The following is a 72,089-nucleotide window of genomic DNA, read 5'->3' as shown; positions in this document are numbered from 1 at the left end:
CACTGTAGTGGCCATAAACTGTCTGATTGCTGTTCTGGGATTCGAACCACTGACCCTCTGATCCCAGTCAGAGGTTAACCCCATCAGGAAGCTGACAAGGTAAGTATTTCATCTGAGGGATGTCTCCATGCCCTGCTCTGGTAGTGAGCATTCAGGTGGTAAATGGAATCTACACCTTGAATCATCCAGTGATCAACAGCATGAACATTGATCTACACAACTGGGATACAATGACATTTGTCACTGTCAACTAAGTCAGTCAGTCTGACCACCTGATCCCGTTTGTCGCCTCTTATGACAAGCATGGGTTTCTGAAGACCAATTGTAACCCGGGTCTCCACAGGTTTATTGTACATTTACTATCTCCAGTACACACATTAGCAACTTGAAACATACAACTATGACTCTTACCTGGTTTGAAATAGGCCTTCCTCCAGCTTCAGTGAATTGTTTCATGTTTTTGGGACCAAAGTTAGAAACAGCATAATGCTTGAGTCTTCCAAGGGAAATCTGCCTGTTGAGTTCTGCCACCGTCTCATTGTAATCCTTGATGAAAGCTGGGAAATGAATCTGAAGAGAAAAATTCTTCATTGAGGAACACATCAGTTGAAGTAAACCTAGGCTCAGTATTTTTAGTTGCACTGTAATACTGAGTTAGACCACAATTTAGGGTTTGTTAGACTCAATAAAGGAGTGTCATGAATATAATACTAAGACTAGGTTTACTTAGACTGTTTACAAGGGAGGGATGGTTTCTGGGCTTCTTCAACTCATGAACTGTGTGAGTGAGTGAGTGAGTGTGAGACTTGCAACAGGGCAAGTGACTTTAAGAATGTAACTTGTCTTGACAAATTGTCCACTTGCCACATTTTTATGACACAATCATAATGATGTAATTATGAAAGAATATATCAACATGGTATTTGTTTAATGTTTACTGGACTTTTCATGTCTGCTTTACAGGTATATATTGAAAATTATATTTTTTTACAAAGAACAGTCTCTGACTCTCATATTGTAGAAGGGTAATTTATATCAATAGAATTATGATTACTTATTGTAGTTTCCCAGACCTTCCAAACTACTGGTGTCACTGCTGTAAATACAATATCTTGTATCATGTCAAATTTTCACGGCTACATTTTGAGCAGATATGAAATGAAATCCAAGTCTATTTGCAGTTTGAAACTACAACCATTGCAGAATTATGTCGTAGTCCATGGACAAGTAAGATACCAATTATTTGATCACCCAAATGAAAACTGACATGTCCTGGGCTTTGGTCAATGGGATTTGGGGATACTTGGTCAGTTGAGTTTTAGGCTGCACTCAGCAATGTTCCACCTATATGGTTTAGCTTAAAGTCTCACAGTCAGGCAATCTGTTGCCAGTATTAAGTCAGTGATAACCCACTCAGCTGCAACTACAAGAAACTGCTTGGTTTGATTGTTTAACGTAGCACTCGCCAATATTTCAGATATATGGCAGCAGTCTGTAAATATTCAAGTCTGGACCAGACAATCTGGTGATCAACAATTTTAATGCTTGTTAACCATTTCATAATACTTCATCAAGTGTTTCAAACTCATATTAAGATACTTTTCGTACTAATGCATCCTCGATATCTCCAGGATATATGTTCTGATAAGTTTCCACTATACCCTGGACGCATCTATGGCTCAGCCCAATAAATTTATTACCTCTCTTGGTTGACACCTGATTGGATAAAAAGTCAGCCAAGGGAGGTAATAAAATTATCTGGCCAACCCGTAGATGCGTCCAAGGTATAGTGGAGACTTACTGGAACGTATACCCTTGAGATATCGAGGATGGTGCTCATGTTCCTCAGCAAATATTTTAATTTGTGATTATATAGCTCTGAATCTGAAATATATTATTAGTTAGTCATCATTTATCTTTGCCTCATATATTGGGCATTGCTGCTAGATATTTTAGTAACATCTGACATAAGTATTTTTTGTGGTCTTATGTATGTGTATCTTTAGTTGTATTGTAGATATTTTCAATGCTAAACATGCAAAGCAAATTTCCTTCGGGATAATGTAGTGTTATCTTATTTGTCTTAGCATAAGAATCAGTCTACTCAACAAGGATACAAAAACATGTGTTCACCAAACCAGCGAGCCTTGCCTCCCTCCCAGTCACCTCTTACGACAAGCATGGTTTAATGAAGGTCAACTGTCCTTTCACGGGTCAAAACATGAACTGACAAATGAACAAGTGTAATAAGAAGTTTAACGCTAGGCACAGCCTACTGGATGGATGGATGGATGGATGGATGGATGGATGGATATTGCAAGTCAGATTTACGTAGCTGACATTCAGCTGTCAAATGGGTCTGCCTTATGATGCACAACTAAGTCACTACCGTCAAATGGGTCTGCCTTATGATGCACAACTAAGTCACTACCGTCAAATGGGTCTGCCTTATGATGCACAACTAAGTCACTACCGTCAAATGGGTCTGCCTTATGATGCACAACTAAGTCACTACCGTCAAATGGGTCTGCCTTATGATGCACAACTAAGTCACTACCGTCAAATGGGTTTGCCTTATGATGCACAACTAAGTCACTACCGTCAAATGGGTCTGCCTTATGATGCACAACTAAGTCACTACCGTCAAATGGGTCTGCCTTATGATGCACAACTAAGTCACTACCGTCAAATGGGTTTGCCTTATGATGCACAACTAAGTCACTACCGTCAAATGGGTTTGCCCACAGCATGTAGAACTCTAATTGTCAACTATTACAATATTACTGTAACTGTAAACCAACTATATGCTCTGATCTATGTTAATCACTGTAATGGAAATGAAAAAAATGATATTGATGACAGTCTCAAGTGTCCACCATTGTCCTCCACTCTAACTAAAGGGAGGTAACTCATATGAGAAGATTTATAATTCTTGTTAACCAAAACACAGGTGGGTCTGAAAAGCCAAGGACTTATGCTTTATTGATAACAATATGCACCTACTGAAACTATTGTTTGTTTTGCACTTATCAATACTATCAGCATCTATTATTCATATTGATAGTACTGCAGTAGGGCAAACTGTCATCATACATTGGCAACATGAATTAACATACACTAATAATGGTGATGACATTTATTATTTATCATACTAAAGACAGAACTCTAGGCAGGATATACTTAACAGATATTTTTGGTATTTGTTGAGGTCATATATGGATATCTATCCAAATTTTAGAGGTCATGTGCAAATTTTAGGGACTTTTACTCTACTTTCACAGTGTAAACAAGCATGGTGCCAAACCCATCGATTGGCAGTTGTGTTCAAATTGAAAGTCAACATGTAACGTATGTCACATTTGGAATTACACTGTACAGATTCTAGTTCTTTTGTTGGGTTGTGTCCCATCAATGATTCGAACCCACACCTTCTCTGTCTGGCACCTAAACTCCAGCACACAAAGTCAGTCAAATAACTGCTCAGCCACCACTGCGTCCACATGAGCTGAGTGTCTGAGCAGGTTAGGCGGTAGACTTTTTTAATTTTCAGTGATATTTGCTTTAAACTTTGGACTTCAAAATCCACCTCAGAGAACACTATGGACTTGTGTAGCTTCCTCTGAGAACAGGTTTGTGAGAAATTCAAACGTAAAATTCTGACGGTTATGCAATGGAAAGGATGTCTTTATGGCTACTGAAAATAGCTTTGATTTCCTGGTGCCACAAGTTACCTCCCTTACCAACTTCCTATTCTCTCTCACTTACATACTTTTGATTGGTCAGTGAAATGGTAATGGAGTACAAGGGCAGGTAATTTGTGATTGCAAGAATAGAATCCAACAGGATGCATCCAGTTCAGCAAACTGCTAACCATGGAGATAAAACTGAGTATGATCAGAAGACACAATGATGCAAAGCATTCTTGAAACCAAGGCTTTCTATCCTTCAACAAGGATTCGTCTAAGTCTGGCACACGTTAGGTAGTGTCCTGTATGTACAGACCTGCATAATATCAATGTAGTCTGTCCTCAGCTTCCTCAGGGCCTTGTCGATAGTATTTTGGATGTCTTCGGCCGAGTATGGCGGAGTGTTGGGGCCTTCCCGGAACCCATACTTGGTTGCTATGACAGCATCTCGGCGCCTCCCCTCCAGACATGCTCCAAGAGCCTCTTCTGAGCCCGGATAGGCCTGAAGTGAGTGAGTGAGTGAATGAGTGAGAGAGTGAATGAAATACTGTTGTAAATGCAATCACATCAAAACACAAGCATTTCATATTGATTCTCTTTTATTTCCAATGATGTGGCATCTAGCAGGACTGATTTTAGACTACTTGACAGCACAACAAATAGGAATTTCATGGTAAGGTGCAGTCAAAAATATCAACAGAGAAACTCTGGCACCATTTTACTATGACACACTTTGCTGTAACGACCAAAGACATTTCACTACAGTCCAAAAGCTTACAAAACTACAGTCCCAATACACACCATGCTCCAGCCCTCATTCATTGCTACATAATTAAAACATACCTTTTGGCCTACCAAAGAAAATTTTCTTTCAAAGAAAAATGCAGAATTGTCAACATTAATCGTGGAAATAGCAACATAAACATAATACCTCGCTACTGAAACAGTGAAAATGCCAACTTTAAATCGCTAAAACTGGACAAAAAATCCCAAGGAGCTGGCAACTTTGATTTTGCACATCCGCACAAGGAAGAGGAATTCTTGACCTCATTTGGACACTCTCCAGCTTGGTCAAAGGTTACATTCCCTGTTTAAAGTATTTTTGTTGTGTTATCTGGCATTAACCTTCATGATACTTGTGTCCGCACATGTTCAGTTTTCTATCCATTTGCATGAAGTGATTGGCAGCAATTATTTAGGCGCATTCAGTACCTTTTCAATGTAAGGCGATTCACAGTTACTCGGAAATTTAAAAGAAGTGCAGATCATAATGCGCATAAAAATGATGCAGTTTCATAGTCTTTTGTTGCCGTTTTTGCGTTTTCAATAGTGAGATAATATGCAGACATGAGAAAGACAAATTTTTAATAACACTGAAAAATCAAGCCAGGGGTTAAGGTGGCCATTCCCAACAAAATTTTTGTTCTTGGCAGACGAGTCAATGTCTTTTAGACGATCGTCATTTTCACCTTGCTCGATAATTGCAGCTGTTTTCCCTCAAAATCCTGTTTACCACAGATGCAAAGGTACAGCAATTCACTCCTTATGCATTACCACTAGAGTAGGTTACTAATTGTGCCGTATACTAAGATCTAGGGTTCAGAATCTCAACACATCACCTAGGTTTCCGCACACAGTTAGTAAACACTTCCATGTTTCACGAATGGCGCTTCCATTTCGACATTACACCCCCTCACCCCTCCTCTAATTTTTATTGCAAATTTACATCAATCTCAGAAATGGTCAAAATGAAATCAAAAACACAGAAATCCATGGATTCGCGGAAAAATCTCATGTCAGAATATGTTTATATTGCTGTTTTCATGACTTTAATGTGTACTTGTGGAAAGTTTTCTTTGGTAGGGCTGCTAAGATCTTGCTATTCAGTAACTCTCTATTAAAGTTGTACATAACACAAGCCATAATACAGCTCTATCACACCTTGCTCACACACAGCTCACTACAGTCCATTGCTACAGTTTCATGTGGCACTTACTTCTGCCGTATCAAAGAAGTTGATTCCCTGCTCAAAACACTTGTCCACAATTGCCTTTGATGTCTGGAAAAAACATAAACATTCAAGATAACATATGGACAAAAAGTTGAAAAATTGTGAACAGCATAACAAATGCATAACAAATCTTAAACCACCCACATTTTTTCCCAGAATCTGCAAGCATGAATTAAATGCACTAATATGGAACAACGTTGAGCTACATAAAGTTAATTTCACTTTCCACAAAGTTCCAGCTCTGGTAATCACAAATATCTTTAGAAAAATAATTATGGTAATGCTGTAGCACTTTTTCACTAATTTCAAAACTTGGTAATTGTATTAAGAAAACGTTTTGCCGAAACAAAATGTAGATGTTTCAAACTGTCATTTTCATGAAAGATACCAAGAGAGCACTTCCCATGCCTGATGTCTAGAGACATCTCTCTGTGTAACAATACAAATTGCTTCTCTAGATATTTTGAGGATGGTGCTGCTCCCAGTCATTTTGATATTGCTGTAATATATGCCTTGCCATGAGTCAGATTAGACAGCGCTGATTAATGTATAAACACATATTCAGGCTGAGATCCGGAACTGACAGCTGTCAGATTGCAGAGCCTTTAAATGATGATAAATGTACAAGCCACACACAGGACTGAGATTTTATGACAAAATGACAACTCTCTTGACTGGACAGCTGCACGTTTTGACAGCATTAACTTACAGCTCCTGTATTTCAATCATTACATTATACGATATACTGCTGTAAAAGCATGCAAATGACAACAGAACTAGTTTATCCAATTATTATCTGACTGGCTAAACATAGCGGAATGTGCACTGTGCCTCAAGCTTATCTGTGTCATCCCTACAATATCCTTTCACTGCTGTCTGTGATGTGTGAAACAGTTTCCAAATTTTGCTAGCTAGTCAGCCAAGCTAATTGTGGACAAGTCTGGATATCTTCTTGCCCAGTTGGATTTTCAAGAGCCACAGGCTTGTGGGCCAGTGACTATGTCACACACCGGCATTCTGAGATCTTAAAAGAAAATATTCAGGGTTGTGATTCTTGAACAGTGGGGGAGGTAATATGTGATGTTACTACTGTATTGGGATACAAATCATAGCGCACCCATATGATCATGATATGTGTTGCATCGTGGCCTCATTATATCCCTACACCTCACGTCCTACACAGTACAGAGACATACTTTCACGGCCTCCAAAGTATAGACATGCATTGTTCCTCTTCAACAGTTCTTAGAAACACTCCACATGCCCCTACAGAGTACCTAGACACTCTTTTCATGCCATACAAAGTTAACAGTCTTTCTTTGCAATCTCTTATACACTACCTAGACAAAAAAGTAAGCACATACGTTCCAATAATTCTGTGCAAAGATTCAAAACTAACAAAGAGCAGCATTCGAAATATCTATCCAGGATTGGTTATTTTCAAATTCACCTGTCTGACAGTCGAAGTGAAATTTCAACATGAATATGAAAGATATTTTATGAGTAGATACGTTTTGGTCAGGGCTGGCAAGTTTAACATCTGCTAGCCCTATGGTCTGGCTGAAATGTTTGGGAATAGTTTCATACCCAGCAAAAAGAAGATCTGTTAGCAGCAGACAGCACTACCACTACCAGGGGTTGGGAAAGACAACTTTGATAATGTGCCATTTTCAGGAGTATTAGCCATTTTCTGAAGTAAGAATGGGCCACTGGACTTGTGTCAAAAGTAAACTTCAAAATTTTAACAGGCCATTTTTCATTCTAATGTGCAAAATGGCCATGGCCCCTGCCTTTCCCAATCCTTGCTCTACTTCTGTTTGGTACTATTCTACAACACAGTTTCTACTGTATAAAGTGTGATGAAACCTGTGCCCGGCCAACTAATCCTCTTATCAAATGTATGTCACATCACAAGTACCCAAAAAAACTGATCCTGAACTCAGGTGACAGGTGACCTAATTCACACTCCTGGTGGCGTCTGATACAGACAGCAAGATGAGGTCAGAAGATAAACTCAGAGAGGCAAGAGATATGAAGAGCATGGATAGACAGTAATGTAACGACCATTTTTCTTTAAACTGACAATCTAAGAGGAACATAGCTCAACAGATCATGTACATTTTCTGGACTTGTTTATATGCAAAATTTTTCTGGCATTAATTTTTACCGATCATTTGAATATGAAATGATTACGAATGACATGATACATAAGTTTCATGAATCGATACATATCACGATACCAGTGTCATGATTCGATGCATATTATGATGCCTATATTCAAGGCATTATTGTGTAACTTAAGTTACATTTTGAACATTAATATTTCATATTTTATAACTGTCCATGAAAAGATGACCATTTTTGATTCTCAGAGATAAAAAAAGGTCTAATTTCCCATATTTATGCATGACAAATAAACAGAAACTAAAACTCTAATTAAATTATATAAAACATGCAAGATGTAATCACTACATAAACATATCAGCAACATTCCAGCCATATGGCGACAGTCTAAAGATAATCCAATCTGGGCCAAACAATCCAGTGATAAACAGCACAAACATTGATCTATGCAACAGGGATACGATGATATGTGTCAACTAAGTCAGCGAGTCTGACCATATGATTCTGATACTCACCTCTTAAGACAATCAAGGGTTACTGAGGACCAACTCTAACCTGTATCTTCATGGGTCAATACAGAAAAGTGCACATATTTTATTGCACTGCCAATGAACCTAAAGTGATACTCACCAATGAAACACCCCAGCCCTAATGGTATATATATTTCTCTTATGACATTCCACACAGTGGTCTTAACCCAGCGACTTTCCAACCATATTTTCTAAAATGAATACAGTGAAAAAAAGAAGGGTGGCCTAATGGTTAAAGTATATGCAGGGCTCCAGATAATCTTTTAACATGAGGAGTATGTATGCCTTATTTTTTTCAATTTACGAGTACTGGAAAAAGTTAAGAATACTGAATGGAATTTAATGGTGTGTAAGTATTCTTGTGTTTCATTTCATATATGCACCACAACATTACTACTGTGTAAACAGGTCAATAAACTATGAAGCAATACTTTCAGAAAAATACATCTGAAAATGATTCTAAGACTGTGGTGTGTATCTGCTATGTTTTCTGCTTTTTTGCCTACTGAATCGTGCATATTTTTTATCCCTACATACGCCAATACAGTCCTATCTGGAGCCCTGTGTAGGCTCAGCATGCTGAGGACCTGGGTTCAATTCTCAACTAGGTGCAATGTGTGAAGCAAATTCCTAGTGTCCCTTGCTATGATATTGCTGAAATACTAACACCATACTCACTAAGTAAACATAGGTTATGTGAACATAAATATATTGTACAGAAACGTCTGTGCAAAGATCTGTATCATAAAAACTATCATTTTTAGAGGGTATCTATTTTTCATACATTATTTACAATAGTGTCAAAATAAATTCTGTTTCAGGAGAAACTGTTGATTTTATAATTTAGCAGAAGATTCTTATTGTGAACCTGTGGTCTGGAGCTCAAGCTACTAATACAGCATGTGGCCACCTCAATGTTAGACAGCCTTCAACAGATGTTTGAAATTAAGAGTGCTTATTTGGTCCCTTCGTGATTCTGCTATGGTATTTGGATGTTGGGATACATTTGAACTTTTGAACATTAGAATTATGGGTTAAACCCTTTTGGAAATGTTTAATGTTGAACACTACCTACAACAATCAAACATGCAATGTGTTTAACTGTCACCGGAGTGATTACATTCTCTTCCCACAGAGGTTACTTGTCATATCTTTCTACGAACCTCTGTTCGAAAACGGCCATATTTCGCGGTTCTCATAAAATCCCCTAGCGGCAAAAAATGGCAGCAGATTTATCTCCCTTTTTTCTGTCCAATCAGTACACGTATTACATCGATCTGGATTCAACTTGACAAATGCAAGCAATGTGGAGAAACAAATACGACATGACTGAGTTCTGTCTAGAAGAAACATTTGAGTATAGCGCTCGGGAAGAGGTTCTATTGTTCAGGATGCATCCGGAAATTACCGGATCTTGCGAATGATCACTTTTGAAACAAGGTCGCTGATTGCACAACTAAATCTGATTGCCTTCAATCACGAGTCTTGAACACTCGCACAATGAAAGGGTCATATTAGAACAGGGGCTCGTAGGAAGATATGACAAGTAACCTCTGTGGGAAGAGAATGGAGTGACTGCATTCAAACTCACTTATAGCTGGGTTACTACATGAAGAATTGCAGTTACTAGAATAATCAAAATATATTAGGCACATATCGTTTACTGACTGACTAAAGTAACCTGTAAAACCACTGACTTCTGCTCAAAACTGGACCTTCAATTTTAGCAAACACCTGCATCTTCAGGTCCAAAGTTGGTGGAATGGGTTCTCGATTTAGTTGAGCTCATTTAAATGTTCACATTAATAACCATGGCCAAGATTTTTGAAGCTATCTTAGTGCTAAGATGGTCGTAAGTTAATGTTAATGTATGGGACGTACGACTTTCGTAACGCAAAGACAGCTTTGAAAATTTGGGCCCAGGGCCAAGACTTTCAAAGCTTTCACAAAGCTAGGATGGTACAGTTAATGAATGGCATTTACAATCATTTTAACAGCAAGAAAGCTTCAAAAACCTAGATCTAGGTGTGTTTATACACCTTGGAGTAGAGTGGGGTAGCCCAGTGGTTACTGCTTATCACATCAAATATCAGAGTTCAATTCCAAACATGGGTACAATGTGTGAAGCCTGGAGTACCCTACTGTGATGTCACTGGAATATTGCTAAACGCAGCGTAAAACCATACTCACTGACTTATACACCTTGAGATAGTGAGTAAGATTCACCCTTGACAGTCAATAGGCTTGAACGAGTTTCAAGTAATAGTTTAAATGAGAATTTCTAACACACACATAACCAGCATTGTCATCAAATCAATCTTAAATAATGAAAATGAAGGTCATAGATTAAGATGAAGTTAAATGTCAACAAAAACATGACCAGTTAATCTCTCTTGACATCTTGTTCTATAGTTGTTCAAACACAAACATTTTCATCACTCTTTGAACTTGACATGAATGCTGAGTGTATGAAGTTTGCAAAAATAGTAATAATGAAATTGCTTACTGAAAACTATTCAATGGAGGTCCTGAAAGTCTATGAGTCAGTTGAGTTTTACGTCACATTCATCAATATTCCAGCTATACGGCGGCAGTCTGTAAGTGTCTGGAGTGTGGACCTGACAATCCAGTGATCAACAACATGAGCATCAATCTGTGCAATTGGGAACTGATGATTTGTGTCAACCAAGTCTCTGCCTGACCACCCAATAATGTTAGTCGCCTCATAAAACAAGCATAGTGCCCTTTTATGGCACAGATGGGTTGCTGAAGGCCTAATCTACACCGGATCTTCACGAGTCTGAAAGTCTATGAAGAAAATGGCCTAGTGAACTGTTCTTGAGATACCTCTCTGACAACCATAATCACCATGCAATTTAACATGCTGAAATCTTTGAAGTGTGGCCGTGACCTTGAAAATTGTGTGAAGGTCAGCACAATCAATTGGACTTTGCATCTTGTTTTGATGAAGCCTGGTGTCAAATATGAAGAAAGTCCACAGAATGGTTCTGGATATCTTGCTGACAACCTTTACATGCAGGTTAACATGCTGAAATCATCAAAGTGTCGCTGTGACCTTGACTATTATGTGAAGGTCACCAAAATCAATTTGACTCTGCCCCTTCCCCAGATAAAGCTTGGTGCTGCATCTGAAGAAAATCCAGTCAATGGTTTTGAGATATCTCATTTACAATGGTAAAACGTCAGTCTCCCTTGTGACGTTGAAATGAAGGTCAAGGTCACAAAGCCTAGGTGGGCGTTTTCTTGAAAAGTGAGTATTCTAGGTACAAAATATGAAAAGAACGGGTCTTACCATATTCCATTTCTTACGGACGGATATACAGACGGAGTATAATACTATTCCCGCGCCGCCCGATTAGTGCAGAGCACTGTCTGTTTATACAGACTTGCCTCATTAAAGGTCTGAATTACCATACATCCATGGGCTCAGCATTCACAACTTCGGAGCAAGCCCAGGTAATCAAAGCGTGACCGAACAACATTGATCAAGTCAACTCTAGAATCTACATTGACGTCATGTTTTGCAACAGTGCATACATTTCATAGTCTTGAGAGAGATGCATAATTAATGATGTTATTTGGAGGTGTTCGGATTTTACCTTCTCCACATCACAATGTCGAATACCAACGGTTAGTTATACTAAGGGGAGTGACCGGCTAATCGAGATACAGTCGCACCTACAGCCCATGTGGTGTGCTTGCTAGACCCAAGTCTTACCTCCAAACTTTGTCCGTCCCAGTTAATGGTCGTCTTCCCCATGTTGAACTGCCATGTCCCCAAGCAAATAGGTGAGACTTCAAGATCAGTCCCTCCAAGTTTTACTCTTGCCATTGTTGCAAATGTTGGTTATGTAGAGTACGTGAAGTGAGGACAATCGTTCGTGACAGTTGGCGAGTGATCGACGACCTAGTTTTAGAGTTACCTCCCTTTGTACTCGATTAATATGTGGGTCAGTGCATGACACAACTTCCTTTCCAGCGCGATAACTTCGTTACGCTATCAAGATTAAAGGCTCGTGCTTAAATGTTGGCGTTGGTTTGTGGTTAAGCATCCTGGTCACTGCAAACATGCACAGCACGCCCTCGCTGTTCGGTGACACTGAAACTATAGAAGATGGAGAAATCTCTTTGCTCATGAGATATAGAGGATACTAAACGACCTTCCGTGTAATACCATTTTTATTAAACGAGTTAATGATTTGGTATCAATTTAAACGAGCAAAAGCGAGTTTGATACTAAATCTTTAACGAGTTTAATAAAAATGATACTTCAACGGAAGCGAGTGTAGTATTCTATTTATTACTCGCCAGCATAAATTGACAGAGTTGACCTGCCACGAAATTCCCTACAGTGTGATCACTCTCAGCTTTCCGCGAGTCAAGCAAGGGCTAGTAAACGTGCGACATCGGCATTAGCATTGTGACATCACAACTTTGAACCATTTTGACGTCATACGTCAAGAGGTATTACACTAGTACAATATTGCCGTAAAAATATTACACTGTAGTATCTTCAACGGGCGAATAATAAAAGTTTTTATTACCCACCCTTTGAAGGTATCACTGTTTAATAATTTTACAAAGTTATTACACATTGTGTAAAACAATCGTGTGATGCCGTATGTATGACGTCAAAGTTATGACGTCACAATGCTAGTATATATCTCTGTCAGTAGTGTTACACCTTGATTGACTCGTGGAAAGCTGAGTGTCATCACACTCGTTGAATTCTTAGGAAAGAAGTACTTTGCTCGATGTTCACTGGATGTAATGTTTAACGCGTAAGGACATTCGTTAGTGAGCGTTACGTCAAATCACAGCAGCCCAGAGCTTTAGACCTTCCAGTAAGTGCACTGTTTTGTTTCCTCTCTAAGATATGACAGACCTAATCGAAAAATAATTCATAGCTTCTTCTGGAGTGTTATTTCAGCAACATTTTGGTGTGAATATTTCAACATTTACACGAGAAATGAGCATAAATATTCATGACTTCGCCGTGCTGTTGGGTGTCAATTCAAACGCAACAACTGCGAATATCTCCACTAATTTCAAGTTTTGTGGCCATGTGATAAAATGTGAATTTACGTCTGAACAGAAATACAGATCAAACCAACCCACATGAAAGAAATCTGTCACGTGTCTAAGAGAACAGTCGTTCCTTTGCACTGAACTGGACACGGCTGATGCTCTATTGAAAAAAATTGTACATGAAACCAAGAAAAATAACCAGTTTTCAGATTTGCTACCATTCTCAAAGTTGTATGGCAATTGCTTGTTTCCACGTGAAGACATTGCTGCCTTGTTGTTTCTGGGTGTAGTGAGATGGTTTGATCAAGGAAATACCTGCTGCATGAGGTACTCCGAGACTGTTAAATCCTTATGGAAAACTGGTACAAGAATGTTAGACAGATTTCTTCTTCATGCGTGACCTTAAAAATCAGGTACAACTAATTTCAAGTACAGCCGAAAGAGATTTCTATTTTCCAGAATATAAAATGTGTAAATTTTGCAGTACCTTCAAAGAGTGTTCTTGAAGTAAATGAACAACTTTTGCAAGAATGTGCAGGTGTCAAGCTGTCTGTGCTAGATACCACAGCAACTGTCGACAAAGATGACCCCCAAACATATCTGTGATATCTTTCTGGTTTATGCGAGAGGTGAAATAGTCCATTTTTTCCTTTAATTCCTTACCGCAGGTTTTACACATAAACGGTTTTCCTTCATGCATTGTCATAGTATGGGACTGCCTATTAGTCTCGTCAATGAACGTTAAAGGTCATATGCAATGTAAAACACAACTTTGCAGATTCTGATACCTTACAGTATGCACTTACCGAAACAAATCGTCAAAAATGCCAATTCAACCTAAATGTTAAAAAAAACCGCGATGATAAAAAAACCCGCGAAATAGGAGTTCAAAAGATTCAATAATTTTCCCCAGCGCTGGGAGAAAAGTGGTTTCCACAGCTGTTCTACGCAGCGACCATAATGCATGCGCAGTGACTCGCGTAACTTGAAACAGTATTCATGCTCCGGGTAAGAGGTCGTGAGCAGTAGTCTAATCTTGGTTGTCTACACAAACAAGTAATCTAGTCGTTACATAAAAATCATGTTAATTGTGGTAAAGACAAATTGTCACAAAGACAACTCAATGACTGGTTTATTGACAATAATATATCTGCCTGTCTGTCTGCACACCTTTACCACATGTAATGCGAAGTAATATCGGGCTTATATGCCATAAAGCAAGAGTTGTGGCACTCATACCGGCAGTTGGCACATTTTAGTATTAAATCAGAATTTCTCTTTCGTCTTGAGACCTACTTGCTAACTGTATCACCCACGGGTTTCTTACAAGGGGTGGATACATGAAGAGGTTGGATTTGTTCTTCCAAAAAACTCCTATGTGCCCCAAATATCCATCTGTGCCATAGAATTGAAAACACAGTAAAATTAGTGTATGGTCTGGCATACGATGTATATCATTTGAAAATATTCAGTTGTTTAATCGCTTAAGCATAACGCCCGCTCACTAACAGTCTGTACACCGCTCACTAACAGTCCGTACACCGCTCACCGCTCACTAACAATCCGTACACCGCTCACTAACAATCCGTACACCGCTCACTAACAATCCGTACACCGCTCACTAACAGTCCGTACACCGCTCACAAACAATCCGTACACCGCTCACTAACAGTCCGTTCTCTCAAAAACATCGAACACTAACAGTCTGTACACCGCTCACTCACAGTTCGTACACCGCTCACTAACAGTCCGTACACCGCTCACTAACAGTTCGTACACCGCTCACTAACAGTCCGTACACCGCTCACTAACAGTCCGTTCTCTCAACAACATCGAACACTAACAGTCTGTACACCGCTCACTAACGGTCTGTTCTCTCAAAAACATCGAACACTAACAGTCCGTACACCGCTCACTAACAGTCCGTACACCACTCACTAACAGTTCGTACACCGCTCACTAACAGTCCGTACGCCGCTTACTAACATTTCGTACACCGCTCACTAACAGTTCGTACACCGCTCACTAACAGTCCGTACACCGCTCACTAACGGTGCGTTCTCTCAAAAACATCGAACACTAACAGTCCGTACACCGCTCACTAACGGTCTGTTCTCTCAAAAACATCGAACACTAACAGTCCGTACACCGCTCACTAACAGTCCGTACACCACTCACTAACAGTCCGTTCACCGCTCACTAACAGTTCGTACACCGCATACTAACAGTTCGTACACCACTCACTAACAATCCGTACACCGCTCACTAACAGTTCGTACACCGCTCACTAACAGTCCGTTCTCTCAAAAACATCGAACACTAACAGTCCGTACACCGCTCACTAACAGTCCGTACACCACTCACTAACAGTCCGTTCACCGCTCACTAACAGTTCGTACACCGCATACTAACAGTTCGTACACCACTCACTAACAGTTCGTACACTGCTCACTAACGGTGCGTTCTCTCAAAAACATCGAACACTAACAGTCCGTACACCACTCACTAACAGTCCGTACACCATATTTTACCGTGGTGTTGTGTCATGGTTATACGATTTGGATCAATTACCTCTATCATTTGTTAGACATTATCGAAACTTCTACATAACCTGCCGGAGGGTATTGACAAAATTATTTAAAAAATACGTTATGCGTATGTTTACGCCAAATATTTGCCATGATTTACTTAGGGTCGACACATATGCGATGGTCCGATATTCTTAGCTATCGTGTAAATGTTGAAATATTCACACCAAAATATTGGTGAAATAACACTAGTTCTGAATTATATTTTGATTAGGTCTGTTATGTGTCTGAATGAAGTAAAACAGTGCACTTACCGGAATGTCAGAAGCTCTGGCCCGCTGTGATTTGACGTAATGCTCACTAACAATTTTTCATACGCGTTGTGATGTTATTTTGCTGTTGTTGCGAGAGTAATAAATGAAATATTAAACTATGTCCCGTGTAACGCCTTTCGCTCGTTAGATACCTCACCATTCACTCGTTTCATAAATATTATTCGTATTTCACGGGGCAAAGTTGAGTAGTCTCTATGAGTGATATGGCGATGAAATTTCATCACAGTGCTTTGAAAATCCTTGTGAGGTCAATGTCATTCTGACATCACAATCAAATGGCATCAGTTATGAGTTGGTTGTACTTTATACACGCAGTGTGAGGCTGTGTTTTTTCATATACTGAATAGGTTAAAAGAGTGATTTTTCTCACTCATGGGTATATTATTAATTACTTAATTACTTGACGGCTATTTTTGGCTATTTCGAGTCTGACTCGGTTGTCACGTCATTTTCAACCCTCATTCATTTGTATTGCTAATGAAAGATATTTTTCACAATTTCCTGTGAAACGTACTGTGTTAACCATGAAAAAAGATATTATTACTATTACTATCCTCATTCTTATTGATACATCCTCCATACTACTCATCAAAGCCAAATGTTTAGACCCTACCTTCAGCACGCACTAATGTTATGCATTTGTATATATGGCTATATGGGCAATGGCTTTCTCCACTAACTTAGGAGAACCTACTGCAAATCTTAAGCAGATTGCATGCATGAGGACGCCATGCATCACATTGCTGAAAAGCATGTTAGAATATCCTCGTGAACAGCTGCGTTTTAGTGTAACGTTTTATTGCGAATTCTCCAATCAGTTTTCACTGAGTTTCATCATTTATAAAACCTATGACAATAACTTTTCAACATTTCGAACCTGTTTAAAACTACATCAGTTCATGTGTAAACAGTGCCTTTAAACAGAATGGAATATATTGCAAAATATAGTTAAGAACTGTTGACTACATTAAATAAGTGGCTACATTTACACTAGTGAGTCTAAGCTTTTTATGGGAAGTATATAAATTGTTCTTCCCTTAAGACCTATATTTTCAATTTAAAAGTGCATAAAAAATACGCACCGGCTTCTTTAAGAAAACTGTGTGCAAGAAACACGGAAGAATGTTATACAGCATGTGAGGTAATTTTAAGTATTTATTGTTTTGGGGATGAATACCAACAATATGCACATGAAGAAGATCTGGGTTAGAATTGATCTTCATTGGTTCTCATTTGCGTAGATCGATGATCATTGTGTTGATCACTGGATTGTCTGGTCCCGTCCCACTATTTACAGACCTGTCGCCGCCATTTAGCTGGAATATTGCTGAGTGCGTTGTAAAACTAAACTCACTCACTCACTATGTGTAAAATTGGTCTAAAGATGAATACACAATGCCATTTAGAAAAGTGGTCAAATGTAACGTAATTTGGGATTACACTTTCTCAGCAGAGTACAGATTCTAGTACTTTTGTTGGGTTGAGTCCCAGTCGAGATTGGAACCCGAAAAATGGCAGAGCGCGGGATTAAACCAAACACACTCACTCACCGAAAATACTTCCCATAAAATTCCCTGCCACACTATAGTCCGTTTGGCTCAAAAGCCGACCTATCAATTGCAATGTAACTCGAACACTAATAAGCATAACATACTCAATGAAACGCTAATCATAATCAAAACATCATACCAACTTCGTGAGTTTTTTGCAGAATTTTTGTCCTAATAATAACAAATTTAACAAACTATTATTAGAGTGAGTGAGTGAGTTTAGTTTTAAGCCGCACTCAGTAATATTCCAGCTATATTGCAGCGATCTGTAAATACTCCAGTGTGGACCACACAATCCAATGATCAACAATATGAGCATCGATCTGCGCATTTGGGAACGGATGACATGTGTCAACCATGTCAGCGAGCCTGACCACCCGATTCCGTTATTCGCCGTTGACAACAAGCATAGTCGCCTTTTATGGCAAAACAACCATTAAAATATTGACACAGGTCACTGTTTATTAGGAGGGAAGAGTGCAGAGAAAGGGACAGACACAAATGTCGTGCACGTGCACAAATGTCGAGAATATTATTCATTCATTAACCTGTCCTGTGCTGTCTCCGTGCCTTCTCGCTCACCGATGTCACATTTGACACATGTCAACTAAGTCAGCGAACCTGACTACCCCGATCCCGTTAGTCGCTTCATACAAGCATAGTCGCCTCATGTGGCAAGGATGGGTTGGCGAAGACCGATTCAACCCAGTACCTTCACGGGCCTCGGCAATCACACGAGGATGTTATCATGTTTATAGCTTGTATTTGCTTGTTGTGTTACCTACTTATCTGTACCATTTTACGCACAGCACGGTTTTCTTTCGTAACATAAGAATTTCTTTTTAACGTCTGTAATATTTTCCTTTGATTAAATAGGATAAGGGAGCGGTGGGGTAGCCTTGTGATAAAAGCGCTCGCCAAATTATTAAAGACCCAGGTTCGATTCCCCACACGCCACCAGTGTGCACAAGCCCATTTCTGGTATTCCCCGTTGTTATACTGCTGCAATATTTCTCAAAGCGGCATAAAACTAAACTCATTCACTTTTTAGATTACGAGCACAATCTCGTATCAAAAGTACATTGGTTGACCGAAGCGCTCATAAAATACAAACTTCAGCCCAGGGCGCATTACAACATATAAGCAGTACATATACTCAAAAGCAAAAGAAACCCATATTCCACCGGAGCTTTCGGGGTCTTCTGAACGTGAACAAAATAAAGTATTCGCCGTTGCCTCTGTCCAGTATCGTATCATGGTGTGCTGATGTGTCATGGGATGAAATATACCTGATATCGTAAAGGGACACTGATCCAAAGCAGTTCCACGGGGCTGCTTGTTGCTTTTGTAATTGTTTTTCCCCAATACTACCCCGATTATGTCCCAGAATCTTTACTAGGTTGCGACCTCTCCTGCGCTCCCCGCAAGCGCAATTGTCAGTAAATGGCATATCCTTACATTGATCATTAAAGTTTCGACTTACAACTAATTTGAAAACGTATTCATCTTTCTACCCGTTGATATCCACATGTTCACTGTCATGATAACAAATGAAACTATATTAACTTCAACTGCTCGTGATAACAGTGTTAGGTTTATGGAGAGACCAGTGTGTATAATGATGACAAGAGAGTGTATGGAGCGACCAGCGTCTGTAGTGGGGATTAGAGAGTGTATAGAGCGACCAGGGTGTATAATGATGACAAGAGAGAATATAGAGTGAATAGGTTGTGTAGTGATGACAAGAGAGTGTATAGTGACCAGGGTGTATAATGATGACAAGAGAGTGTATAGAGTGACCAGCGTCTGTAGTGGGGATTAGAGAGTGTATAGAGTGACCAGGTTGTGTAGTGATGACAAGAGAATGTATGGAGTGACCAGGGTGTATAATGATGACAAGAGAGTGTATAGAGTGACCAGGGTGTATAATGATGACAAGAGAGAATATAGAGTGACCAGGTTGTGTAGTGACGACAAGTGAGTGTATAGTGACCAGGGTGTATAATGATGACAAGAGAGTGTATAGAGTGACCAGCGTCTGTAGTGGGGATTAGACAGTGTATAGAGTGACCAGGGTGTGTAGTGATGACAAGTGAGTGTATAGAGTGACCAGGATGTGTGGTGATGACAAGTGCGTGTATAGAGTGACCAGGGTGTTTAATGATGACAAGAGAGTGTATGGAGAGACCAGGGTCTGTAGTGGGGACAGGAGAGCGCACAGAACGACCAGCGTCTGTAGTGGGGATTAGAGAGTGTATACAGTGACCAGGGTCTGTAGGGCTGACAAGTGAGTGTATAGAGTGACCAGGATGTGTGGTGATGACATGAGAATGTATGGAGTGACCAGGGTCTGTAGTGGGTATTAGAGAGTGTATAGAGTGACCAGGATGTGTAGTGATGACAAGAGAATGTATGGAGTGACCAGGTCTGTAGTGATGACTACTTGACTAGAGAGTGTATAGAGTGATCAGGGTCTGTAGTGGGTATTAGAGAGTGTATAGAGTGACCAGGTTGCGTAGTGACGACAAGTGAGTGTATAGTGACCAGGGTGTATAATGATGACAAGAGAGTGTATAGAGTGACCAGGATGTGTAGTGATGACAAGTGAGTGTGTAGAGTGACCAGGGTCTGTAGTGGGTATTAGAGAGTGTAAGTGACCAGGATGTGTAGTGATGACAAGAGAATGTATGGAGAGACCAGGGTCTGTAGTGGGGGACAGGAGAGCGTACAGAACGACCAGGGTCTGTAGTGGGGAGACTAGAGAGTGTATAGAGGGACCATGGTCTGTAGTCATGACTACTTGACTAGAGAGAGTATAGAGTGACCATGGACTGTAGTGGGTATTAGAGGGTGTATAGAGTGACCAGGATGTGTAGTGATGACAAAAGAATGTATAGAGTGACCAGGGTGTATAATGGTTACAAAAGAGAGTTTAGAGTGACCAGGGTCTGTAGTGGGGATTAGAGAGTGTATAGAGTGATCAGGGTGTATAATGATGACAAAAGAGTGTATAGGGTGACCAGCATCTGTAGTGGGTATTAGAGAGTGTATAGAGCGACCAGGGTGTATAATGAGGACTAGAGAGTGTATAAAGTGACCAGGGTGTATAATGATGACAAGAGAGTGTATAGAGTGACCAGGGTGTATAATGATGACAAGAGAGAATATAGAGTGACCAGGTTGTGTAGTGACGACAAGTGAGTGTATAGTGACCAGGGTGTATAATGATGACAAGAGAGTGTATAGAGTGACCAGGGTGTGTAGTGATGACAAGTGAGTGTATAGAGTGACCAGGATGTGTGGTGATGACAAGTGCGTGTATAGAGTGACCAGGGTGTATAATGATGTATGGAGAGACCAGGGTCTGTAGTGGGGACAGGAGAGCGTACAGAACGACCAGCGTCTGTAGTGGGGATTAGAGAGTGTATACAGTGACCAGGGTCTGTAGGGCTGACAAGTGAGTGTATAGAGTGACCAGGATGTGTGGTGATGACAAGAGAATGTATGGAGTGACCAGGGTCTGTAGTGGGTATTAGAGAGTGTATAGAGTGACCAGGATGTGTAGTGATGACAAGAGAGCGTATGGCGAGACCAGGGTCTGTAGTGGGGACAGGAGAGCGTACAGAACGACCAGGGTGTGTAGTGGGGAGACTAGAGAGCGTATAGAGGGACCATGGTCTGTAGTGATGACTACTTGACTAGAGAGTGTATAGAGTGACCAGGGTCTGTAGTGGGTATTAGAGAGTGTATAGTGTGACCAGGGTGTGTAGTGGTGACTAGAGAATGTGTTAGGCGACAACAGGATTGTAGTGGTGACTTGAGAATGTATTAATCGACGGGGGCTTGTTGTGGTGACTGGAGAATGTGTTAGGCGACATGGGGTTGTAGTGGTGACTTGAGAATGTATTAGGCGACATGGGGTTGTAGTGGTGACTAGAGAATGTGTTAGGCGACATGGGATTGTAGTGGTGACTTGAGAATGTATTAGGCGACAGGGCTTGTAGTGGTGACTAGAGATTGTGTACTTGGGAGTCTTTTGGGAGACAGTCATGTAGTGGGGACTAAGGAGCGTATTTGTCAGTGTACCAGTTAGGTATCTGTTGGTCATTTTTTGTCATAAGCCAGCTTGAATATATATTGATTAAGTAGTTTATTAGTTATTTAGGGTGAATCTTTGCTGACTAGGGCGCACATTGGTTATCATGTTGTCTCATCATTGACTTCGGTCCGACTATAGCATTGTCAGAAATTAAAACCAAATCACTGTTCTTTTCTCTTTTATCTCTACAGTTGATGTAGCTGTATGGTATGCCAAAGTGTGAAATATTTGCTAAATTTAGTTCGACCTAACTACAGTTCCAGTAGAACGGAGATAGGAAACGTGAAAACAAGGACTTTGAGAGATTAGTACAGAAATGAGCAATGCAGATTTTTTCAAAGTCAAAAGTGACTGATTTTGAACAGACTGCGGCTTTATGCAAATTAGTATGCGACGATATTGTATTACAAAGGGCATTTTTAAAATCACATTTTGAAATTAGACATTATAAACGATAACTGACGTGAAAAATAACAACCTTTATGCTGAACTTATTGAGGGTGTAGCTACCACAGAATCTCACTATCACAATTAAAAGAAACAGGTAGGAGGGGTCGTCTCAAAAGCATAAATCAGTACTGGTGAAGCAGACGATGATTGGTTCGTGCTGGCAGACAGAGATATCAGCTAAGATATGATAATCCCATAGGGAATTAAAGAAGGGAACTACACGACATGTCCAAACATATAAAACAATATCCAGTGCTGTCGGTCTTCGGTTGATCATGCTACCTATATATATCATGAGACATTTAATACGATGCCTTTTATGGGTATCAGGTATTATACTCGTTTACATATCTTAACATAAACCTCATGAAAGAAAGACACGTAAGATGTCAGTCAATGGACGAGACATACTCAACACACATGAAAAAGCACAAAATATCTTTGAGATGACCCCTTGTGTCAGTAGGTAGCGCATGCATTTCATGCCAGGTGAGTCGACTTTCCGTCGTCATACCTTGCTGAGCGATCTAATTGCCTTCTATAGTCCGATCTATTGTTTTTAGCAGCTGATAGTAGATGTTTAAAATTTACTCAAATATCACGAGTAAACATGCTTTTCTGGATATGCTCTATATTACGACAGATCCTATTTGCAATTGTATAAATATGACGGATACAGAGCAACAGCCTAAATAGTTTTTTCCCCATTTCTGACAGTACTTTAGGCATATTTCTTTACGACGTGTACATGTATCAGATATTGTGCGTCTTTTTTGACGTGAGCTTGGTGTAGTTAGCTGAGGTGGGTTTTTGTTGACTGGACATATTTTAACTGTCTAAAATCTGGTATTTGTTGACTGGACATATTTTAACTGTCTAAAATCTGGTATTTGTTGACAGTAGTTCATGATAGTGCGTGTTGTCTAGAACATGCTGTGATTGAGGGCAGTGGAAGTTTTGGAAGAAATGAGTTCACGAACTCCAAAAGTCTTTTCGGTAACAGTTCCCCCGTAACCCTCGCTTAAGATGTATTATATATATTTATTACGATTATTTTGAGGTTTTAGGGTTAGGATTTGGGTCTAAGTTTAGAGTTTTGGTTAGGATATGGTTAGGGTTAGAGTAATAGTTAGTGTTAAGGAGTTTTGAAAGATAAACATTTGCTCTTATTTATAGAGTGATGAAATAAAACGGGAGTTACGGGTGGAAACCTTTCCGGCTTTTCTAGCTTGACATTACTATTGCCGAGTACGTGCCGCGTTAAACAAACCAACAGAACTTTAACATTCTTTTTGTAGGACTTAGTGTACACCTGTGTCACCAGTATGGGTTTACGGTACTTAAGCAATATTCCAGCCATATCATGAGGGGAACACCAGGACTGGTCATCACACATTGTACACATGTGGGGAATCGAACCTGAGTTAAATCATGACGAGCGGACGCTTTAACCGCTAGGCTACCTCACCACCCCTCATCAATGACTTGATATTGTTGTATGCCGTCCAATGAATTCATTTTTCTTTCTGCTGAAAGTTTAAAACAATAAACAGTGCAAGCAAACTGCGCGTTTACCGTTGTTTCCAATATAGATATTTAACAAATATGATCTGTTGTGCTTAATTGATCCGATATGAATACATCTTGAAGAACATATTTCAAAATACCGGTAACAATGTCAATATTGATAACGACAATGGCACAGCTTGCGTCATATGTCAATAGAACACGTGGAATGAGTTATATTTAGTAGCTTAGTCGTAGAGCTGGTTTTCAGGCAGACATGGAATCGCGTCATTTCTATAATAAACAGAATTACTATATCCAAAATACAAAACACACAAATCTCCAACTTCAGTACGAAACGTTATGAATCCGACGCTGTGGAGAACTGTCATTTATCTCCTCTATATAAGCGAACACGAGTGTGAGACGAGCGGGGAATTAATGCCTTTTGGTAGCCTTATAGAGAGGGGAATTGACATCATCTCGGAAAAATCGATATTAGCGTGCCAGTAAGGGCGTAGATATCTTCTCACGTTGCTAGGTGAGGTCGAGATTTCCGTGGCAACAACACAATACGATCTACGTTCGTGGAACCAGTAGTAATTATCAGCTAATGGTTTCATCCAAATGGGTTTGTTGAATTTTGGAGAGCAAAAGCATATATATATATATATATATGTGTGTGTGTGTGTGTGTGTGTGTGTGTGTGTGTGTGTGTGTGTGTGTAAACTTACACATCAACCAAATTTTCAGGGATAGTTTATATGTATTGTGTAAGAAGAGGTTTGGAATTTTACAGATAACGTTTTTTTTCAATACGTGCTTAGCTGACTTAAACCATCACAATTATCAAATCACTGCAAAATATTGTTTTAGTAATGGATCGTAAATGCAAAACATATTTTATCACTGTGTTATTATTAAATTGTAACAGACAGCGTTAATTTGGAGATTTTTGCCACAAAATGGTCATCCGCTCCTTTAGGAATGTCTTCCCATCACCGACAACAACCGCCAACACTATTTACCGTAATGACGGCAGCAGCCACTGTATCAGGAACTTGCGTTACAACGAGGCATCCTGGGAAGTAAACATTACCGATAGCATACACCTACACATAGCTTTTCTCTCTACGTGCCTCGCTTTGGTACCGCGGAATCGAGGCTATGAGATGATTTTCATAAAACTTGATAATAAGGGATCTGCCTATCGCTTAACGGTGCGTCAGCATAGGGAGGGCGATTGATCAGCACTTTGTCGGAATGGCGGACCGAGGTATTTTGGTTTGAGAAATAGAGATGGTTTGAGTTGAAACCTGGGTCACGGGCGTGTGAGGAGAGATACAGAGAGACGAGATCCAACGGAGACGACGGAGCTAAACAGGACCGCCTCAATGTTACTTCGAACCCAAATGGCGGGTCTTGAATTCTACGATGCGGTGCTAAACAACGAGCTTCAACAACTGAAGCGTTTGGCTACTCAGTACAAAATCGATCTAAGCGCCAAGTTCGTGGAGGTAAGGAAAAAGAATCATTCCGATTTGTGCCCAATACATTTGGCTGCGTACAGAGGCTATACGTATATGTTACAATACCTCATTGAATCTAAATGCGACGTGAACCAAACGACAACGACATTGCGACGGACAGCTCTCCATTTCTCTGTGCTTCAACACAAGATGGCGTGCATGCTACTTTTAATCTCAGCTGGAGCCAAAATAGACGCCAAGGACACGTTTGGAAACTCGCCGTGCCATTATGCGGCCGACGACGGGTACTGCCAAATCCTTGATGTTCTTCTACGTCGTAGTGTTGACGTAAATAGCCAAGATATCACGTCGAAAACACCCCTGATGAAGGCGGTAAGGAACAACAAAACAGACGCAGTGCTAAGACTGTTGCGTGCAAGCGCTGACCTCAACCTTACTGACCGCAACTCTGATATGGCACTCCATTACGCCGCGAGAAACGGGTGCGTTGACATTATTGATCTTTTAGTGGCTGGGGGTAGTCTCATTGATGTTCAGAACTACTGGGGACGGACACCTCTAATGGAAGCGGTATGTTACAATCACAAAGACGCCATATCACGCCTAATCATCGCAAACTGTGATTTGAACCGACGGGAATTTAAAACAGGCGACACCGCTCTTCACATAGCTATCAAGAGGAACTACACGGCAGTTGTGGAGCTGTTGCTCGCGGCAGGAAGTCGGCACGACATCTTCAACCACCAAGGAGAGACGGCCGCCTACGAGGCCGTCGTTAGCAACAAGCAGGAAGTAATCCGTCTCATGCTTATGTACAACTGTGACCTTGACGTACCGGCCAAATACTTTTCTAATGGTGTGTATAAGTCCATATTTCACTTAGCAGCAGAGAAAAGTCAGTTAGAGATTTGTCGTCTGCTCGCCTCTCTTGGTCACGTAGATTACGGAGCACGGGTACACTTTTACACTAGCTACGTTCCCTCCAGACTGTGTGAACAGGATGAGATACTGCACGTGCTGCGCGCGCAGATGGGATCTGTGGTGTCGTTGCAGCAGTTGTGCAGGAAATCAATTCGGAAATGTTCAGGAAGAAACATCGCAGAAAAGGTGGATTCTTTGCCCATGCCAAGAGCACTCAAGGACTATGTAATGATGAAAGAAGTACGAGAGAGATCAGATCTTGGAGCAAGCTACTGTTAAAGAAAAGGCAGACTTGAATCTGGTCCCTGATCTGACGTCACCGTCTGCACGTGAAGCATGACCTTGACCATGGACCGTTTACTTCCGGTCCGAGTATAGTGTGATATTGCTCACTGGTTTTAGTGTGAATGAGGCCAGATATCTGTGCAGGTCAGGGTGACATGACCTGGCATGTAGTTCAAGGTCAGACCAACTGCAGGAGTGTTTGTTATAATATCCACATTTGTTGAAAACGGGTACTATTTGCTATACTGATTTAAATAGATAGTTTTACCCCTTGGATGATCTCAGTTTGAACGTAGTTCAAAGGGTGAAGGTCAAGGTCATTTCACCATGACCTGCACAGGTTGCAAAATATCCCTTAAGTTGTTCTTAAGTCATCTGAGGGGTTAAGGCGGATTAACGTTAGAAAGGTTTTGTGTCACCCCGTATTTTTGTGTGTAGCTCTAATAGAAGAGGGGTAGGAGAACATTCACAGTCATGTTGACTTCATTTCTCCTAAAAGCCTTGCATAAATAAAGGTTTGGGTGAAAAAAAACACGATTACATTGCCCGTAAGACCTTTGGTAACACGTTGTGAAAAGAAATGTGAATACATGTGTTAATAATACCACAGAAGGTAATATTTTATGTATATAACTTGAGTGATATGGGATAGACTGTATGGCAGTTATGATATGAAGCCCCTTGTGGTGATATGCCAGGATAATGTATGTACAATGTGGAGAAAGTGGTGTATACGTGATGATAGAAATGCACATTACCAAATATGGTAATATCAGGCTTATATTCTGTGAATAGTATTGGTTGATGGTGGAGATGATATGGATGATATGACTGTTAGGATATAATAGAGGTGATATGGAAGATACATTATTGACTAGGATATGTTGGGCTTATATATAAATGATATGTTGATGGTCAGGGTTTGTTTGAAGTGATATGGATAATATGTACACATGAGGATATGGTGGCAATATTGTTGTTATGTTGGCAGTAACAGAAATGATATCTAAAAACAATGTCAGCCATAGTGTGGGTATGTAGGGATGACAGATGATATGTTAACACAAGGGTATGTAGGGATGACAGATGATATGTTAACACAAGGGTATGTAGGGATGACAGATGATATGTTAACACAAGGGTATGTAGGGATGACAGCTGATATGTTAACACAAGGGTAAGTTAGGGGTGACAGAGATGATATGTCAACACAAGGGTATGTAGGGATGACAGATGATATGTCAACACAAGGGTATGTAGGGATGACAGATGATATGTTAACACAAGGGTATGTAGGGATGACAGATGATATGTTAACACAAGGGTAAGTTAGGGGTGACAGAGATGATATGTCAACACAAGGGTATGTAGGGATGACAGATGATATGTTAACACAAGGGTATGTAGGGATGACAGCTGATATGTTAACACAAGGGTAAGTTAGGGGTGACAGAGATGATATGTCAACACAAGGGTATGTAGGGATGACAGATGATATGTTAACACAAGTGTATGTAGGGATGACAGCTGATATGTTAACACAAGGGTAAGTTAGGGGTGACAGAGATGATATGTTAACACAAGGGTATGTATGGATGACTGATGATATGTTAACACAAGAATATGTTAGGGGTGACAGATGATATGTTAATAAAAGTGTATGTTAGGGATGCCAATTTATATGTTAACACAAGGGTATGTTAGGGGTGACAGTTGATATGTTAACATAAGGATATGTTAGGGATGTCAGTTGATATGTTAACACAAGGGTATGTTAGAGGTGACAGTTGATGTGTTAACACAAGGGTATGTTGGCGTGTTACAGATGATATGCTGGTACAGGGATATATCGGGAGTGTTACAGGTGATATGTAGATGCAAGAGTATATTATGTGTGTTAAAGGTGGTATGGTAACACAAGTATATATTGGGGATGTTACATACTACATGTTAACAGAGGGTGTTTCATGGGTGTTACTGATGGTATGTTAACACACGGGTGTATTTGGGGTGTTAGAGATGATGTGTTAACACAGAGGTATGTTAGAAGTGATGGAGATGATATTTTAACACAGTGGTATGTTAGAAGAGATGGAGATTATATGTTAACACAAGGGTATATTTAGGTGACAGATGATATGTTAACACAGGGATATATGGGAGTGATGGAGATGATATGTTAACAGAAGGGTATATTTAGGTGACAGATGATATGTTAACACAAGGGTATGTTGAGGGTGGAAGAGGTGATATGTTTAAACCAAGCATGTTTGTGATGGAATGATAAGTTTGGAGGATTACAGTCAATATGTGATAGATGTGTCAGCTGGGTATTTCACGATATATGATATATGCCGGTGGTGACATAAATGATGCGCTGTGATGGTTGAGACTGGTTTCATGCAAACTAATTACATAGGTATTATTTGTTAATGGATGAAACTGAAGGTATGCCATTTTTGAGTGTTGGGAGTTTGAAGTACAAACTGTATGGTGAGAATGGCGTGTATGGGCATTAAGATGGCGTAGATGTTCACGTATATGTAATGTGAGAAAGTTATGATAAATGTATCTCGTGTGTGATGTTATAGAAGTGTTCAATCTGTGTAAAAGACCTATATCAGATAAGAAGAAACCCCGCTATTCTGGATGACGATCTGATTAAAGTAATCATGATACTTTTACGTAGGACCCCATTAACTCAGTGTCCTGCGTAAACACAAATCGTCACATTAGGTAATGGCGTCTGGATTATCGAGGTTTCAGTTTATGTGTTACGACTTGTATATAAATTATGGAATATGGATGAACTATTTCTGTACGTGTGGGTATCAGGACACAAGTGGATTTGGGGAATATGGGTAACTTGCCAGAAGCCTGTCCAGCCGACATTCTTAAAGTGAAATGTGTGATTGTGTAACTGATAACTGGACTGATAACAACTACTGGACTGATAATAACTGAATATTGTTAAGACTTTAATGTCAGTAGGACCATGATATTACGGTCACAATTAACAAGCTCGTGTCTCGGGTATTGACATTGAAGTTTTTGTTGGTAATGTTAGAAATGTTTCTACGGCAGTGTTGGTGTCACCCTCCGCTCCTCGCTATAACAAAAACGCTGTGTGGAGAATATGTCCGGTAGATGCTTTTCATAGTGTTAGTGAGCTGACGGGTATAAAGGGACTCTTTCCTTATATTCGACAACTGGTGCTTAAAATCGCAATAGCACCGTTAAGGCGTTATAAACAGTGTCCGCATCAAAAAGGTTCCTTCATCCCGATTAACGAGATGGGTGGTCACGCTCGCTGACCTGGTCGACACATGGCATCGGTTTCCGATTGCACAGATCGATGCTCATGTTGTTGATCACTGGGTTGTCTGGTCCAGACTCGATTATTTACAGACCGCCGCCGTCTAGCTGGAATATTGCTGAGTGCGGCGTAAAACAAAACTCACTCACTCCTTTATCCCTAGGCGTCATCATCAGGGACATAGCAGACTAGACGTAGGGTGTTGTGCCTGTGATAGGAAGGAAACGAAAGGTTCTTTATCCGTATTAAGGAGGTTTTGTAGTATGCACGTTTTCACTGAAGAATTATTAAGGGTGAGTTTGTTTCACCATCTACCCTTTCCTGTGACTGTAGGGTTTCAAACTGAAGTAAAAGCTAGGTTATAAGTATGTCATAGTCATAATTAGACCATAATTAAGGTGATAATATTTCAATAATAGCTTGCGTATTTACATCAATATTTTATTCAACAATCAGAAAACATTCAGATATTCTTCATCAAGTTTTCGACTTGCGGACCACGTAACTGGCCGACACACATCGGTAACTTTGAATTACCCAACTCAGGCAAGCTGCCTCTGCTTGGCTTATGCCCCAGGCCACAGCATGCTGTGCGCGGCAGGGTGCAACGTACTAGTCAAAAAGTGGATGAAGAATATCTGAATGTTTTCTGATTGTTGAATAAAATATTGATGTAAATACGCAAGTTATTATTGAAATATTATCATCTTAATTATGGTCTAATTATGGCGATTTTAAGACTATGACAAGTATAAGATAGATACCGATAAAGGTAGATCGATATAACGCTAACAACGGTATACACTGTTTCGATGTAACGGTGATATGGGTATATAGGTCTGTGCCTTGATGTAAATATTGTTTCGATGTAAAGAGAACATTGGTATACAGAGTGATTCAATGTGACGCATATGTTGCACTCAACTGATTCAATGTAGCGCTTACTTTGGTATACCGACTGATACACCTTTGATCTTATATTAATATATGTTTTATTTCAATGTAACGCTAACATTGGTATACAACATGACTCAATGTAACGCTTACCCTGGTATACATAGTGTTTCAGTGTAATGCATGTGTTGGCAAAAACATGTCTATTCAATATAATGCTTATATTGGTATTGAAGTTGATTCAGTGTAAATCTTACATTACATATTCCGATGGATACAAAATAGGCCATTGTGGAAAGAAAAATCTACGCTGTACTGAAAAAATCCGTTTATATCGATCTTTGTGTAATCGAGTTAAGCGATCTATGATGATATTGATAAGATCTTGTCAACATAGTTATCACGTAAAGTATGTTTAGAGTGTTCCGTTTAAAATTAAGCATATGCCAAACATGCATCTGCCGGGAACTTATCCACTCAGCGTTTGACGCCATGGCGAGGTGTGGCGATGTGTCTGATACAACAATGAACCGCAGCATCAAATCTGGTTGTAACGAAGTAACTATACTACGACTATATCGAATTCAAATGGACTACTAATTTTAGCTCATTTGAATATTAGTTCAGTATACACATCTCGAGTACAATATGGAGCAAGTAGCCGGAGTACAAAACAAACCAGTTCGTTATATCCAAAGTTCGTTACATCAATTGCTTGTTGTATCTAAAGTTCTTCATATGTTTCAACCCAAAACCAACGAAAAAAACAGATCATCATTCCTTAGCCTTTAGAAATAGTTTCGTTAAGATATTCTGTGTTATGTATGACTTCCGGTGTCAACTTAAATACGTTCATATGTTATTTCAGCGTAAGTGCATAGAGTTATGTGTCATGCATGCTAATACAGTTGACAAATGCTGTAAGGTGATCATATGTAAGGTGATCATATGTAAGGGGATCATAGGTATGGTGATCATAGGCAAGAGGTTTTTGAGGTACGGATACTCGGTATGGATATTTATCCCGAACAAATATGTAATACGATTCTATTTAAACAAATGTTCATAAATTTCTTGAAAACTTTATGGAAAGTAAAACAGCGGTTGATGAGGAAGGCAAATAACAAAAGTTTTAATTGAACTGACTGTTTAATGGCATGAAATATATTTTAAAACACATGTAAAACATGGTTTTCAATAACTTTTTGTCTCATTTTAGATTTAGCTGGTTATGTTTTTAACTAAAGTCGAATGTTCGACTTTTTATTGGGATGCGAAAGCGAATTGAAAACTCAGTAACAATTCCAATGATTGTTCGCTCGAGATATCCGTTGTTCGAGAAGTTTTGACGTTAGACCACAGTAAGATTATACCGGGACCATTAGATACATCCTTTTAAACGGTACTTCGAGATAAGGGATTTCGAGATAATAATATGTTACAGTTTTTTTACTGGACGTTACGTATTCGTTTGGCTGAATCAGCATTCCAATGATTTACAACAATCTGCTCTGAAGCATTTGATAAGGAAGAAAGGAACTGGTTTTAGGTTGTTATTCAGGATATTTCCCATGTAGGAATATTGTGATGCATAACCATCCCATGTTATTATTGTATCACACAGATTTCAACTGCATTCCTAACCCTTCAATTGACATGTGTTAAATTAGGATATTGTTATTTTTGAATGACAATTACATCTGCAACTGACCGATAAAAATGTTCTGTGATTGAAAAAATATATTGTTACTTTATTAAATCCCAATTGACTGTAATTATTGTTAAATGTTTGATTATTAAATTGTATGAATTACATTTACGAATGTTCCATTGTAACACTATTCTGTTGACTGAGTTGCGTCCCTTAATTCGAGACTGAAAAATGCGAGAATGGGTTCGAATCTCGGTTCGTTCTTATTATGTTTCTAGGTTTGTTAGCACCATACCTGTGTTTGTTGTACGCTACTAAGGCCTTCGTCACTTCAGATGTTCTGACCCGTGAACATCGGGCTAGAATTGATCTTCAGTAACCCACAACTAGGCGCCTAACGGCTCGCGTACTTGACTGACACGTGTCATCGTACCCCAAGTGCGTCGATCAATGCCCATGCTGTTGATCAGTGGATCATCTGGCCCAGACTCGATTATTATCATACCGCCGTCATATAGCTGGAATATTGCTAAGTGCGGCGTAAAATATTCAACTCACTCAGGCATTCTTCCACGTTATGCGCTCGTTGGCTATGCTTGCTTGTCACCTAGGCAACGCATAATACGGAATTACTATATTAGAAATACCTCCAATTCCTTGAACCTTAGTACAAGCGAGTCAGACGTGATGAAATTACATGGGTCTTTCAAGTATGAACGAAATTTCAGCTTGAACCAAATTGTCGAACTCCCGTTTTGTGTAATTTCAGTTATTATGGTCAGTAGGCCTAGTAAATAACAAAAGCACTTGCACCATTATGCACAAACAAGGCAACGAGAACGTTTGGTAGAAGATATTTTGAACATGTTCATACATCAAGGTGAAATTTTGGCGCCGACTAACCAAAGACATTATTAAGGGGTGTGTGGAGTCGAACCAGCGGATCCGTACTCATCTAAGGAACGCAACTCTGTATATCAAGACAAACGGACATATTCCGTATTTTACAAGTTGATTTACGTGGATTGATACAAATAAAACTACCATAAATGAGTAGTATACGAGATATCAAACTTCTGTCCTACAGATATATATTTTTTATCAATGATGAAGAATTTTGAGGTTAAACTTTTTAAACCGCTGCTTTGCTAGTTTCCTATGATTATTTGTCAATGTTTATTGTCTGCGACGACAGGGTGGATCTGTGATATTATATCGTGCGATTACTTCAGTAAAAATCGTTGTTAGTTTATTTGTTGAATGTACTATGTGGAAGGCGATATTAAGTTAACAAGGACTCATCCTTACTTTGATGGAAATAGCCGTATTTCCTCTGTTATGAACCGACAAGTTGTTAAGGCTATGTCTTCTCAATGGAGATTGACCCTATTAATGATGCTCTAATGATGGTCTGAAAAAGAGCTGTCCTTCTGTTAAGGGGCATATTAAGGGTCTGACATTTGAAAACCTAACCTGTGTGACTTCTATCGCATCGAAAATGTACAAACGTAGCCTCCTTGTCACATCTGCGAGGTTATTTTCTAAAAAGGGCGCACGGGCCACTGATTTATAGGTCCCACATAAAAGTGCAAGGGGAAATGTTCGTAATGGAGGAAATACGGTAATTTTGATTTTTCTTCTGTACACACAAAAAAACCCGCATTCAATGAAAATTTATGAGAAACAAAAACTAACTTGAAGAAAACTCGACTGTTTAGTGACTTAATTCATACGAAGACTATGCCCGTGAGGAATCTCCCTGTATGCTGTTTTGAAGTGAGTTTTACAGTACCTCAGACATAGATGAGCAAAACCTCGATCGGAACGTTTGCTGGAAAATGTTTGACCCGTAAGAAGCTTATTTAAATGATTATGTGTGAATGCCAATATTTTCAGAACCTGGTTGAATGTACATGAGTCTTTCTGTCTGTGCACTCAGGGTGATCCGGCAAAAAACGTTGTCATGAGAAAATATCTTTATGATTTAGTTGGTTTAAAATAAATCGATTTAACATTATGCTGCTCTTTTTGTCTGTTTGTCTGTTTCAACAATATTGTAATGATTTCCTGATTTTTCTAATGTTTTATGCTTTGTTTTGGGGGGGGGGGGGGGGGTGTTTATTTTTTCATTATTATTATTTTTGTTTTGTTTTGTCCGTGTTTTAAGTTCAGCCGGGGATGATCGAACCATTATGTCGTGGCGGTAAATAATTGCGTGAGTTTAGTTTTACGCCACACTCAGCAATATTCCAGCTGTTTGGCAGCGGTCTGTAAACAATGGAGCCTTGACAAGGCAATCCAGTGATCAAAAGAGAATCAAAACAGTGGTCCATATAATGAATAACATTCCTAACTGGTGGGGTACAAGTTGATTTGACTGGTTTCTTAACTGCTGCACCCAACGATATGCCAGTTAAAAAGCAGTAGTCTTATAATGTACATATTCGAAGGTGGACCACGGGTGGGGTACGATCTGAAGAGATCAACCAAATCACCGATGACATGCCTCAGAAAATCACAATGGTAACGTATATCATGGGAAATCGTCATTACACTTTCTCAGTAAAGTATAGATTACACTTTTGGAGAATTGAGTCCCATTTGGGATTCCACCCGTGGAGATCCGGGTTAGAATTGACCCTCAGCAACCCATGGTTGGCGTAAGAGGTGACAAACTTGATCGGGTGGTCAGGCTCGTTGACCTGACACGTCATCGTATCTTATTTGCGTAGAACGATGCTCGTGATTTTGAACATTGAATTGCATGGTCCAAATTCAAATATTTTAAGACCCCCGTCATACAACTGGAATATTACAGGGTGCGATGTTAAACAACAACCATATCGAACCATCCGGGAATCGAACCCGTGTCGTAGTCAAGCAGATCATCGTTAGGACAAAGTCAAAGCGATAACCCCCCAGTTGCGGTTACTAGAGTCCGTGTAAAATCCCGGAAATGGTATAGAATATGTTCTCTTCTCTATAATTTTAAATTTGACTAGATTCTAAAAGAGGCAGTAGGGTAGCCTGGTGGTTAAGGCGTTTGCTCGTCACGCCGAAGACACGGGTTCGATTCCCCACATGGGTACAATGTGTTAAGCCCATTACCGGTGTCCCACGCCGTGATATTGCTGGAATAGTGCTAAAAGCGGCGTAAAACAATTCTCACTCAGTTTCTAAACGGCCATATGCATTGGTTATATATGAATTTTCTTATGTGAAGCACAGCGGTACGATGAGTTGACCCATAACACAAATAATTCATTTCTGGACAGCTAGTGAATGATGTGTTTTGCCGCATTCTCAAACATCACAGGGGCATGTGAATAATCAAGTTTGGCCATGGAGATGTCCGCGCGATGTCCGCCAAGCTTGCCAAATCCAACGCATGCGGGTGAGCGGCCATTACTGGCACCGAACTCAGCGTTGTACACGGTCCAAAGCATACTTGAGATCATAGGTATTTCATGCTCAAGGTGAGCACAAAAACGTACTCAAATGTTTTAATAAGCTCAGTGTACCGTGTCTGAGTTCTGAGTTGAGCGCAAAATCGGACTTGAGTATGAGACTGTCTTCAGAAAGGATCATAACTTCGGGGCAAGTCTTGCTATTCTCCATATGTTCGCAGCCCTCAGATTTCTTAACTTTGATCGCAGCCAAGCTCTTAAGAATGGGCGTAAGAAGTCCGTAAGGCAACGGACATTTTGAGAATAACGGCCCAATACTTGGGTTGTTGTTTAACGCTGCACTCGGTGATATTTCTGCTACATGACGACGGCCTGTAAATGATCGAAATGATGGACCAGAAATCCTAGTGATCAACATCATGAGCATCTATGTTCCCGGCTTCCTTTAGTGAAGGTTTTATCGCTATGTAGGTTAAACACAGACAACAGATCTACACACACGCCATATACATATAAATAAATAGAGCAGAATTTTTTTAGTAGATCTATGGTCTGTGTACAACCTGCAGAGCGATAACGGGTTCCTGTGGCGCAAACTTGAATAATAGTGATACATGTGAGACGGGGTTCAACTTACACAACCTCGACACAGACGAACATGAATCAAAGACCGTTGTTTCGAAGTTGAAGTGAATAAATCGAGTCATTCGTTGTCCAAGACAAGGGAATATATCAAGAAAATAATGACCATTTACTTTGAGACTAAGTTCGACACAGCGAGGTTTCACGAAAGACATGCTCAAACCACATTTGTGCAGCAACCAGGGACACATTCATAAACACTGAACAATAACGAGGTCGGCGAGATTTGAATGCTTACCACCATATTTGGAATTGCATCTGGACTGATATACACCCCATCAAAGACTTAGACTCTCTAGTGCTAATATAGCAACTTTCCTGGTCTACAGTTAAAAAGTACATTTAACAAAATATTACATTATGTTTAAAGGTACAGTTTACACGTGAACTGATGTGTTGTAAAACAATTTCGTAAGGCTGAAAAGACTGTCATTAGTCCATTAAATGAAACTTGAAAACTTTACACCAAAACGCAACTGTTCCCCTGCACAGCATTTGAACCTGCCTTTTCAACAATTTGATGCATCTGTATGAAGTGTGCATTTGATTACCACAAGTTAGTGGAGAAATGATATTTTTAAAGTTTGGTTTGCTGTTTAACAGGGGTTTCAGCGATATTTCAGCTGTGTGAGGTCAGTCTGCACATTAACTGAGTCTGATGTTCCTCATGTTTTATGTTCAGGTCTGGACTGGACAATCCAGTGATCAACAGCCACAGTGATGGGCCCTGAGATATTTGGTTGAATTAAGAGGAAAGTAAGATGCTAACAAACACGGCCTCGATTTTTGGAACTCTCTTAGCGCTACTGCAGTTGTAAGTGCAAAACCTTAACATTAACATGTGACTATCTAAAAAAATCTAGCTCCATCAGGTGTTAAAAAATCCCATTGCCCGACGCACGGGAGAAGTCAGTTTTCATTTTTGGCAATCAAATAATGGTATCTTACTTGTCCGTGGGCTACTAGATAATTTCTGCTTACAGTTTCAAACTGCAAATAACCTTAGATTTCATTTCATATCTTCTCAAAATGTAGCTATTAAATTTTGCAATGATAATGAAGTAGGGTTATCTTTCTTTGCTATTTATCACTTTAAACATTAACACCAAATACCATGATAACTTATTCTTTCATAATGCCATCGTCATGATATGTCATAAAATATTAGGGCAAGTGGAAAATTAAGTCAGGATAAGTTCTTTCTTCAAGTCACTTGCCCTGTGGCTTTTACAAAACATTTTGAACCCCTGCCCATGTCTACAAATACAATCACAAAGAATCTAGATAGACATTAGCTTGGTCTTCTCACAAGGGATGGTCCTCTAGGTACCATACTGAATCCCAGACACACCCTCATCCCATTCCCCAATAATTACCGGTACTGGTAATAACCTCAAACAGCTCAACCATGAAATGGTCTGAAGGCTGTCACCTGTGAGATCCTTTAAAATATTTGGAAGGAGATATGGGAAGGCCATCATTTACAAAACATGTTATTTATTCAGATGATAACAAGTTCAATATGAATGAATGCACATATAAATACTCAAGTATTTCCATTCAGATGTTCCCTGTTCACTTGCGGTTCATTGTACATTGGAACTCCTTCCTCTTCAGATGCCAGAAATCCTTTCAAAGTATCATCAAAATAACTAACACAACAGACAGCATTTTGATATTTTGGACAATGAAATATTGCAAAATATTCAAACAAAATTGTCATTTTTGAAAGGATAAGTTGTGTTGTTGGCCACTGGAGAAGGAATATCCTTCCACAAGATGGAGTCTTCATGATGGTGATCCTAAGTGAGTTTCTTTGCCTTGTTGTACAGTGCATCGACAACCTTGCCCATGCTCTGTATCGTTTCAAGAGAGCTCTCGTATGTCTTGTCAACTGGGGTTTCATCAAACACAATCAGCACTCCGGCTCCTTGGTCCAGAATACCTTGGGATGAAAAATAATTGCTTAATATTGTTTTTGTTTGTTGTTTACAGGGATTTACAGGACGCAAATTCCTGCATTCTAAATGCTTTCAAGTTTACAATGGACGCAAACGAAATAGACTTGCGCGTCCACACAGACACAGGAAAAGTCCAAGAACGTTTTTTAATATGTTTATCAAGTAACAATAATATATAACTGAGTCTCCTACTAGCCAGGTTATGATATCATTTGCAGTTTAATTACTGTGTTGATCATGATACACAACACAATAACAGTAACTGAATTGCAACAATATTATAACATACTATTAATGATAATATTTAAGTGTAAGCAACCCCCATTTTGTGGTCCTGGACCGCTGAAAATTTAGAGTAAGAGTCCCAGGGATTCTCAAATACAGGACTCAAAGTAAATCCCTGGTGTTTACCATCACATTCACACTCGTAACAAGGATTAAACTTTCAAGTAGTGAGTGAGTGAGTTAAAATTTAATGTCACATCGGCAATATTTCAGCCATATCGTGACGGGAACGGAACATTAAAATGGAATATATGAGTATTATAACAATCAGTCGACGAAGGACAGTAAAACAACTAGAACATCACAGAAATGAATGTAAAACTAGTAGCTATGCCTAAAACAATGTATCTATAGAGGACAATACAATATAAAACCGGGCTATAGATTGCTAACAACTGAAGGTAGATCACCATACTAGGGACCATGGGGACTTACAGTACTTTTGCTACCTGCATGGACCCAGCTGGATTTACATCATCCCCTCAGCCGTCAGCAATTTCGGAAATCTAGCCATACAATAAAAATACACTTATACTACCATTAAAAACGTGGAAATTTAGAATTTACTTTGTATGTTTGTGGACTTACGTACCCTCTCAGGAGGACAATAATTTTACAATACTTCAACCCCCTTTGAGGGTACAGCCACCAACAATTCAAGTTACTAATTCAAACTACCAGTCATTAAAATACATCTATTTACAGAAACATATTATTCAAAATTCAACCAAAAAATCAATTTCTTTTAAAAAACCTATAATTAAATGAGAATTAACGCTGGTAAAAAGATCCTTAATTGTTTTAACTGTAAAATACTTATCCCTTGTGATGGAGAATTCAACACAGTCAAGCAGAATATGCTTGACCGTGACTCTCTCATCACAAGGGATACAAAATGGAGGATCCTCACCTTTTAACAGGTACGCATGAGTGTATCTAGTGTGGCCAACACGACATCATCGCAAAATAACCTCTTCAAATCTGGACTGACAACTCAAGTGGGTATAACCAATGTAAGGTTTTGTCTCATGTAATTTATTGATACCCACTTGGGTGTCCCACTTCTTTTGCATCAGATCACGGATATAAGATCTAATGGTGGCTTTGTAATCACTATAAGGAATAAGAAGTGGTGTCACAGATTTGTTGAGTGCTGCTTTAGCAGCAAGGTCAGCCAGTGTGTTACCAGAAATGCCTACATGGCTGGGTAACCAACAAAAGATGATGTCGTATTGGCCAGTAGCAAGATCATTATACAATTCAATAATTTCTATTAAAAGTGGATGTTTGCAAGAAATATTTTTAATAGCCTGAAGGCAAGAAAGAGAATCGGAATAGATTATATATTGTTTACTTTTCGGGTGTCTTTGAATATATTTGAGAGCTGTTAATATGGCGTTAGCTTCAGCTGTAAAAATAGAACTATTATCTGGTAATCTAGAAGATATTGTTCTGGATCCAATGACAGTGGCACAAGCCACTGCGCCACCGTCCTTGGACCCATCTGTAAATAAGGGTTTGTAATTGCTATATTTATGCTTTAATTGATGATATTCTTGTTTATATTGTAAGTCATTTGTTTCTGATTTTTTAAAAAATGTTAATGTTAGGTCAACTTGTGGCCTAACCAACTGCCAAGGAGGAGAAGAAAGAAGACGGGAAGGCGATATACTTTCCAGCTCAATACCGGCAGAAGAAATAAATGGTTTAATTCTGTGCCCAAGAGGTGGAACAAGAGAAGACTTTTTGTTATACAAATCCTCATAAAGGGGATTGAACACACAGTTATAGGCAGGGTTAGATTCATTAGAATATAATTTAGTAATGTATTGTAAAGACAATTTTATACGACGTTGAGTAAGAGATGGTTCATCGGCCTCAACGTAGAGACTATCAATAGGTGAAGTTCTGAAAGACCCAAGGCAAAGTCTTAAGCCTTGATGGTGGACAGAATCAAGAAGTTTAAGGTTGCTGTTGCAGGCTCCACCATATACGATGGAACCATAATCGAGTTTCGAACGTATGAGTGATTGATACAGGTGTAAGAGGGTTGCTTGATCCCCTCCCAACTTTGAGTTGGAAACAACTTTCAACAAGTCAAGAGCTTTCAAACATTTAGTTTTAAGGGACTTGATATGAGGCAGAAATGTTAAATGGGAGTCAAAGATTAGGCCCAAAAACTTGGCCTCCTTTACAACTTTGATGGGAGTGCCATCTAGAGATAGTTCAGGGTCCTTATGTGGTTTATATTTTCTGCAAAAATGTATACAGTTAGTTTTGGATTTAGAAAATTTAAAGCCGTTTTCAAGACACCATTTATTTATTTTGTTTAAACACAACTGCAGTTGTCGTTCATTAGTATGCATATTTTTCCCCACGACAAGAATTATTAAAATCATCCACAAATAACGATCCATCAATGGAATCGTTTAAAACTTTTGATAAACTGTTTATCTTTATGCTAAAAAGTGTGACAGACAAAATACTGCCTTGTGGAACACCCTGATCTTGATTGTAATGATCAGACAGGGTAGAACCCACTCTAACTTGAAACTGTCTGTCATTTAAAAAATTTGCTATAAATTGAGGTAAACGACCTTGCAAGCCGTAGTCATGTATGTCTCTTAAAATACCATATTTCCAGGTTGTGTCATATGCTTTTTCTAGATCAAAAAAGATAGACACAGCATGTTGTTTATTAATTAGTGCATTTTTAACAAATGATTCTAAACGCACTAAGTGATCGACAGTACTTCTGTTTTTACGGAAACCACACTGTATATCAGTTATAAGGTTATTTGTTTCCAAGTACCAAACTAGTCGATTATTTATCATGCGTTCCATGGTCTTGCAAACACAGCTAGTTAATGAAATCGGACGATAATTGGATGGATCCGTATGATCACGTCCAGTTTAGGTATGGGTACTACTATGGCGTCACGCCATGAGGGAGGAAAGTTACCCGATGTCCAAATATCATAAAAAATATTGAGAAGAGTTTCTAGGCAGGATTCTGGTAAGTGCTTCAGGAGATCATAATGTATGTTATCAGCTCCAGTAGCAGTGTCATGAGCTTGATCAAGAGCAGTATGGAGTTCATGAATAGAAAACGTTTCATTATAATCTTCCCCATTATCAGAATTGACATTAATAGTTTTCTTTTCTTGTTGTTTTTGATATTGCTGGAATTTTGGTACATAATTTGAAGAGGAAGAGTGTTTACCAAGGGTTTCACCTAGTTTATTAGCAATATCTGATTTATCAGTAAGCAATTGATCTCCATGTTTGAGATGATGGACAGTAGATTTAGTACCTTTACCTTTGATTTTCTGGACCATGTTCCATACCTTGGACATGAGTGTCCGAGAATTTATTTTGGACACATAATTTTGCCAAGATTGGCGTTTGTTTTGTTTAAAAGTACGCCGCGCTTTAGCATTTAAAATTTTAAATTTATTTAAATTATGTACCATAGGATGGCGACGGAAATAATGTTCTGCCTTTTTCCTTGCCTTCCTAGCTTGTTTGCACTCATCGTTGAACCATGGTTTTCTTATGTGTGGAACTACAGAGGAATTTGGTATACACTCATCAGCTATGGAATTCAGTTCATCAGTAAAACATTTAATAGCATCAGGAACGTCAATAAAAAGTTCGGGTTTAAGTTTTTCAGTACACAGTGTTTCATATAAAGTCCAGTTAGCCTTTGTAAAATTCCGCCTTGATGATGGAGGAACATCAGATGGAGTTACAGCTTTTAATATAGTAGGAAAATGGTCACTTCCACAGAGGTCATCGTGGACTGACGATTCGAATTCATTTAATAGTTCTGAATTTGTAAGTGACAAGTCGAGAGCAGAATAAGTCCCTGTACCAGGGTGTAAATATGTGTTGGAACCATCATTATAAATACATAAATCATTGTCAGAACAAAAGTCCTCCAACAATTTACCTCTAGTGTTTGTATTTACACTACCCCAGAGTGGGTTGTGGCCATTTAAATCTCCCATTATAATACAGGGCTTCGGGAGCTGATCATATAGAGCTTGAAGATCGGTTTTGGCAAAAGCCGAAGATGGTGAAATATAAAGAGAGCATAGCGTAAACGCTACATGTAAAATAATTCTCACTGCAACAGCCTGCATATTAGTATTAAGTGAAACAGGGCTTTGAATAACCTTTTGTTTGACTAGAATGGATGATCCGCCAGTGGCCCTATCACCCAGAGGTGAAAAACAATGATATGCATTAAAATGACGAAGGTCAAATGCATCTGTTTGTTTTAAATATGTCTCTTGGAGACATAACGCTGAAGGTGTGAAATCTTGGACTAATAGCTGTAATTCATGTAAATTAGTCCTCAATCCTCTGCAGTTCCATTGTACAATATTATTGGAATAAACTATCTTTTGGGGGGATCAACCCCGCACTCTTTTGGAGGGCGACAAGCTATGTGCCCTAGAATGGACGTTTTCAGAAACGTCCATATCTTCAAGAGACCCATTTTTATTAAACAATTGAATTTTATTGTGACCCCTTAGGAGCTCTGCCACTTTGTTGTTTTGAAGCATCAGACTTAGGTTTGGGTTTAGTTTTAACAATTTGTTGTCTATCAGCTGTTGAATGAGACTCAGAGCGTGACTGTGAAGATGACTTATGATCAGAGGACTTTGATGTAGTAGGAAGTGATTCCTCAGTCTGGGATGATATAGCAGGGTATAAAACCTGTGGGGAGTCGGAACTGACCCAAGTCAAGGTAGTTTGGCATCCTGTGGATGATTTTGTTATTTTAGAGCTGGATTCAGATGATGATTTTGCTACTGTAGCATAACTTTCTAGAAGGTCAGATCTCTTCACCAGTTTCTTTGCCTCAGAAAAAGAGATATTTTGGGTGAACTTTATTTTGTTAATCGCCATTTGCTCTTTCCATATTGGACACTGTTTTGACGAAGATGAATGGTCGCCAGAGCAGTTAGTGCAGTTTTTAAAGTCACTGTCACAATCTTCTGTTGTGTGTGTCTTCTCACCACAGTGAGCACACACAACAGACAATGTGCAGGTAGATACACCGTGTCCATATTTCTGACATTTAAAACACCTGAGCGGGTTGGGGATGTAGGTTTCAACTTGGATATTGCAGTAATCTGCCTTTACTGATTTGGGAGCATCTGGCAATGAAAAAGAAAACAGAGAGGTATTTGTTTGGATTGTTTCATTGTTTTTTCGGGTGGAAAAGCGCTTCACATACAGCACACCTTGATCCTTCATTTCGCATGCTATATCAAGCTCGGACATGTCAGCAAACAATCGATCACGATCTCTGACGATACCTTTACTTGTGTTCAAGGTCTTGTGAGCAGAAACCGTGACCGGAATGCCCACAAAAGATTCAATGTTCATCAGATTGGTTGTCTGCTGTTTCTTGCCACACTCTATTAGCAATGCACCCGAACGCAAGCGTCTAATGTTCTTAACATCCCCAGCAATACCTTGAATGCCCTTAGATACTGCGAAAGGGTTCAACTTCAATGGTGTCTATTCCGGAGTCTCAATAACGAGGAAACGTGGCCAATACTCAATCGATAGAGACGGTCTATGAGAAGTATCAACGGGATCATTTTCAAGTGGACGTTTGTTTTTTTTGGGGGGTATTTCATAAGCCATGATTGGTGTCATATGGTTCATCATCCGAGCTCCCCACCCACCACAGAGTATCACAAGGACAATGCTAAAGCAAGCAGGCCTCCAGCTTGCAGCACCAAGGATACCCGGATGTTATACTCCAGCAGAAGAATTAAGAGATTAATAATTCTACCAGATTGGCCCATGAGCCACCGCCTTCTGGCATAGGACTCTAGGCAAATTACAGAACAACATACTTCAAATTCAAAATGTTTTAGATTATAAAGCCAAGTCCAAATTTACAACGATTCCAAATGATATATGTGCATTGATAAATATAATAATGCCCCATGCACAGGGCTTGGCATGACCAGCTGATTGGTCGAACCGGGCCTATTCGACCACCCGTCTAGGCGAAGTCAGGGTCGAAGTGGTGTATTGAGCAACAGGAACACGGTTGCAAGCTCCTATTGCCCTCAACCACCAGGATCCCCTCCTCCGCCGACACAGGGCTGCAACCCAAGGCAAACGGGTTGGTGGACCAAATATCCCCCCGGGTCCACTAATTGGATGTCGGCGAGCTCTTGGCGTTACCCAGGAGCCACCACGAGGAGGTGGCTCGCCACGGGTGCCTAACTTTCAAGTAAAGTACACATTCTAGTACTTATTGCGGTTGAGTCTGGGTTTGAACCCACATTCTCAAACAGGCACCATATTATCTGTGATCTAACCTACATACTGAAACAGAATTTCTGCTGTAGAACTGGGATAGAAATTGGCAGTAGTCCAATTGACTTTGCTGAACTACCCAATGCTTAATGAGTGAGTGAGTGAGTTTAGCTTTATGCTGCACTCTGCAATATTCCAGCTATATGGTGGTGGTCTGTAAATAATCTAGCCTGGACCAGACAATCCAGGGCTCAACAGCATAAGCATCGATCTGGGAACCAATGACATGTGTCAACCAAGTCAGCAAGCCTGACCACCCGATCCCTCTTACGACAAGCCTAGTCGACTTTTATGGCAAGAATGGGTTGCTGAAGGTCTATTCTACTCCAGACCTTCACAGGTCACCCAATACTTAAGGTGTCAATATTTGGTCTGTCAATATACCTGTAATACTGCTGAGTGCAGCGTAAAACTGAACTCACTCACTCTGACCACCCAAGCCAAGCCAGCCACTTCATGTTGAGGTTACAGAGGACATTTGCTAGTACAGAACCACTATGAGGGACCTACAGACATCAGATGACTCTGCAAATCCAATTTTCTACTCACCATGGAACTTTCTGTCTAAAATCATCTGGGATAATTTCTTTTCTACTACTGCCTGTAAAAGAAAATATTGAGCGAATAAATCTCAACAAATACACAAGCTGGGAGCTTGTCCTTCATGTACGTGTCATTCAGAAAGAGACGTTTGAACATGTCAGTTAGCCATGATGTGGTATTTATCTTTAAACCACATGGCATATTTATCATGACAATACACATTGGATATGTATCATGCCAATACACATGGGATATGTTATCTTGCACTTGATACAGCTCTTTTATTCCCTAAGTTTGTATTTTCCCTCTTTGCCAATAAATCAAAACATAAATTGTTTTCAGACAGCAAAAGTGTAAGGGAAAAACACATAAACTTGGGGACATTGTGCATATTCTGCTATTTAGATGGAAATACCAGAAACTTTGCATAAAATAGTGCTTGAACAGTAACTGTTATCATTCAAATGTCTGCACATCAATGCAATGAATCATATTTACTATGATATAGGAGCTCTAAAACAATGCATAGTAGCATAAGCCTAGTATAACGATACAATACTGTATTATTTTCCCTACAGCACAGCCCTCCCTGCAATACAAAAGCTCAAAATGAAGTCCTGACCCTGACGCCTGCATCTGGCCTCCCTGGCAATTATTACAATCTGGCAATTATTACAATCAATATAATCAGAGACTATGCTTGAGTCTAGGGTCTGTCTGACCATACACCAACTGAACATACACTCACCACAGGTAACTTGATAAGGCCAGCTATGTGCTGTACCTGAACCCGAGAAAAGGGCTCGATGATTCTACACAGATTCTGTTCCAGTAAGTTGTCGTACAGTGTCTTCAGATGAGCATTCACGATAGGGTCTTCTTCTAGCTGGACCTTATATGTTGCCAGAGTCTGAAATAGGTACAAGTTGACATAGTCACATCCCAGACAGTTGCAGTGATTGATTGAATATATTTTATTTTACTTTATTTCATTTTATTAGGTTTTTTTATCTAAAATATCAATCAATCAATCAATCAATCAATCAATCAATCAATCAGCTGAAGTGAGTGTCAAGCCTGTTGCTTTAAACAATAATTTATCAGCATAATTGGGCAAACTATTCTGATGGTCAAGATTAGTAAGCAGTGAGAACAACAACTGTTCCCTTGGTAAAGATATTGTTATGTCTGCCAGAGTTACCTCCCCTTCACACAGATGTCAAGGCAACAGTCCTGGTAGAAGTCTACTAGCAAAAACAAGGGTAGATTCATACCAACTTTTATAGAAAATCTATTTGGTCAATAATTTGAATGTGTTAAAAGCTTTATTCTTAACAATGCTGGCACTAACATATATCATATTCAATCAATCAATTTCAAGAGTGAGGAAAAAACTATATGCAGGGTCTGACACTAACACAGGTATGTTCATCTGTATGCAGGAATATTGCTATTGAACATTCGTTGTCACCATTTGGTACTTGGCAAACATGTGCTATTGCTTAACACAATTTAGAACAAAAAATCATTCAAACAATCTTAATCCCATTAATAGGCAGTCAAATGCTCCATTTTTTCATTTTTGTTTATAAGTATGTTTAGTAAAGCTGACTTTGATTTAAGGGATAAATATACTAACACATAACACATAAATACGCTCACTAATTTCTATGTCTTGCTGGGCATCTTCCCAAGGCTGGAATATCTTGTCAAATACAGTAAACTCAGTGTTCAGATACCTGCCTGGTGAATCTGCGGGAGTGGCTATTTTCAACAAAGACTGCCAGATAACCAAATTCACCAGTCTGACTGTTGAGTTTAAAATTTAGACATGTATAAAGATATATTGTGGGCAGGAAAGTTTTAATCTGGACTGGCAAGTTTTGCCTGTAAACAGCCACATGGTTGTCACATAAACTCCATACAAAAGTCGTCATATGGCTGAAATAATGCTTATGCAACATGAACACTTAACTAACCCTACGTTGTAATGAAACATGTGCCAACATGTATTACCTTCTGAAAGTCTGCCAGAGAGCGCTTGTGGCTAGCCTGGGCTATACTCTTCATGGCGTCAACCTCTTGACCTGTGTACTTGAGAGCCAGCTTGCCGCTTACGATAGCGTGTACTTCATCAGCACTATCATAGAAAGACAGGATTAGGTTACAGACATCTAAAACATGTCTACACTACATAGGAATCATCCTCAATGTGATCATACTCCATTGGGTAGCCAAATTGTTAGATCTCTCTCCACGCTGGAGAACCCGGTTCGATTCCCTACAAATGTTTCATTGTGTGATATCCATTTATAGTTCCCTACCATGATATTGTTGGAATATGTCTAAAAGCAGTGTAAACCCATACATACTCATTCTAAAAATTAAGACTGATTAATAATTTTTTATTGCCACATTTCAATTGTGTTAGGCTTTTTCCAAAGTCTAATTACAGAGTACATGAGTGTTTCAATTACACATATCACATTACAAGCTTATCAGCTTCATTTGGGACAACCCAATGCGATGAGGTTTTGACATTTACAACTAGCTCAAATTTGGATTTGAACATATGACCATAGATTTCTGGCATATCCTCGGGAGGCAACTCTGCCGAGACAAATGCTCCCTTGCCCAGATTTGCTTCATAAAACCATATGTGAAGTAACATTTTTGTATTCACTTCCTGGGATAATAAGTAGAGTAAACAAAAACAATATTTGATCAAATGCTACATCCACACACTTACAGATTCAGCATGATCTTGCATAGTAACATATATTTAAGTGCTGTGATAGCTTTAGGGCTGTCCACCGAATCATAGCCTTCGAATGCTTCGTAGAAATAGGAGTAAGCTGTCTTGAAGTCTCTCTCGTCAGCTGCATGAAGTATACCTGGTGAAGCGGAAAACAAACATGACTTTGGTAGACAAACATTGGTACACACTGGCAAATGTACTGGTATGAAGGGTTCAGAATGGCCAACATAATGGTAGGAAGGTTCAGACTGGTCAACATAATGGTAGGAAAGTTCAAACTGGTCTACATAATGGTAGGAAAGTTCAAACTTGTCTACATAATGGTAGGAAGGTTCACACTGGCAAACAATAGTAGGAAGGGTCAGACAGGCCAAGATAATGGTAAGAAGGTCAAACATATTGGTAGGAAGGTTCAGACTGGCAAACATATTGGTAGGAAGGTTCAGACTGGTCAACATAATGGTAGGAAAGTTCAAACTGGTCAACATAATGGTAGGAAGGTTCAGACTGGTCAACATAATGGTAGGAAAGTTCAAACTGGTCAACATAATGGTAGGAAAGTTCACACTGGCAAACAATAGTAGGAAGGGTCAGACAGGCCAAGATAATGGTAAGAAGGTCAAACATATTGGTAGGAAGGTTCAGACTGGCAAGCATATTGGTAGGAAGGTTCAGACTGGTCAACATAATGGTAGGAAGGTTCAGACTGGTCAACATAATGGTAGGAAAGTTCAGACTGGTCAACATAATGGTAGGAAGGTTCAGACTGGTCAACATAATGGTAGGAAAGTTCAGACTGGTCAACATAATGGTAGGAAAGTTCAAACTGGTCTACATAATGGTAGGAAGGTTCACACTGGCAAACAATAGTAGGAAGGGTCAGACAGGCCAAGATAATGGTAAGAAGGTCAAAGATATTGGTAGGAAGGTTCAGACTGGCAAGCATATTGGTAGAAAGGTTCAGACTGGTCAACATAATGGTAGGAAGGTTCAGACTGGTCAACATATTGGTAGGAAGGTTCAGACTGGTCAACATAATGGTAGGAAAGTTCAAACTGGTCTACATAATGGTAGGAAAGTTCACACTGGTCAACATAATGGTAGGAAAGTTCAAACTGGTCAACATAATGGTAGGAAGGTTCAGACTGGTCAACATAATGGTAGGAAAGTTCAAACTGGTCTACATAATGGTAGGAAAGTTCAAACTTGTCTACATAATGGTAGGAAGGTTCACACTGGTAAACAATAGTAGGAAGGGTCAGACACGCCAAGATAATGGTAAGAAGGTCAAACATATTGGTAGGAAGGTTCAGACTGGCAAACATATTGGTAGGAAGGTTCAGACTGGTCAACATAATGGTAGGAAAGTTCAAACTGGTCAACATAATGGTAGGAAGGTTCAAACTGGTCAACATAATGGTAGGAAAGTTCAAACTGGTCAACATAATGGTAGGAAAGTTCACACTGGCAAACAATAGTAGGAAGGGTCAGACAGGCCAAGATAATGGTAAGAAGGTCAAACATATTGGTAGGAAGGTTCAGACTGGCAAGCATATTGGTAGGAAGGTTCAGACTGGTCAACATATTGGTAGGAAGGTTCAGACTGGTCAACATAATGGTAGGAAAGTTCAAACTGGTCAACATAATGGTAGGAAGGTTCAGACTGGTCAACATAATGGTAGGAAAGTTCAAACTGGTCTACATAATGGTAGGAAGGTTCACACTGGCAAACAATAGTAGGAAGGGTCAGACAGGCCAAGATAATGGTAAGAAGGTCAAACATATTGGTAGGAAGGTTCAGACTGGCAAGCATATTGGTAGAAAGGTTCAGACTGGTCAACATAATGGTAGGAAGGTTCAGACTGGTCAACATATTGTAGGAAGGTTCAGACTGGTCAACATAATGGTAGGAAAGTTCAGACTGGTCAACAATAATGGTAGGAAGGTTCAGACTGGTCAACATAATGGTAGGAAAGTTCAAACTGGTCTACATAATGGTAGGAAAGTTCAAACTGGTCTACATAATGGTAGAAAAGTTGACTCATTGATCCTGACCACCCAGTCCCACTAATCAAGCCTTATGACAATCATTGGTTGCCGAAGACTATTTCTAAACCAGATTTTCATGGGATATGTCAGAAAGGAGTTACAGCTATGTTGTCTGGCACTAGTTATACATGATTCTGAGCCAGACAAACAACTGAATACAAGCATAACTTGAAAACACCCAGAAAAGCTCACCTGATTGCTGGTCAAGGGCAGCTTGTAGTTTGGGTGGGCAATAGATACCATTGGCTGTTGTTCTTCCGGATGTAAGTGCAGCTCTAAATGATAAACAAGATAAAATGAGGTTAGTTTACTGCCAGACAATCCACTGATCTACAGCAACAACGTTGATCCATGCAATTGCTGAAGATCAGTTCTAACTGAGATCTTCCTTGGGTACAAGTGAGATGAGTCTCTAATGTAGTCATCATTTGATGCGTAAAGGCTGGATACTCAAAATAACAGGGCATTTCATAATAGAATGTCTCACCCATTGCTAACTACATGTGGACCATTTTTCTAAACTACAAGTAGATCTTGAATGGAACTTGCAAAGAAGGAAGTGTTTCAAGTAAATATATCATGGTACTTAAAGGGGCACTGATGCGGAGCAATTTCCGTGGACTGGTGTAAACTTTTGTTATTGTTTTTCTCCCGTGCGTACCCGGATGATATCCCAGAATTCGTGACTGGTTCGTGACCTCTGCTGCGCATTCCGTAAGCGCAATTGATAGTTTAATTATAGACAGATCAACGTAGGTGAAGTCATTTTTACTTCATAACAAATGTATTTTGAAAACAAATGAAACACTTAGAAGGTTAATCATCTGCCAGTGGTAGAAATGGTAAAAAACTATTAGGACGGAAAAATAACGAAGCCAATGTACGTCTCTATATTTTGTCTCATAACCCTAATTGGTTTATTGTCATATTTGTATGATTCTGAAAATTAATAAAAGAACACACAATCTGCTTATACTCATAGTAAATTTCTAACATAACAGCAACATTTATACATTGTATAGATTGCCAATGTGGATCCTATTTCACACACATACGCGATCTAGTGTGTGTTTTCTGTCATACAGATTCTGCTGAATGCTACAAAAAATAAATGAAAACAAAATGCAAATAATGAATGTAAAACAGACTAATTTTATAGCAACAATGTCAGGCTACTACCTTGTTCAGGAATGTATCCATCAATATCCACGTAAAAGAAATCGTATTCCATTCATCTGCAGCTGGTAAATAATCCTGCTCTGTGTCGCGTGTCTTACAACTGTCTCATTTGCGAAAAAGTAACACATCGTTTCACGTCTTTTGTTGGTGAAAACCAGATAAACCTCTCATTGGTCTCCCAAGATAGCACACCTGGCAACTGATTGTATGATGTCAACTATTCTAAGTAATTTAGTTAACCAATAATGAGCAATCAATCAATCAACGCAAGGGTGGTTAATTCTTTGAAGGGAGGATGTTGTTTTTGCACTCACTCTTTACGACAGGGTGTAGTCATCTACACACACTGCCTTTTGACAAATCCGCTAGAAGATAAAAGTAATTAATCAATCAGTGTGTTATCGGTTAATCCTTTGATCGATGTTTGTTTTTGTAACTCAGCTGATAAACCCTCTTGCATCACTTACATGCACATATTACATAACATACAATACATTTGCCATTACAGACCTTAATTTATAATGTTGAGTATTTACTCCAGACAGGAGAAATGCCAAATGGGAACCTTTGTTGAGTAACCGAAGTGGTGCTACTACTAATTATACCTGTTATAAATTCATTAATTGACCATCCAGAGAATGATGACAAATAACACGTGTAGGTTTACACCATCAAACGCGAGTTACAGCAAGGAGGATGTAATCTCTGTGTCGCATGCAGCCTGAAAACACTTATGGGCCGAAACTGTTTTGAGGATACCAACGGAATTTCGTTACATAAGGAATACACACAGGCATTTGCTGTGTACTTGGGTAAATAGGTGAAATAAGGGGGTTTTTTTACGTAAGAAAATTTTCAGATTTCTCTACCAAAGGCAAAGTCATCGTTTTTTGTTTACGAATTCAAATAAATCAACTGTGTGTTTTTATTATCATAAATAATAAACCATTGTAGCTACCAAAATTTACGTATGATATTTGTTATCACAGCTGAACCAACACTCAAAACTACCTATATATATAAAGCTTTGCAATCTTCCGTACTGAAACAAATGGCTTGCTACGTGCCTGTAGACATCATATTTTCATGTAACATGATTAAATATCGAGGTTAAAAACACAGAAATAGGATCAAATTGGATCAGTAACTATACCATCCAAGCATCCGAAAAGAACTACACTGCTGGGATATTTGGTTACGATCAGACAAGGAATACCATGGATATTTTTGAACAAATGGCATATGATGGGCATCCGGCCTCCTGACTGTTAAGGTGAAGAAATTCTGCTAATATGGACAGGAGCCCAGTTCCTTTGTCCATCACGGTCGAAGGAGCGGGCGCTGACCAATTTGCGGTTTGGTTTCGTAATTCGACCGCTGGCGAGAAACATTATTCGCTCCGCATCAGTGCCCCTTTAACACAGAAACTTAAATGCTGACTGACTGTGTTTAGTTTTATGCTGCTTTTAGCAATATTCCAGCAATATCATGGCGGGGAACACCCAGAAAATGGGCTTCACACATTGTACCCATGTGGGGAATCGAACCTGTGTCTTCAGCGACACCCAAATGAGGCAGTTCCTTTTCAGCATGATGGCATAAGCCTTGTTTTGGCCTTTGGCTTGTTTGAGTGCATGTGTGCGTATTTTAAATCCTTAAACAGCAATATTTCAGTTACAAAATACAAGGTAGTTCTTATAAGATTGATGATGTTAGCCTCTTTTGGGAGTGAGTTTAGTTTTATGTTGCATTTAGCAATACTACAGCAAAATGATGGTGGCCTGTACATAATCGAGTATGGACAAGACAATCCAGTGATCAATTGCAACCACTAGCATGACCATCAATCTGTGCAATTGGGAACAGATGACATGTGTCAACCAAGCCTAAATATTCTTGCAGCGATCCATGCCATCAGGATATGAACACACACCATTAAACAAGCTGAACCACTCCATCCAAGAAGTTGCTTCAAGATTCTGGGGGCCTATTTGATCTGAAATAAGGTGGTGATATTTGCAAAAGACTTCTGACACTTCACAATTTCTATGTGTATACTATACCTTGAAGTGGTTAAATTATCATGCAATATTGAGCACTACACTTTTTCAGGAAAGTGCAAATTCTAGTAATTTTGGGGGTTGCGTCCTTCCTGAGATTTGAGTCTAGAGCCCACTTGCAAAGCAAGGCATCTAACCTTGTCACACTTGTCAGAGGCGTACATAATGCTGTCAGACTTTCATTTTCATGGAAACTATGGCAGCTAGAAAGGTGATCGGTACCTGACTCTGAGTGTGTGGGATGCAATTCCAAACGGGACTCAACACAAATAAATACTATGTTCTCTACTTTACTGAGAAACTGTAGTCTCAAATAATCGGTATGTTCCACTGAGTAGCCCAGCAGTTAAAGCGTTCTTTTATCACACCTATGACCCAGGTTCAACTCTCCACATGGGTACAATGTGTGAAGCCCATTTGTGGTGTCCTTCCCAATATAGCAGGAATATTGCTGAAAGGGGTGTAAAACTAAACTCACTCAATCCATTTTACAATATATTTCTAGTTTATTTGTATTTTCGTTGTTCAACAGTGACTGCCAGTGAGTGAGTGTAGTTTTACGCGCCACTCAGCAATATTACAGCTATATGACCACACTCTGTAAATAATAATCGACTCTGGACCAGACAATCCAGTGATCAACAACATGAGCATCGATCTGCGCAGTTGAGAACTGATGACATGTGTCAACCAAGTCAACAAGCCTGACCACATGATCCCGTTAGTTGCCTCTTACAACAAGCATGGGTTGCTGAAGGCCTATTCTAGCCCAGGACCTTCACGGGTCACTGGCTGCCCGTAATCAACAATGTGGGCCAGGCACCCAGTTACCTAAAGTAATCCACAGCGAGGGTATGATTACCAGTGTCTAAGCATACCTGTTACATCACATCACACTGTGTTGGCTTGATGGATGAAGAAAGCCACAAGTGATGCAGTGAATGAGTGAATATGGCTTCACGCAACTCTATGTAATATTTCACAATTTCCAGCAACAACACGGCGGCAGACACCAGAAATGGCCTTCACACACAGTAACCATGTGGGGAATTTCATGTGAAAGCTTTAACTGCCACTCAACTGCTCCTTCAACCAGTGAGTGAGTGAGGTTAGTTTTATGCTGCACTCAACAATATCCCAGATACATGGCGGCAATCTGTAAATAACTGAGCCTGGACCAGACAATCCAGTGAACAGCATGAACACATCAATCTGGGAACTGATGACGTGTCAACCAAGTCAGTGAGCCAGGTCACCCGATCCTGTTAGTCGCCTCTTCCGGCAAGCTGAGCCGCCTTTAATGGCAAGCATGGGTTGCTGAAGTTCTCTTCTAAGATGCTGAAGACCTATTCTACCCGCACCTTCATGGGTCTTCAACCAATGACCACACATCTGGTGCTGACAAACCAAGAATGAGGGCAGATCAGGTTCAAACTACATTTGGGGCATTCTCATCTTAACAACCTTGCCATCTGTGCTCACCATGTCTATTTTCTATTCACATACATATTATTGCCAGTGTTTGCGGTAGGTTTTGTACAAGTGTATGCAGAAATAAAATTATAAATACATAGTCCAAATCTTTTGCATGTGAATCCTGAATCATGTTAAATTTTTTTGTTTATCTGTATGTTGCGGTTTTAAGGTACTTTTTAAAACCATGTAGCTCAGAATCTATGCATCGAAAACACACCCACAAAATATTTTTTGCATGGTTTTATTATTTTGTTGTGTGATAAAACGCATGTTTCTGTGTTAACGCAAACACTGATTGCTAGTTTGTTTGTTGTTAAACAGAACCCTCAGCAATATTGCAGATATATGATGGCGGTCTGCAAAATATCAACTCTGGACCAGACAGTTCAGTGACTAACATCATGAGAATCAATCTACCCAACTACGTATGTCAACCTAGTTTGCAAGCCTGGAATGTTATTGCCTAAATTAAGTATGAGAACCTCTTTATGAATTGCAGTGCATATTTCATATGTTGGGAGCTGAATTGTTTGACAATGATGAGGATGTACATGCATGATTTATTTTCTCTCTGCTGATGGAGATATTACTAGCAGCCATTTTGCAGTTGTTGACAAACGGGAGATAACTTGACAGGAATATCACTCCCATGATTCCAATGTTTTCAAACATATTTGATGCAAAACAAATGCATGACAAGATGTGGGGTTAAATGACATCAATTATTATGAAGCTGGGAATACATATTGTTTTGAAACAATAACAAATAGCAGCATTTTGATGTACAGGTTACACTGTGGATCTTATTACCTGGCTTTTGGCAGGTTGGAGAGTGCATGGTAGATCTTGCTCTCCAGGAGCTGTACCTCCACCAGCAGAGCCTTGTCATCCAGCTTCTTTAGCTCTCTCAGTAGGCTTGATGCTGTAACAAATCCCGGGGTCGTTACACATTGCAGTCAGTCATAGATTTACCTCATGCTTGTTTTTAGAGGCACTGTTGATTGGTAGTGACGACATGATGAATTTGTGTTGTCATACCCAGACTTGGATGCTGGATATAGCAATAACTGGTTTGTTGAAGTTAATTATGAAGAGGCTCCCACACCCACAACCACCCAGTCACGATTGTAAGTAGATGGAGAAATGCAGAAAGGGGGTTGGTCTTGGTGTGTTGTTATACGCTGCACTCAGCGAATCAGACAATCCAGTGATCAACAGCATGAGAATTAGTCAAATCAATTGTACAAAAAGTGGGAAAAAAACTACACCAATATCATATAGTCATGTACAAACAGGATTCTACGCCAGACTAACAGGTGACTGAGCAACAATTTGGACTGAAAATCAATTACATCACTCCCAGTCAGACAGTGAAAAACATTAAAGCCATGAATCACAGATATCATATTAATAGGTCAAAGTAGTAGTGGAGATAAATAATTATCTCACAGGACATACAAAAGTATCCATCAAACATCAACATAGTTAAAGCAGTGACTGTAAGCATGTTTGCTATATAAGATCATCATCATCATCATCATCATCATCATCATCATCATCATCATCATCATCATCATCATCAATCAACATCAATCAACTACTTGTTTAAATCTCCAAGCTGCTATTGAAGGGGAAAATATTTAAATACAAAAGGTATTTTAAAACCTGTACTGCAACTAACATTATTTCTTTCTTCAAAACAAGATTCAGAAAGACCTACTTAAAGACTTACAAAAGAAATGGTGTATTATCTGCATGTTTGTGACAACTCTTACCTAGCGCCAGCGCTCCCTGATAACTCTTGGTATCAAAGTAGAGAGCAATGAGCCGAGCCTGTAAAGGAACAAAGTCATTTCAATATTCCTGACAGGATGAGTTTGTTTTCAGAAATTTATCTACCTGGTTGGTTGGTTGTTATTTAACGCCAGAATCAGCAGTATTTCAACTACATGGCATCAATCTGTAAATACCTGAGTGTGGACTTGACAATCCAGTGATATAACAGCATGAGCAGTGATGACACGTGTCTACAAATGCAGTAAGTCTGACCACCCAGTCCTGTTAGTCTCATCTTGTAGTGAGTGAGTGAGTTTAGTTTTACGCCGCACTCAGCAATATTCCAGCTATATGGCGGCGGTCTGTAAATAATCGAGTCTGGACCAGACAATCCTGTGACCAACAACATGAGCATCGATCTGCACAATTGGGAACCGATGACACGTGTCAACCAAGCCAGCAGTCTGACCACCCGATCCTGTTAGTTGCCTCTTATGGCAAGCTTTTTATGGCAAGCATGGGTTGCTGAAGGCCTATTCTACCCCGGGACCTTCACGGGTCGTCTCATCTTGTAACAAGAATGGGTTACTGAAGACAAACTTTACCATCAGTTTTTATTATTTACAGATCGTATCCATATAGCTGGAATACTGCTCAGTACTGCATTAAACGAACCAAATAAAAATGTCCTCCATTTCCTCTGCTCACCTCTAGGGCTTGCCTTAGGAATGTCCTCTTTTCATCTTTAGCCCAGTCTATGCATTCCTGACAGAGTTCAACCTGAAAACAGTGAGTGAGTGAGTGAGTGAATTTAGTTTTACGCCGCTTTTAGCAATATTCCAGCAATATCACTGTGGGGGACACCAGAAAATGGGCTTCACTCATTGTACCCATGTGGGGAATGGAACCTGGGTCTTCGGCGTGATGAGAGAACACTTTAACCACTAGGCTACCCCACCGCCCTCAACCTGAAAACAATATTCAGTGAAAATTACCATAACTAGTAGTGTTCCAAATAATTGAAATAATCGAAGATTGGTCGTAGTGGTCTAATGACCAAGAAATTGATCACATTTTTGCATAATCAAACACGACTGATTTTTGAGCCACTGTTCTAGTGTTTGAAACATTTGACAATAAGACTGAAAAAAAAACTTACTTGGCCTACTGAAAAGTCATAACTGAATTTTTTCATGAAGACTTCAGGAAGTTTATGTTCATGATATATTAGTCATCACAATTATCAGCTGTGAGATTTCAACCAATACTTATCACTACTGACAACCAAGAAGGATTCTGAAAAATATCACATATGCAAACAACATCTGGACAATCTTGTAAAATACCAAACCAAACACAACTACTACCATTTCCAAAAGGGGCACAAATGGTGCAAAAAATATCTTATTCAAGAATAAACATGATAAAACCCCATATTAATCATTGTGTACAGAGTACATTTTGAATGGTTTTATCGTAGCCTATGGAACTATAGCTCCAGAGGACTATCAATCAGTAATTACAATAATTATGTTATACTTCTTGTCAAGAAGTTGGTACAATCCATATTGTTGTGTGTTCAGCAGGAACCAATATGTATTTTTTTTCTGCATTCATTTTTATATGTATTAGGTGTACATTTCTGTGTTGCATTAAACTTGCAGTGAGGGAGTATGGTTTTCTGCCCCTTTTAGCAATATTCCCGCAATTATATGGCAGACATCAGAAATGGGCTTCACAAATGGTACCCATGTGTGGAATCAAACTTTCGCCCTTGGCGTGATGAGCCAACACTATAACTGTATGTCTACCGCAGTGCCCTGCATGGTACAGAGACAAACATTGGACTATGCCACTGAACCAGACTCTCCAATCTACTGACAGGTATGGGTTGCTTGGGAGGTTTAATAAACCCAAGTAAAAAATCTTAAAACTTTGAATATGTAGTATGATTTTACCTTGAATGTCTTGTTTATTTGAGACAAACTGAAAGTAGTTATTCCGTATTTTGTAGATGTAGCATTCCATCACCCATCCCATACATAACAATATTGTATTTAATTTTCAATATAATGCATAGATATAAGATTTCAGGAGACCATTTTATCAGACTGTCTTAATCACAAATAAGTGAACACAGTCAACAACAAGCTACATGATTGGTGCAGCCGTAATTATTCAAGTAACTTCCACAATACATTCTGATTGACCTCAGAAACACCAGTGGCCCTGGTTATCATGGTGATACTAGTATAAATAAACAAAGAAATGTGTATAAGTACAGCAAGGTGAGGAAACGCATACATTCAGAAAGATGTACTTATAATTCAATGTAACAAGTTCCGGTATCAACAATACTTATCTTTACCTGACAACTCCACCCCTGTACACACACGCACCCACCCTACTCCCCACAGACAGAGTATACCCAGGGATTGGGAAAGGCAGGGGACATGGGCCATTTGGTACATTAGAATGAAAAATGGCCCATTAAGATTTGGAGACTTATTGATACAAGGGCAGTGGCCCATTAAAAATTCAGGAAGTGGCTAATAATCCAGAAAAATGGCCATTGTCAAAGTTCTCTTTCCCAATCCCTGTGTACCCTAAATGACATGGTAATTCATACAGATTCACCTTCCTGTTCAAGCCCCTGCTGTGACAAGTTAACATATTCTTAAAAAATCCCAAGCAGTTGCCATGGATACAAGATAAACAGTTCTGTAAGCATACCTCTTTACCAGTTCCTGCTTCCATGTCCAAAAACAGGTCAACAAGTGCTCGCACCAACTTTGCTGCCTTAGCTTTGCTCACCATACCGAGAAATGGTCGAGTGAACTTGATCAGGCCTGCTAACTCTGAAATCCAAATAATCAGTCAGAATACACTACCATGTACAAATATGGCAGCCATGTGAATGCACAGTAACAGTTCTGATAATGGTAGAGCCATAACTAGTGTTCAAAATGTGACAAAGTGAGTTCTCATTTGGGTGGTTTGATCAATGATTAAAGAATCCTTCTGACAAGCAAAATCTTACAGCTACAAATGTAATGTAACTTAAAAACTTATAAACACAATGATAAATGATTAGGGGTGAAACGATCCTCTCACCATAGCACGGTATATATTGTGGTGCAAGGCCTTCGGGTCGGTCCATTTCAGTACATGAGATATGATCATAACACAGAAAATTGACAAGAGCCAAACTAAACCATACATTGCTTAATAACATTTATACTCCTTGGTAAATGCAATTTTCTGCATAATGAGCTCTTTGAACAACATGTTTGAACTTGCAGTGATGTAACTGAAGTGGGGATTTCACATCTACGATTTGTAACACCTCGTCATTGGTGCAAATGATATGACATAACATAGGCAGTTACAGAAGTTATAACATGATCAGATGATTGGACAAATATTTCTAGTTGAAATAACTGAGAAAGGAACCCAGGTACTGATGTCTTGCTGACTTGTAGATCTAGGTAGACAACATTCAAAAGATTATGACAACATGATTTCTAGACATTTTAGAACAGCTTATAAAAAGGTTTTTAAAATGGTGCTATGAAACCAGAAAATACCAAATTTTTGGATTCCATTGCGGTATACCAAACCAAAGACCAAATACTGCGGTATACTGTTTTGCCCATATAAATGATATCACATTCACTGTGAGCATACACTGATACAGAAAAGGTAAGTGACTTGATCAAAATTATAGTCCTTTAGTTTTTGAATCTTACATATTCAGAATTCTAGATTTATTTCCTGTTGTTTTAACTCTACATTTATTCACCTCTGGCATGTTGAATCAACATGATTACTTTCTTTTTAAATGTAGCATGTCACATAAATGTTTATTTACCTGTGATATGTCATAACACTGTCTATCTTTGCCTGTGATGTCATAATACTGTCTATCTTTGCCTGTGATATGTCATAACACTGTCTATCTTTGCCTGTGATGTCATAACACTGTCTATCTTTACCTGTGATATGTCATAACACTGTCTATCTTTGCCTGTGATATGTCATAACACTGTCTATCTTTGCCTGTGATGTCATAACACTGTCTATCTTTACCTGTGATATGTCATAACACTGTCTATCTTTGCCTGTTATATGGCATAACACTGTCTATCTTTACCTGTGATATGTCATAACACTGTCTCTTTGCCTGTGATATGTCATAATACTGTCTATCTTTGCCTGTCATATGTCATAATACTGTCTATCTTTGCCTGTGATATGTCATAATACTGTCTATCTTTGCCTGTGATATGTCATAACACTGTCTATCTTTGCCTGTGATATGTCATAACACTGTCTATCTTTGCCTGTGATATGCCATAATACTGTCTATCCTTACCTGTGATATGTTGTCTTAATGTGTATCAGTACCAGTGGCATGTCGTACTACTGCCCATTTACCTGTGGTATGTTGTCTTACCATACATTATTGTCTATTTACCTGTGGCCTGTTTTGTTTCTGCGAAGAGAGCACCAAGCTCCAGAACAGCCTGTTCTTTGACCTTCACCCATTCTTCTCCCTTGTCTCCGCTTTCTCTCTTTACTGGAAACATGTGAATGTGGTACAAATGTATGATGGACTTAAAAGAAGTTAAAGAACATACAATTCTTTTACATTACTACAGCTATCTGTCAAGACATAACTACTGTTATATGCATGGCCCTAGATAAGTGTCAGTGTATGTATTGACAAGAAATATGCATGATACAGTAGAAGCTAATTTAGAAAATGTAGCAGATATGCACCACAACAATGGCGTATAATCTTCAAATCATTTAAAGACATATTTATCCGAATTAAGTGGTGGTTTATTGTTTATTGACTTGAATACACAAGAGTAGCAATGTTGCGATGTATATAAGAAACGAAACACAAGATTACTGATATGCCATTAAATTCCTTCCACTACTCGAAATGTACTCTTAAATTTTGCCAGAACTCCTGTATTGAAAAAGTAAGTAGTACATACTCCTGATGTTGAAAAAAGGATCTTGAGCCCTGAATATGAGATAAATGGAAATGCTGCAATTATTTTCAGAAGCATATTGGACTGCAATGACTTAAATCAAGCTGAAATACTTGCCCAAATAGTGTACAAAAATGCTTAAATTTAAGTATGGTAAGGATTCACCTTCATGCCAAAACATCGCCTGAAGTTTTAATATTAATAATAATGGCTGACTGAGTTTGGATTTACAACATTCCAGTCACATCACAGTGGGGAACACCAAAAATGGGGTTAATTTATGATAATGATGGTAGATCTTATACATGATCTTTATACGACAAACTGATTAGTTTGGGTTTAGAACAACAATATAAAAACCAAAGACCTAATGGGTAAGAGTTCCGTCCATACACCCCACCCCATCAAAACCCCAAATTACACATTAAAATGCACGTCTCACCCTAAATAAACATCCAATATACTAGATCTAGAACAGGTATAAACAGTCAGCGAACTTATTTCAGTTGTTGGAATATTACATCAGGGAAGTTCTCCGCTGGAGCAAGTCTACTATGTGAAAAGAGGAAGGTTCAGGCGGAACTCTTCACGACATAATCATTGAATATCCTAGATCCATGGACTCGCGAATTTAGGAGACAAAGGTACACAGTGGTACATGTGATGTGTTTCCTCTCGCGGATTCGACTCGTGGGGCACTCTTTACAGCAAACAATGATGCCCGATAACAATACAAATATTACCTTAATCTCTTTGACTGCGCTGAAATAACCCACTGATGCCAGTGATGATTCAAATTTGATATGTTGTTGACATGTGTTGTTTGCATGATTTTGCACAATTTGAAGACCGGCAAATCAAGCAGGAAGACAATGAGACAAAATCTTTTGCAAAATTCTTGTAAACTGTGGGAAAGCAGAGGGGCTGTAATATAGTTTCGACGACTTCTTACCTATTCCTGATAAAATATCAATTGCTCCAGCCTTATTCGTTACTTTGAGTGCAAGTGCTTTCTCCAACTCAGCGGCAGCCATGATGATCGGATATTTGTACCGGAATTCTTGGTACACAACCGGTCCTTACCGTTTTCTTTACGAAAATACCAAAAGCAATTATGATGGATATGATTGCTCAAAATAAGTGCGATAATTTACAACAGTACAAACCAAAAACAACATAACATGAAATAAAGATATACATCCAAATGTTATTGATGTTATGTGCGCATTCAAAACGCATCTAATAGTAGGACATAGGAAAATAGTTTAATCAAGGGAAGTAATTATCAGTGAACCGAAGACAGGGTTGCCGTTATTAAAAATATTTTTGGTTCACTCGGTTTAAATTTCTGTATGCATGTACCTTACACGGTCCGTACAAATTACCTTTGTCATGCAACAAAATTGTTGGTTGTTGTCTTCCCCCAAATCCAGAGAGAGAATCTGAAATTTGGAAAATTATTTAAACCAATGAAACAGAAACCGCACCCATCGATCGTCGTTTAAAAAAATCTTCTTTAACAAAAAGAACAAAACAATAATAAATATATATATATATATATATATATATATATATATATATATATATATATATATATATATATATATATATATATATATATATATATATATATATAAAATTAAATAAATGAAATAAATAAAACAAAATAAACTTTAAATATAACCGTATGCGTTAAATAATTATAGTTGATTATGACAAACGGAAGCTAACGTAAAATATCCTTTGGAATTTTACAACAACCGCCGACCCGATGTTTCATGTCGACCGACAGTATCGATCTGCCTCGCATGCGGCACGGCTGATCAATAGGTGTCGCTGTGAAAAACGTATTGCCATGAATACACGTGGCTGTTGTGATGTACATGTTGTGATGTTAAAGTGATTGAAATGCGTGACGGAACTGCACTCACACAACGTGAATATATCAATAAATATTTGACGAACAATACCCTGAATATCCATGTTTAATTATGTTTACGATGGAGCTGAGTCTGGTTCCCACTGTTGTGACTGAAAGCTATTTGCGTCTCTCTGAAAGTTAGAAAGAGGACAAAAGGGGTATAAAAATTACAAAGCGCTCTTCTGTGATTACATGTATATTATTTTTAAAAAAAACAACCCTTGATATGTGTAATAAACGTCTCTATTTCATTTACGACTGAACTTTATTTTCTTACACATGTATTGTCGGTCATGCGGAATCAGTTTCGTATTCTGATTTAATAAAAGATTAAAAGATATTCATTACCGTCCTCTGATTTTATAAAATATATTCAGCACCGTCCTCTGATCTGATCAAATATACTGAGTCCAAAACGAAACTTCACAAAGTGTAATTTTTAAAAATAATGAATAATCCTTCTCTGATGATACATCTATGTATCCGAAATGGGATCCGTATCTTTCGAATCAAGAAAAGCAAAACCCACTCAAACCCATCAATTCGTCGTGCAAATGACGTTAGTGCCATATCAAGTTTTGCACGTGCAGAAGATCACGTGATCTTCGTATCGATTTTTTTTCATTTGCACGTGTTTGCATTGGCCTCAAGACCTGAAAAAAACATTTTTAAACCACGGTTCATGTTGTCATTTCATAACAGAAATAATCCAAATACTCTGACTGTAATTTAAGTTGGGTAATATCCTCGTAACTCTCCATTCCTTAGAAATAATATGCCTTGCTGGCTTCCGATGCCTTGGCTCCATTATTTGTAACTAATGGAGAATTGCTCTGACATTACTCTCTACTTATTAGTCCAAGTGTCCGAACCATGCTCATTACAATATCATGCAGAACAATATGCGAATGAACTACGTCTTTAGTGAGAGGAACGTTCCGTTGTAGGTCCTAGCACCGCTATGAATGAAGGGGAAGTGTTTTCACAGTCAGATGGCTATTGCGCGGCAGCAAGGGGAAGCCAGTTTGCCACACACTGATGTCACAGGGTGCGGCGTGGTGACGGGGAGCTGTTTTGTTTTGATGGGGCAGTCGGGGTAGCCTAATGGTTAAAGCCTTCTCTCACCTCACCGAAGACCCAGGTATGATTCCTCACCTGGGTTTAATGCATGAAACCCATTTCTGATGTCCCCCGCCGTGAAATTGCTGGAATGTCGCTGGAAAGTTGCGTACAAAACTCACACACAACAATGTGAGAATCCTGAAAACCCGTTTTGCGATATTGCTCGACCGGGTTTTGTTGGTACTGATCTCTGCTGTTTGTTTCAAAAGCTGCTCAGGGTAGTGACAGTGGCCGAAGACTTGTTTCAGGAGATGAGTGCAGTTTGTGTAGCCTAGTAGTTTAAGTGTTGGTGTGTCACGTCATCGATCCGGGTTTGACTCCCCACAATGGGCAACATGTGTGAAGCCTATTTCTGGTGTACCGCTGCCGCACCGTGATGTTGCTGGAATATTGCTAAAAGCGGCGTACTCACTCACTCATTACAGGTCGACAACATCATAGGTGTTTAATGTGTCTGTTTGCCCAATGTCATGGATCGTTTTACAGAAATAATATGAGTCTTGGATGACGGACTTCTCAGTGATGGGAGGAGTTGTCATCCATATTGTTATCCTTCCTAAGTTCTCCAACTTATAAATTCCTCCAAAAGAAGTTATACAAAAGAATAAAGACTGCAGCTCGAAACTCCCATAAATAACTCTTCCGTGTCTACTTTTTGCATGTAGGGAAAAACAAAACTTATGCATTGCAATGTTTTGTTTGCATGTAGCGGTAAATCCATACCAAAATCAATTGATATATGTCGCAGTGTGTCACGATATATCCAAGAGTGTTTAAATAACACGATCTGTTTGAAGTACAGGAATAAATAGCCCATCAAAAACAGTCATTTTGTACCACCGAAGTCCCAACAAAACCGCTATATATGGACAACGAAGGTATTGTAACATCAGAGAGATGTAGCCATCTTTAAGGCTTAAATCTGTAGTCTAAGAATTGTGGCTGGTTTCTGTGACATTAATATCCCTTCAATCACTCCGTCCAGCTTCGCTTCCACTCAAATCACTTACCATATCCCCCAAACCCCATCACGCAGGAAGTAAACACACATTTGTCTGAGTTTACGAGAATTTCAATCAGCATTCGTGATAACGCGGTTTTACGCGAGATTTGCCTATACAAACGAGCTCACCGCTAGAGGGCACTCCATCTTATTCTGTACGTCTGTGCCGCTTGTTATAGTTCGAGGGTAATTAAAGCCAAAATCGATATTCATTGGATGCTTTCTCTTCATCAGCTGACCACAGTTGCTGGAACAGACACGTTGTTATCTGACACATGGTCCATAAACTAGTCTCTGTCAGGTGCGTGTTGCAGGCCAATCGTACTGTTAAGAAAACTTTGCGTGCGACCCCGCAATGAGGAAATTGAATTAGGGGTGAGTGCCGTGGCAATACATCTGAAAAAGGGTAATTTAGCAACAGCTCCCGTGGTAGACAGGATCCTTATCCATTTCATTATTGTTGTTTGAAATGAATGTCTCATATTACCCTTAAATTATACGGCGCTGGAGCGGTAACAAAACACACCGAAACTGTCAGCACTTTTATATTAAACGTTTCCAGATATTGTGTTTCGCAGGCACCATATTATTAGTCTTCATTCTTCAAGACGGTGTTGTGGAAGATATTTAATTTGAACTGAAAACAATTACTGCTTTCAAAGACTGAAAATTAGACTATTAATTTCCTTTTGCATTTTAATATCGAGAACCATATTTATCCGTAAATGTTCTGCTCTCACTGATTTTACAGCAATGTACCAGCAAGGTCACTGATTTATACCAGTAGTATTACGTAAGACCCCCGTACGAGAATATTCGGCGATCCCTGCTAATGAGTGGTTGAGTTTAGTTTTACGCCGCTTTTAACAAAACTTTCCTGCAATGACACTTCTTAGGACACCAGAAATGGGCTTCACACATTGCACCCATGTGGGGAATCAAACTCGGATCTTCAGCGTGACGTGCTACCGTTTTAACCACTGGTCTACGCTACCGCCCCCGATCCCTGTTAAGATCCCAAATTCTTTGATAACATTAGTTACATCAAATATCCGTGATGTTCTTTTAACAATGAATCGATTCCTATTTCAAGCCAGACCGAAATTAAATATAAAATATATCTGTTGTAAATATCTTCGTTGGGAAAGAGATTCGGGTTTTGAGCGTGAGATTGGAATAACAATATTATTGTTTGAAGGAACATCAGTTAACGATGTTTGCGAAGAGTTTCTGGTTTATAAACTATTACGGCACCAGATAGCAGTCTAATGCTCTTCAACCAACCCCTAAATCGTTTTAGTGTCTCCTTGAAACCAAGCCCTACTTCGGATCCTTGTCTCCCAGCGGGTATCTAGTAGCCGTGAAACGGAAGTTCACAACTTGAGTATAATCACACATCTCTAGCCCCTGCGTACGAATCGTCACGGTGGTCGAACTGTATGGCATGTTGACGGGTTTGCTGTCATGATATCGTGTTGAGAACAAATATAGATTGTGGAAGCTCTGACGTCAAAAGCGCCAGGACCGGCGACTGTAACGTCACCATCTGCATTCTATATGCATACCATCATCTGCTGCATCTTACGATGTCACCGTATGTCCAGGAGAAAATATGGCATTATTGTACATCGGCGCCCTGGCCCCATCCGACAGCATAAGCATCCAGACGGTGGTCCGGCAAAAACAGCATCCCGACCGTGTTCCCAAAACATGGAATCCTGGCCGAAGTCCGAACATGACATCCTTACTGACAACACGAAAACCCTGACCCAAGTCCGACAACATGGTATTCTGACCCAAGTCCGACAACATGACATTCTCACCCAAGCCCGACAACATGGTATTCTGACCCAAGTCCGACAACATTACATTCTCACCCAAGTCCGACAATATGGTATTCTGACCAGACAACATCATGAAGTCCAACATAGGCACTCCTAACAACATGACCCCGATCCGACAACATTGACATATGCGTTTCCCGTCTGACAGGGCGATATGTTATGCCGAGCTCCGTCATCATTAGCATCCTGACACCATCCGACGATGTCGGCATGTTAAACCCTGTCTGTCGTCACCAGTCTCCTCTTTCCCGTACAACATCGACATCCTGACCCCTGTCTGTGGTCACCCCCACCCTCTTCCCTGTACAATATCGACATCCTCACCCCTGTCTGTCGTCACCAGCTTCCTCTTCCCTGTACAACATCGGCATCCCGACTTCTGTCTGTCGTCACCAGCTTCCTCTTTCCCGTACAGCATCGACATCCTCACCCCTTTCTGTCGTCACCAGTCTCCTCTTCATTGTACAACATCGGCATCCTTACCCCTGTCTATTGTCACCTCTTCCATCTTCCCTGTACAGCATCGGCATCCTGACCCCTGTCTATTGTCACCTCTTCCATCGTCCCTGTACAGCATCGACATCCTGACCCCTGTCTATTGTCACCTCTTCCATCTTCCCTGTACAACATCGGCATCCTGACCCCTGTCTATTGTCACCTCTTCCATCTTCCCTATACAACATCGACATCCTGACCCCTGTCTATTGTCACCTCTTCCATCTTCCCTGTACAACATCGACATCCTGACCCCTGTCTATTGTCACCTCTTCCATCTTCCCTATACAACATCGACATCCTGACCCCTGTCTATTGTCACCTCTTCCATCTTCCCTGTACAACATCGGCATCCTGACCCCTGTCTATTGTCACCTCTTCCATCTTCCCTGTACAACATCGGCATCCTGACCCCTGTCTATTGTCACCTCTTCCATCGTCCCTATACAACATCGACATCCTGACCCCTGTCTATTGTCACCTCTTCTATCTTCCCTGTACAACATCGGCATCCTGACCCCTGTCTATTGTCACCTCTTCCATCTTCCCTATACAACATCGACATCCTGACCCCTGTCTATTGTCACCTCTTCCATCTTCCCTATACAACATCGACATCCTTACCCCTGTCTATTGTCACCTCTTCCATCGTCCCTGTACAACATCGACATCCTGACCCCTGTCTATTGTCACCTCTTCCATCGTCCCTGTACAACATCGACATCCTGACTCCTGTCTATTGTCACCTCTTGCATCTTCCCTGTACAACATCGGCATCCTGACCCCTGTCTATTGTCACCTCTTCTATCTTCCCTGTACAATATCGACATCCTCACCCCTGTCTGTTGTCACCAGTCTCCTCTTCCCTGTACAACATCGGCATCCTGACCCCTGTCTATTGTCACCTCTTCCATCTTCCCTGTACAACATCGGCATCCTGACCCCTGTCTATTGTCACCTCCTCCATCTTCCCTGTACAATATCGACATCCTCACCCCTGTCTATTGTCACCTCTTCCATCTTCCCTGTACAACATCGACATCCTGACAATACATACACTACGACACAAGTTTACATGTGAGTGAATGAGTGAGTATATGTTAGGTCAGTTTTTCTAAACACGCTATTTCACATGAATTATTTTGAAAATAGAATTCTAATTTGGTGTTTTCTTTGATGATCTGCAAAATTTCTTTTCCGCACACACCCTTTTCTATTTCGGGTTGGAATTGCTGTTTTGCCTCCACTTATTAATTACAGTCAACTCCGACACTCAGTGATCCAACATTCGCGTTAATCCGACCAAAAATTAGGGAACCATGTAACACAGTGGTAATTGTATGGTGTTGACTATCTCCTTAGCAACCAATGCCGATCGCTAGACGTGATAGTCATGATCTGAGACGTGATTCAGTGTTTGAACGGTATCGCGAGGGTAACCCAAAACACGATAATTTACACCACTATGACATTGCTGAAACACTGAGTTAAACTACGACACGTGACACGGACCGTCACGGAAACATACGAGTAGTCGCGAATGGAAATCTCGCCACTTCCGGAACAATTCATCACCATGTTATGGTTACCAGGAGAAACAACGTGACCTGGTGTCTGTCCAAATCGCCGGCGTCACTCAATCTGAAGATTATTATATGTGATAAACAGAGATCCATTGTTTGCCGACATCATTATGCGGTCCTGCCAGACAGACTCTTGAGGCAAGAGAGGGGAACGTTCAGACAACCCATCACATTACCTACGTTCGATTATTGAAATCTCTGCAGCCTGAATCAACCGAGGTCATTTCTGTCAGCCAGGGTTGACAAGATTCGGCAGGGTTAATCAATGTCAATCAAGCATGCCCCATGGCAGTGCCCAAAATATGATGCGAATGAAATGCAACGCCTACAAATGAAACCTTGCTATTTGACGAAAGGGTTGCCATGGGGAGGGACACCTAGCCGTGTTTATTTGCTAAAAACTGGGAGAGATGGGCATATGATTGTTCCTGGGAATGCTTCCGTTATATTTTTCCCGTTCAAAGATTGTAGCCCACCAAGGCATCGCATATTCCATGAAAACATGGTACGTCATTAAATCGTATGATTGATTCTAAACAGGTCAACGATCGAATGTTGATTTATCCAGATGTATCATAATTCATACATACTTTCGACACAGGCAAACCGTAGCGCAAATGGGTTGCGCAGCATAGGGTATATCGTATATGCGAGCTTCTGGTCATATTCTCTACGTTGCGCAACCCCATTTGCTCTACGGTTTACCTGTGCGTCAGATGACTAGTTAATTATTGTTTATGGATGACTCGTTTATTCCTGAATGGGTCGATACATTAAACTAAGTGCTTTTACGATGAGGTCATCTGGAGACTGATTACAGTAGAGGGTATGTACAACAGCTTAATGTCGGTTAAAGTGGTTACACTGGTCAGTTTGGCTCGTAATATTTATTTAACAAATGTTCGTTTGAGACATATGTCATTCAGTGTTTCGATACCTGTCATGATCCGACCGTAGATTTTCGAAGCTCTCTTTGCCTTAAGATAGTCGTAAGTTAATGTTTATGGATGGCAATTACGACTATCTTAGTACTAAGACAGCTTCGAAAGTCGTGCTTAGCGTAAGAGGAGACTAACGGAATCGGGTGGTGAGGCTGGATGTTGGTTGACACATGCCATCCAACTGTGTACATCGATGCTCATGATGTTGATCACCAGATTGTCTGGTCAGCCTCGGTTATGTACAAACCGCCGACACATAGCTGCAATATTGGTAAATGTGGCGTTAAACAATATATAGCAAGAGTATCGTGTCTTTGTGTGGTTCCCACGTTTGCTCTTAGTGGGTTGGAACTACTGGCAAAACTCCCTGACAACCCCCTACCTCCAACCGCCCGTCATCACAAACGCACACACGCATATGCGAGTGCAAGAATGGACATCTGATTGTTCCCAGTATTTTTCATTATTTGTCCTAATTTTTGGAAATAGGTGTCTGTGTGATTTACACCTTCTGTTGTCATGGCAACTACTATCACTCTTTAATCAGGACTCGTGCTTTTGATTAATATGACACGAAATTATTAAGCCATTGACGGACTGTATTTTGATGCAGTATATACAGGCTTCACGTGTGAAAGTACATGGTAGGGGCTGCTTATGGAAACTATTACCGCCCTCATCATTCTGTAATGAATCCGACCGTGGGCACGATAGGCCACCTGCAGCATGGCACGCGTTACTTAGTGGGTGTTGTCAGATGATCGGGTGTTGTCAGATGATCATGGCGAGACATGCTTGAGTATACGATCACGCCTGCAGATGTCAGCGAACAGTGAGTGAGTGAGTGAACATAGTTTTGAACCGCCTTCAACAATATTCCAGCAATGAAACGGCAGGGGACACCAGTGTTGAGCTTCACACATTGTACACATGTAAACTCGGGTCATCGGTGACAAGTGAACGCTTTAACTCCTGTGCTGTGGAACGTATATGGAGTGTTTGGGAGCGACACTCACCCATCACAGTTAATGTTGGTGTAACCGTACTTTAAATGCGGGTCATTTTTAAACGAACACACTTAGGCCAAAAGATATCAAGATGAATATATTACTGTTTAAACAAAATCAGACATTTATAGTACATCTTGTCATGTCTGTGTGTGTACCTTGGCTGTACACCTGGCAGTGTTATGAACGTCGCTGTTTATTACAGGTTCCAAAGGATAGGTGTGATTTTTAACAGAATCCGTTATATAAATGGAAAGG

The 72,089-nt window shown here is 39.7% G+C and overlaps 3 protein-coding genes across 3 annotated transcripts in view; 1 reads left to right on the top strand and 2 right to left on the bottom strand.

Moving 5' to 3' along the window:
- Positions 1 to 12,293, bottom strand: part of LOC137256165 (aldo-keto reductase IolS-like) — a 22,584-nt gene extending 10,291 nt beyond the window's left edge. The window contains exons 1-4 of the mRNA XM_067793869.1: positions 12,091 to 12,293; positions 5,683 to 5,745; positions 4,003 to 4,188; positions 412 to 570 (exon numbers count right to left, since the gene is read on the bottom strand). Of these exons, the coding sequence (XP_067649970.1) occupies positions 412 to 570; positions 4,003 to 4,188; positions 5,683 to 5,745; positions 12,091 to 12,204 (522 nt within the window). The 5' untranslated portion in view covers positions 12,205 to 12,293. The remainder of the gene's footprint in view (positions 1 to 411; positions 571 to 4,002; positions 4,189 to 5,682; positions 5,746 to 12,090) is intronic.
- Positions 12,294 to 25,117: 12,824 nt separating this feature from the next.
- LOC137256251 (ankyrin homolog) lies at positions 25,118 to 34,442 on the top strand. Its single transcript, XM_067793980.1, has one exon. The coding sequence runs from the start codon at positions 25,263 to 25,265 to the stop codon at positions 26,556 to 26,558; it is 1,296 nt and encodes a 431-aa protein (XP_067650081.1). The 5' UTR covers positions 25,118 to 25,262; the 3' UTR covers positions 26,559 to 34,442.
- Positions 34,443 to 37,954: 3,512 nt separating this feature from the next.
- On the bottom strand, positions 37,955 to 63,195 carry LOC137255684 (26S proteasome non-ATPase regulatory subunit 11-like). The gene is made up of 12 exons (XM_067793170.1): positions 62,868 to 63,195; positions 61,390 to 61,491; positions 59,646 to 59,770; positions 57,621 to 57,692; positions 56,912 to 56,969; positions 55,947 to 56,058; positions 50,614 to 50,696; positions 48,364 to 48,508; positions 47,631 to 47,754; positions 46,363 to 46,524; positions 45,621 to 45,672; positions 37,955 to 38,419 (listed from the first exon to the last, which is right to left on the bottom strand). Exons 1-12 carry the CDS (start codon positions 62,947 to 62,949, stop codon positions 38,277 to 38,279), a joined length of 1,260 nt encoding a protein of 419 aa, XP_067649271.1. The 5' UTR covers positions 62,950 to 63,195; the 3' UTR covers positions 37,955 to 38,276.
- Between the last annotated feature and the right edge of the window lie 8,894 nt (positions 63,196 to 72,089).

The sequence above is a fragment of the Haliotis asinina genome, chromosome 11 (assembly GCF_037392515.1).
Source record: "Haliotis asinina isolate JCU_RB_2024 chromosome 11, JCU_Hal_asi_v2, whole genome shotgun sequence".
In the NCBI taxonomy this organism is placed as follows: domain Eukaryota; kingdom Metazoa; phylum Mollusca; class Gastropoda; order Lepetellida; family Haliotidae; genus Haliotis; species Haliotis asinina.
Note: the sequence above shows the minus strand (reverse complement) of the source record. Positions and strands in the feature narration are given on the sequence as shown.

Bases quoted from the DNA above. Each gene is read 5' to 3' on its own strand.
- LOC137256251 (XM_067793980.1), top strand. From the start codon at position 25,263: ATGTTACTTCGAACCCAAATGGCGGGTCTTGAATTCTACGATGCGGTG.
- LOC137255684 (XM_067793170.1), bottom strand. From the start codon at position 62,949: ATGGCTGCCGCTGAGTTGGAGAAAGCACTTGCACTCAAAGTAACGAAT. The intron at 50,697-55,946 runs GTAATAAGATCC...TTTATCATTTAG, and splicing joins TCCAACCTGCCAAAAGCCAG to AGCTGCACTTACATCCGGAA. The intron at 38,420-45,620 runs GTGAGTAGAAAA...TTTCATCCCAAG, and splicing joins TTTAGACAGAAAGTTCCATG to GTATTCTGGACCAAGGAGCC.